At 41.9% G+C, this 72,089-nt stretch overlaps 1 protein-coding gene across 1 annotated transcript; it reads right to left on the bottom strand.

The window, feature by feature from the left end:
- Positions 1–62,308: 62,308 nt before the first annotated feature.
- On the bottom strand, positions 62,309–66,196 carry LOC126159436 (zinc finger protein 708-like). Its single transcript, XM_049916546.1, has one exon. It carries the CDS (start codon positions 66,003–66,005, stop codon positions 64,746–64,748), a length of 1,260 nt encoding a protein of 419 aa, XP_049772503.1. The 5' UTR covers positions 66,006–66,196; the 3' UTR covers positions 62,309–64,745.
- Between the last annotated feature and the right edge of the window lie 5,893 nt (positions 66,197–72,089).

The following is a 72,089-nucleotide window of genomic DNA, read 5'->3' as shown; positions in this document are numbered from 1 at the left end:
AACTAAAAAAAAGTTGTCTGCACTTGACCAGAGTTGACCAACATGTCTAGTACAGTCACACTGACTGACAGCAAATTACCACACTACTGAAGCACGATCTGTCCAATATGAAGTGTAGCACCTTTGACCTTACCTCTTAGAATATTTCCCTGCAGCTGCAGGTGCCCTTGATGTTGGGATTGTAAACACTATGAAGTACATCTCCACACAGCCGAACTCTGTACCTAGCAATTTGGCTAGGTGCCATGGTCAATGATACATGCTTCATCCTGTACAATCTGCACATTCTGCTTGTGCTTCTCAGAGGCATAGTCGATGGTGTAGTTCCATCTATCACATCCATGCTGTCTCACAACCAACCTGTGTTTTAAAAATCTATTTATAGTGAGACATAACTTGAATGAAAATTATAAAAATGTTGGGTATTTTCTATGTTGACAACTTCATTTACTTCAAGCTAAAAAGATTGTTCAACTAATCAAATTTTTGAAATTATGCACTAAACGCCGAAGATGTCAATATCTAGTGGTGGTTATATCATACTGAGTGCTGACTACCACACTGCGTTGTCTTATTTATGCCAAAGGCGAATGTCCTTAAGTTTACTCGTCAGTTTACCTTTATTTAGCACAATAAGCCTGTCAAACAGCTTGTGCTTCACAAATGACATGAATGCAGAAATAACTTTGTCTAAACGTTATGCACATTTACTACCTAGATATATATATTTAATAGTGCGATGCATTCTTTCTATATGCATGTTGGTATTGATTCCAGCATTCAATCTATGGCAATATGCCCAACAATTTGCTTTCCCAACAGAGTTGTCTCGGAGGTATGTGGCAAATTGAACTGTATCAGGATCATATTCCAATCTCTCTAGCACAATATTTAACATCTCATCAAATGAATCTACATCCTGCTCATGCATCAAAGTTCTGATTAGCTTGTATACTTCACCTTGTTTTTCTACACCTTGAATCTTACATTTGATATTCTTCCTCCAACATCTATCAACATGCCATGTACAATAAAGTCGCATAGATGGAGATTCCATGACATCATTCCACGCAATAAAGAAAGACTCAGCCAAATCCGACATAAAAACATTTGGCGAAATTGATCCAACCTGCCTCTTTATATGCTGGAAAAATATGGATAGCATCTGGGAGTCATTCCTGTTACATATTAGAAATGTGCATTGAAACCCTTGTCCCAGATCGTCTAGCACTAGTAGAGTTATAAGTTCAAAATTATATCCATTAAGACCATGTGTCCCATCAACGCAAACGCAGTCGTTCCCATATTTCTTTAATATCTCACCTTGAGCATTGTTCATAATTATCAATGCAAAATCAGAGCGCTTTAATTGTGGGTACGAATCAAGGACTACATCCTGTGGTTTATAAAAAGCACACAAGGACTGTCTCCACCATTTACTTCATTTACCCATGCTTCTACAGTTATTGCATCATTATGGTGTCTTATTGAAGGACAAATTATAAGGTTGATCTATATTATGTAGATCCTATCTCGTAATCAAATGTATCCTTTCCAAGTTCGATTCTATAACTGTATCTCGAATTTTGTCTAATATGACAGAGTGTGGTATGCCACTTGCTATATCTGCAGCAATACTTTCCCTTTCTCTTTTTGTTAGTTGCAGATGACATAACTCGGATATGTGGCCAACATGGGTTGAAACATATTTCACACAGCAGGTTCCATTTTTTTTTATATCTACTCTCATCTTAGCAGGGCACAATGCTGTAATTTAAGACATCGCACGTTTTTTCCTCTAGACACAAACTTACCAGTTGCCATGACTGAGGAAGAAGTGCTGACCATGCTTCTTGATGGGATGCGACCTCAGGATCGAACTGCTTTGGTTCTACTGCTGCGTCCCACTACTTACCAACAGTTTTTTGAGCTTATTTCGCGTGCTGATTTCCTTGCTTTCAGCGACGCGCAACGTCAGTTGGAGGGTTTGTTGACGCGACCGTCTGCTATCAGACCAAAACCCCAACCTTGGACCTTGGAGGGTATTAAGCGCCGCTGTTTCCGTTGTGCTTCTGACGGACATTTGGTTAGTAATTGTCCTCTGCAGCCCGAGGGCCCGGACCCCCCGCAAGATGCCTTGGTCAACAGGAGGCAGCGTTGTTTTTGTTGTGGTTCGATCCAGCATTTGGTCGCCGCCTGCTTCACGTCTGCTGTGCAGCGAGCTACCTTAATTTAAGTATTAACTGTATTTTTCTTACTTGTCACTTCTTCTTCCGTGTGTATTTGCTTTTAGGAAGCTTTAATTTTCGAGTGCTCTTAATAGTGTTCCATAGATTTCGTGTTTGTTTTGAATACAGTCAGAGAGAGTCCCTTTAGTCAGCCATAGTGCCAGTAGTGTCAGTGTCGTCGTAACTGCCGCCTGCTTCACGTCTGCTGTGCAGCGAGCTACCTTAATTTAAGTATTAACTGTATTTTTCTTACTTGTCACTTCTTCTTCCGTGTGTATTTGCTTTTAGGAAGCTTTAATTTTCGAGTGCTATTAATAGTGTTCCATAGATTTCGTGTTTGTTTTGAATACAGTAAGAGAGAGTCCCTGTAGTCAACCATAGTGCCAGTAGTGCTAGAGTTTGTTTTCAATACAGTCCAGAGACAGGTAGTGCTATTTTCATTGTTTTCTACAAGAAGTGACTAGCAACCACAGTTTAGTGAATAAGCAGCCGCCTTTAGTGAATTAGCAGTCTAGTTAAAGGTTGATTAACTCCCTTCAGTAAATTGTTTCCTTAGGATGGATAGGATGTGTGACTGCTGTGTACGGACGCAGGAGGAGCTGGCCACTGATCGCGAACAGCTGAGCGTGTTGATGGCCGCGGTCAGCCGTCTTCAGGCTGCTGCCTCGGAGTGTAGCGGCAGTGGGGAGTCTGGTGCGTCGCAAGGTACACCCCAGGTGTTACATGCTTCACCCACTGTCCCTGCTGTCGAGACATCTTCGCGGGTACCGGGCGCGGTTGGGCCACCCTCTCCCCAAGGGGAGTGGCGGGTTCAGCGGCGTTCGCGGCGCACGAGGCGGAAGGTCAATGTGGAGGCTGGCCGTGTGGCATCGCCCGCTCTGCCTGTGAGGGGACATGTGGCTGCTCCTTCAGCAAGGTCCGAGCAGGCACACGGGGGGAGGGGTTTATTAGTTATTGGGAGCTCCAACGTTAGGCGGGTGATGGAGCCCCTTAGGGAAATAGCGAGAAGGTCGGGGAAGAAGGCCAGTGTTCACTCTGTCTGCTTGCCGGGGGGTCTCATCCGAGATGTGGAGGAGGCCCTACCGGCGGCGATAGAGAGCACTGGGTGCACCCGACTGCAAATTGTTGCTCATGTCGGCACCAATGACTCCTGCCGTCTGGGTTCAGAGGTCATCCTCAGTTCGTACAGGCGGTTGGCGGAATTGGTGAAGGCGGAAAGCCTCGCTCGCGGGGTGGAATCAGAGCTAACTATTTGTAGTATCGTTCCCAGAACCGATCGCGGTCCTCTGGTTTGGAGCCGAGTGGAAGGCTTAAACCAGAGGCTCAGACGATTCTGCGGAGATCTGGGGTGCAAATTTCTCGACCTCCGCTATCGGGTGGAGAAATGTAGGGTCCCCCTGAATAGGTCAGGCGTGCACTACACGCCGGAAGCGGCTACAAGGGTAGCGGAGTACGTGTGGAGTGCACATGGGGGTTTTTTAGGTTAGAGAATCCCCTCCCTAGGCCCGACAAGACGCCTCCTGAGACGCGGCAAGATAGGAGTAGGCAAAATGCAACAGGGAATAACAATATTAATGTGCTAATAGTAAACTGCAGGAGCGTCTATAGAAAGGTCCCAGAACTGCTCTCATTAATAAACGATCACAACGCCCATATAGTACTAGGGACAGAAAGTTGGCTGAAACCAGACGTAAACAGTAACGAAATCCTAAACTCAGATTGGAATGTATACCGCAGAGACAGGCTGAACAGTGAAGGGGGAGGCGTGTTTATAGCGGTAAGAAGTGCAATAGTATCGAAGGAAATTGACGGAGATCCGAAATGTGAAATGATTTGGGTGAAGGTCGCGGTTAAAGCAGGCTCAGACATGGTAATTGGATGTCTCTATAGGCCCCCTGGCTCAGCAACTGTTGTGGCTGAGCACCTGAAGGATAATTTGGAAAATATTTCGAGTAGATTTCCCCACCATGTTATAGTTCTGGGTGGAGATTTTAATTTGCCGGATATAGACTGGGAGACTCAGACGTTCATAACGGGTGGCAGGGACAAAGAATCCAGTGAAATTTTTTTATGTGCTTTATCTGAAAACTACCTTCAGCAGTTAAACAGAGAACCGACTCGTGGCGATAACATATTAGACCTTCTGGTGACAAACAGACCCGAACTATTTGAAAAAGTTAACGCAGAACAGGGAATCAGTGATCATAAAGCGGTTACGGCATCGATGATTTCAGCCGTAAATAGGAATATTAAAAAGGGTAGGAAGATTTTTCTGTTTAGAAAAAGTGACAAAAAGCAGGTATCAGAGTACCTGTTGGCTCAACACAAAAGTTTTGTCTCAAGTACTGATAGTGTTGAGGATCAGTGGACAAAGTTCAAAACCATCGTACAATATGCGTTAGATGAGTATGTGCCAAGCAAGATCGTAAGAGATGGAAAAGAGCCACCGTGGTTCAACAACCGAGTTAGCAAACTGCTGCGGAAGCAAAGGGAACTTCACAGCAAACATAAACATAGCCAAAGCCTCGCAGACAAACAAAAATTACGCGAAGCGAAATGTAGTGTGAAGAGAGCTATGCGAGAGGCGTTCAATGAATTCGAAAGTAAAGTTCTATGTACTGACTTGGCAGAAAATCCTAAGAAATTTTGGTCTTATGTCAAAGCGGTAGGTGGATCAAAACAAAATGTCCAGACACTCTGTGACCAAAATGATACTGAAACAGACGATGACAGACTAAAGGCCGAGATACTAAATGTCTTTTTCCAAAGTTGTTTCACAGAGGAAGATTGCACTGTAGTTCCTTCTCTAGATTGTCGCACAGATGACAAAATGGTAGATATCGAAATAGACGACAGAGGGATAGAGAAACAATTAAAATCGCTCAAAAGAGGAAAGGCCTCTGGACCTGATGGGATACCAGTTCAATTTTACACAGAGTACGCGAAGGAACTTGCCCCCCTTCTTGCAGCGGTGTACCGTAGGTCTCTAGAAGAGCGTAGCGTTCCAAAGGATTGGAAAAGGGCACAGGTCATCCCCGTTTTCAAGAAGGGACGTCGAACAGATGTGCAGAACTATAGACCTATATCTCTAACGTCGATCAGTTGTAGAATTTTGGAACACGTATTGTGTTCGAGTATAATGACTTTTCTGGAGACTAGAAATCTACTCTGTAGGAATCAGCATGGGTTTCGAAAAAGACGGTCATGTGAAGCCCAGCTCGCGCTATTCGTCCACGAGACTCAGAGGGCCATAGACACGGGTTCACAGGTAGATGCCGTGTTTCTTGACTTCCGCAAGGCGTTCGATACAGTTCCCCACAGTCGTTTATTGAACAAAGTAAGAGCATATGGACTATCAGACCAATTGTGTGATTGGATTGAGGACTTCCTAGATAACAGGACGCAGCATGTTATTCTCAATGGAGAGAAGTCTTCCGAAGTAAGAGTGATTTCAGGTGTGCCTCAGGGGAGTGTCATAGGACCGTTGCTGTTCACAATATACATAAATGACCTGGTGGATGACATCGGAAGTTCACTGAGGCTTTTTGCAGATGATGCTGTGGTGTATCGAGAGGTGGTAACAATGGAAAATTGTACTGAAATGCAGGAGGATCTGCAGCGAATTGACGCATGGTGCAGGGAATGGCAACTGAATCTCAATGTAGACAAGTGTAATGTGCTGCGGATACACAGAAAGATAGATCCTTTATCATTTAGCTACAAAATAGCAGGTCAGCAACTGGAAGCAGTTAATACCATAAATTATCTGGGAGTACGCATTAGGAGTGATTTAAAATGGAATGATCATATAATGTTGATTGTCGGTAAAGCAGATGCCAGACTGAGATTCATTGGAAGAATCCTAAGGAAATGCAATCCGAAAACAAAGGAAGTAGGTTACAGTACGCTTGTTCGCCCACTGCTTGAATATTGCTCAGCAGTGTGGGATCCGTACCAGATAGGGTTGATACAAGACATAGAGAAGATCCAACGGAGAGCAGCGCGCTTCGTTACAGCATCATTTAGTAATCGCGAAAGCGTTACGGAGATGATAGATAAACTCCAGTGGAAGACTCTGCAGGAGAGACGCTCAGAAGCTCGGTACGGGCTTTTGTCAAAGTTTCGAGAACATACCTTCACCGAAGAGTCAAGCAGTATATTGCTCCCTCCTACGTATATCTCGCGAAGAGACCATGAGGATAAAATCAGAGAGATTAGAGCCCACACAGAGGCATACCGACAATCCTTCTTTCCACGAACAATACGAGACTGGAATAGAAGGGAGAACCGATAGAGGTACTGAAGATACCCTCCGCCACACACCGTCAGGTGGCTTGCGGAGTATGGATGTAGATGTAGATGTAGATGTAGACTGTTCCTTGCAGCGCCATCCTCGTGCCCCTATATAACGCCAGGACTGGTGGGGGAGGGCTCACAAGCATAAGCGTAAATGGAGTTGGCTCCTTAATGGTAACTCTGTGTTTGCTCCTAAAGTCCCTCCCCTTCCATACGTGTGTGCTAGGATTGGTCAGGAGCGCGTTTGCGCTTTGTTGGATTCCGGGTGCTCAGATCCATTATTGACAGTCAATGGTACGATTTTAAGCATTTGCACAGGTTTTCTCTTCCCTGCCCGTGCGAGAGTAGACGTCGTATAGCTGATGGTTGTGTCTTGCCTATTTTCGGTGTGGTGTCTGGGAGCATTTAGATTAATGGTTTCTCATGGCCCTTCTCGTTTATTGTGGCTGATAAGCTTAGCACACCTTTAATATTGCGTTGTGATTTTATTCAGCATACCAGGCTGATTACTCGGGGGGGGGGGGGGGGGGGCAAGATTTATTTTAAGTTTCGCCCCGAGGTTTGTATTGGGTTTTGTTCTTGTAATCGGCAGTATGGTTTGCATAGTTTCGTTAGTGAGGAAGGTGGCGTGGATCTGGCCCATGTGACTGCCGAAGAAGCTCTCCAGGTTGGGCGCCTAGTTGGCAAGTTTCCCGACGTTCTTACTGATCAGCTTGGTGCCACGCATCTCATTCAGTATGAAATTCAGCTAACTGATGACATGCCCGTTCGGCGTGCGCCGTATCGCCTGTCGCCTCCTATGATGCGCGCCCTTAGGGATAAAATCCAGCAGATGCTGCAGGAGGGTGTTATTCGACCATCTACTTCCCCTTATGCCTCATACATGTTTTTGGTCCCGAAAGCGAACGGCACTGATTTCAGGCCTGTAGTGGATTATCGTGAACTCAATAAGAAGACCATTCTTGAGTCAGTGCCGTTGCCTGACTTGCATAACTGTTTTTGTTGGTTCCAAGGCGCTACCATATTTTCGGTCCTAGATTTGAATCAGGTGTATTATCAAATCCCTCTTGCTGAGTCGTATAAGCATGTTAGGCCTTTTGTACGGACTGGAACCTTTTTGAGTTCAATCGTGCCCCCTTTGGTTTAGCTACTGGCGTTGCCATGTTGTCCCGATTACCAGATAATGTTCTTCACGACCTCAAGTTTAAATGTGTTTACAACTATTTGGATGATCTTGTGGGTTTCAGTCAGACATTTTCTCAACATCTTCGGCATCTGGAGGAAGTATTTTGCAGATTAAGGTCTGCGGGTCTCACAGTTAGACCACCAAAAGTCACCTTATGTCGCCCTAGTATTTCTTTTCTGGGGCTTGTTGTCTCGGTTCATGGGGTTGGTATTGATAATGAAAGAACCAAAGCTGTTATGGACTTAACCCCCCCCCCCCCCGCCATCATCGTCGTGGTGTGGCCAGATTTATTGGCACGGTCAATTTTTTTCGTAAGCACATTCCTAACTTTGCTCAACTCGCCGCCCTCCTTAACTGTCTTCGAAAAAAGAACTCAGTCTTTGTTGTGTGGTGAGAGCAACAGCAGCAGCCCTTTCAGGCTCTAAAGTCCGCCTTGGCTAATCCTCCTGTTCTGGCTATTCCTGATTTTAACCACACCTTTATCGTGTAGATGGATGCCTCCCATGCTGGGTTGGCTGCATACTATTGCAGGAACAGGAGGGGGAAAGACGCCCTATCGCTTATGCCTCTTGGCGCCTAACTGAAGCGGAAAGTAATTATTCCGTCTACAAGTGTGAAGCCTTGGCTGTGTTGTTTGCGGTGGAGAAATATCTTTTCTTTTTGGAGCACCGTGAGTTTGTTAGAAACCGACAATCAGGCTCTTGTTGGGTGTTGGCCTGTCCCCATAAGAATGGTCGTATTGCCATGTGGGCAGTGCGGCTGTCGGCTTTCTGCTTCCATGTCCGACATTTTAAGGGTGCTGATAATGAGATTTCTGATGCCTTGAGTCGCATGTTTACTGAGCAAGAGTCTGGTCCGTGTCAACCTAGCTACGGGGTTTGTGCTGTCCTTACTGAAATGCCCGGTCTGTTTGGTGATTAGGACGGTGAACAGAGGAGACATCTGTTCCTGGTTTTACTCTGTGTGACCACATGCTTTGTAAGCAGGACCGTGATGGTCGCAATTTAAAAATCTGTCTTCCTGGAGCCTTGGTTCACATGGTGGTTAAATATTTTCACGATTCTGTGTTGGGAGGGCATCTGGGTATATACAAAACTCTGGCCAAGGTACGCGTGAAGTTTTATTGGCCTCGCTTGTATCGTGATGTTCGTGCTTATGTGAACAATTGTTATGAGTGTAAGAGGGCTAAACCTGATCCAGGTCTGCATCCTGTGCATGAAGAATATCCCCTGGATAGAGTCTTTGTGGATTATATCAGCTCCCTGCCACGCACCAGGGGGGGTAATAAATATGTATTTGTTGCTGTTGATGCCTTTTCCCACTTTTTGTGGTTGTTGCCCAGTCGAGGAGTTACAGCTTCGATTACCATACAGCAGCTTACTCAGGTCATGTCGTGGTTTGGTCCACCCAAGAGTTTAGTCACAGATAATGCTCGTTCGTATCCAGTAATTTTAAGGCATTTTGCTTTAATCAGGGGATCAGATATATTACTACCACCCCTTATCACCCGTGGCCTTCCTCAGCCAAAAGAGTGAATCGTAATCTCAAGTCTCCTTTCTGTATTTACCATGCCCGTGCCCGCTTCAAGTGGGACGAGACCTTGCGGTGGATTAATCAGGCTTTTAATTCAGCGAACCATGAATCTACTGGCACCACACCTAATAGCTTGATGTTTGCTTATCAGGTGAATTCCCCATTGTCCAACTTGTGGAGAATAAATGATTTATTGCCTGACCAGGTATCTCCGGCCATTCTCCGGGAGAGTTGGCAGAGGGCCAAGAATAGTGTTCTCGCTGCTCATCAGAGGGAGGCCTCTAAATATAATCGAGGCAGGCGCCCCTACCACACTAAGATAGGTGACCTGGTTTTTGTCCGCACCCAGCCCCAATCCGGGTCGTCGCAAGGAAAGCGGAAGTTCCACCCCCGTTTTAGTGGGCACTGTCGTATCATTAAGACACTAGGTCCGGTAACCTTTCAGGCTCAGGACGTGTCATCTGGGAGACTCTCCCGTGTTCACCTTTCCCAGCTCAAATGTCAAATGTGTTTCTGATACGAGGAAGCCCCCCTTCTCCACCCCCGCCCCCCAGTGTTTAACTTGTGAGAGGGGTGATTGTGCTATGGCGACGGTATTCCCGATCTATTCTCGATCGTTGGGCCTCTGAGTGGTGTTTCTTTCTCCATTGCAGGGCACCTCCTGGCAGTGGGTGACGCCGTCTCTCGCCAGTGGCGTGTGTGCTGTCAGTGAAGTTTGGGCGCGTGCGGTGCGAGCATTGCCTTTTGCGTTTGACGGTGGGTCCCTCCGCGCTGTCACTAGCCGGGGCTGGTGTTACTTGCCGCTCCCCGGGTCGGTGGTAGGAGTCGTCGCTTGATTACCAGCTTTCTTGCCCTGTCTGACTGTGCCTTGCTAAGGTCTGGGTGACGATACTCATGCTGGATCACCTTTCTCGTGGCGATTTCCCTGGACCGCGCCTTGGCAGGAGCTTGTGGCTATGCTGCTCCCAGATATAGTTTACAGGGGAGTACTTTTCCGTCGATGGAAGTTTGGTGCTGTTTGTGTGTTTCAGCGTGCTATGGCTAAGAAGATTATCTTCGTTGTTATGATTGTGTCGGAATCGTGGGCAAACCCCAGTGTTCGTGAGGTACATATGCCGCTACATCAGTGCTGTTTTGGTGTATCAAAGCCCAAGGGCAGCATTGAGACCTTGCGAAGTTACAGCAGAGGCCAGTATTTATTCCATAACTAAACAGAATGGGTAGGGAGAACGCCTCCCATACCTACCTGCACATACTTGTGAGTTCTTCTTTTGTAATTTGATTCTGCTAAAGTGAAGATGTCTTACACCAAGGGTTTTCAGATTAGCTAGTACCACAGGCCACAAATTCCTCACTATGACTATGTAAGGATCACTGCAAGGGAAGAAAATTCTATGTTATTTATTTTACAAAGATTCCTTTTATTTATTTTTTATGCTCTTCTTATTTTAAAACATGTGACTAAGGTGAAGAAGCTCACTGATGCAAGGCATGTCCTCTATAATACCCAACCCACAGACGACTAAAAATGCTGTTCCCCACAGGCCCACGTGCAGCTCATCTACTGGAACTTCTCTGTTGTGGAAGTGTGCCACTTTAGAAATAATGTCCAGTAAAATAAGTTATTATTTCGAATATGGATTCCTCTGCCACTGTTCCATCTAGAGTGGTGTGACTCAAAAGTTGTTTAAGGGCAGAGCCACTCCTTTCCAGGCAAGAGTGAAAGGTAGGTGAAAAAGTTTACTAGAATGAACAATGAGCGGTATGCAGCCACCATATCATCTGCGCGAGCTGCGATGTGTCCATCCCTTGTTTAGGCCATTTGCAACAGCCGCTTTCGTGTTCTATCTCTGTTATGGAGCAGAAGACATAACACTGATATTCTTGAGATGGGGAACTCCACCTTATGGAGTGTGCCAATGCAACCTTTATTAGTGCTATAATCACATACTGTAGTGATAACTCTCAACTGCCTGTTACACAGAATTCTTTGACTTTACTTAGGTCTCAGTGGACTTTGTCACAAACATCAGTTCTCTTCTACCCTCAAGCCACTTGGCATGCTTTACGTTGCGGAAACTCGTATAGTCCCATGAACACAGGTGACAAGATTTGATGCTGAGGTTTGATGAGTTTTTCCTAAGGGTATAATGTTTCATTGTTGGTATCACAATGCTGAAAGCCTTCTACTGTGGTGCCTCTTCCACAAATGATACATATTTGTTCTCCAGAAACTATTATTTTAGACGAAGCTTTACTTCTGTTTGAAGAGAAAACGGTTACTGGTAGCAAAGTAAAAAGGTAATGGATGTTTAACCATTGGAATTATAACAATATCTGCTGAAAATCAATTGATGAAACGCTATAAAGAGAAGCTAAACTTAAAGAACCGCTGCAGTGGAATACTCAAGTACACAGATCAAATATTTTTACATGAAACACAATTAATTAATTAATTAATTAAACCTTTTTAAATTGGCCACTACCTCATAAACATTAATAACAGCAGAATTTTATTAACGGGAACAACATTTATACACAAACTTAAATGAGTAACATGCATCAGGAATTGTTTTTCCACCTTTTATATTTTAATGAGGAGCCACTGTTTTATCTTTAAATGGCGCTTGTATCATCTTCCAGCAAACTTTGTTCAATAAAGTAATTCCAAATCAAGCGAACTGCAGTTCTGCAAAGTACACAATGTATGAGGGTAAGTCAAAAGTATCCAGATCTCTCTAAAAAGAAAAAAAAACACTTTTGCAGTAGTCATATGCATTCTGTGAAAGCATACTTACAGTTGGTACTACTGTGGTCACATGCAAATCACTTGATCTTTATGGCAACAGAAGTGAGCTGGCAGTGGCAGCATAAAAATATCCACTCCATTAGCAATATGCACAAACGAAGAACAAGGAGTAGTCATAAGATTATTTGGTCATAAGGAGTGAAAGGAGCTTAAATTCATGCTAGACTGTTAACACAGTACAGGGATAGTACATTGCCGTGGTCAAGTTCTTTCAAGTGGGACGAGAAGTTCGAATGTAGCTGGAAAAAAATGACTCACAAACAGGAAAAAGGGCGCTTGTCAAGATCCACAAAGGCCGACAAAATGGAGCAAGCTCAATTGATAACTTTGACGAACAGGCGTATTACTATCGATGGCATAGCGTCTACACTGAATATCAGCCATTGTTCTACCTGAGCCGTAGTCAAAATTGCTGTTTTGAAGAGCGCGCCGCAGCGCGTAGTGTGAAGCAATCGCCGCCGACCGAAGTGGACGAGCGGTTCTAGGCGCTTCAGTCTGGAACCGCGGAACCGTTACGGTCGCAGGTTCGAATCCTGCCTCGGGCATTGATGTGTGTGATATCCTTAGGTTAGTTAGGTTTAAGTAGTTCTAAGTTCTAGGAGACTGAAGACCTCAGCAATTAAGTCCCATAGTGCCAGAGCCATTTGAACCATTTTGAATCAGTCACCCTCCGTTTCTAGCAGTGGCGCCGCTGTGGCAATCACAGCTTTGGCGCCTCCTTCTGGTGGGAAAGGGGAGAGGTTGCCTGTCCACGTGCATTTAAGGGGCGCTATGAGCTCGCCAGTCGGTCAGTCTGGGTCATTCTCTCGTCCCCAGCTTGCTGGTCTGTCTCTCGTCCGCATTTGTTAGGCAGTTAGTGTCTGTCTTTCGTTCGGAGTGCTAGTATGTCTGTCGTTTGGATCAAAATGATCCGGCAAAATGAGTCTTTCCACTCCACCAGTAAGAGAACTCAGCGAGTGGTCGCCCGGTCGGGGCTTAGTTCCTGCATCTGAGTCTGCATGTTAGGCCGCCAGTCTGCTCGAGTTTGCTCAGGCAATGGTCACTGGCGGTTGGATCGATCGGTTGGTCAGTCGCGCACTGAGACACAAGATGAATGGTCCGTCTTGAGCGTCGGCGCAAATCAGGTCGCCACGTGAGTCCAGTGGGCCACGGCGTATAGCGAGCGGTAGTGACTTAGTAGTCGACACGAGAGCAACAGGAGTCAACCCACGACATCAGTCTGGCCGGTGCGAGCTGCGTCGTCGTGAGACGGGAGATCAGCACGCCTTCCTGTGTCCGTTGAAGCAGGTGGCAGCGGACGGTTCGGGAGAGCGATTTGGGGATGCTGCGCCAGGTCTTCTCGAGAAATCGCAGTTTATTAGAAGTTAAGTGATTGGTGATATGTTGTTTGATTTACTATTGTTAAATTATACTTGTTTTCTTGGTGAGGTCACCAGCCGTTTTGCTTTGGGGTCGTCCCACCATTCTTCTCGTTTGCCCACCCGCGGGAAAGTGGTTATTTATGAACTGGGTGGCCTGGTTTTCCCTTGTGGAGTAGGGGCAGTTAGAGCAACCTGCGGTTCGGGTTGTTCGGTTATCTCCGTATCAATCTACTGTACGTTAGCAGTTGCCTCTGTCATGTTTGTCGGATCTGGTGTGGTAACGAATTTATTGCTTGGAGTGTAACGGCATAATACCTGAAATATGTTTTGATCTTTTATTGCCTATGATCTTGAGAGGCGGTATCTGTGTACTGTAGAGCATCTTAACTATTGTTTGGCAAACCTTATAGAATTTTATATAAGATTGCATTTCATGGGATTTTATTTAAATGATCATTTTAGTATATAGAGTTGCCACCCTTTCACCGTAAGACTTTTCTTAGAAGTTAAAATAAAGTTGCACCTTTGGTGGCAAGGTTAACATTTTAATTGTTAGCGTTTTGTACCATTTCCATCCCTCCTGGGGGGGGGGGGATGCATAATTTGTGTGCTTGTGTAAATTGTTTAACTCTTAGTTTAAAGTTATCTGGTGTGTTGCAGATTTGCACCAGTGTAGTCTTTCAGAGACTGTTGTGAGCAGTCATAACTACTGCCATGTCAAAAGGGAGCGGCAGAGTTTTCTGCCTGAAAGCTCTTACAGTCAAAACTTGTTTTTTTTTTTTTGCCTCTGAATAAATTGTAACTTTGATATTTAGAGGGTGCTTTCTGATTATAATTTTAAACGTTTCTTTTAAAAAATGCTTTTAGGCACTATTAAAGTGAATAAAATTCCCATTTGTTAAAAGGAATTTGGTTATGATTTGATCAATTACTCCCTGGCAACTACTTCCATGCTTACATAGTGTGATTAAATGTATTAATGTTCTCGATGAATTGCTAGTAACTAAAATAAATTCTTAAGAATATTCTTTGAAAATAAATCATGGTTCACTGCTGATACCATCATCCGTGATGGACTTGGCTTCCATAAAGTTTGTTTGTCATGAACGCCATGACAACTCACTGAAGAACACAAACTTAGGAGTCTTGAGGTCAGCCAATACTTACTCGACCTTTATGGCAGGGGGTCGAGCCATTTTTGGAAATAACAGCTATGCGTGATGAAACTTGTGCTCATCACTATGAGCCAGAATCAAAATGCTGGTGTATGGAGTGGAAGAACCCAGAATCACCAGTGGAGAAAATATTCTAGACTGCAACATCAGCAGCAAAGGTTATGCAAAACGTGTTTTGGGATGCAAAAGGAATATTACATGGGGAAGGGGAAAACCATCAACGAAGTCTATTACTGTGCGTTGTTGACCAACAAACTTAACCTTACACTACATGAATTTTTATTTTAGCGCAAAAAATATATATATGGTAGAAAATATTCACCAATGAATCGGAAAAATGTGGAAAAAATTATGTAACTCATTTAACAATGTGAAAGTCATTATTTATTACTTGTTGCCATTTGGCAACATCATTTGTTTAGACATAATGCACTCCGCAGTTGCCAAAACTTTTACAACAGCAAATCAAACAGGAAAATTAAGTAACAAATACAGTTTATGGAACAAAGATTTTATAAGATATTTGATTTTGAATTTGAATTTCATATTATTGATCTCAATGGCATATAAAGCAGGATAGTTCTGTGAAGTAAATCTGAAAACATTAAAATCGCAGTAGATGATATTTAGTGAAACAGTTACCTTTCTTGTTAGGACACAGCTCCACATTACATTTTTCGAATTTAATAACCTTGGAAATTTTCCTTTTTTGCACATCTGTTTTTTATCTAAATAAACAGGCCAGTGTCCAACCTTATCGAATCTGATATTTTTAGATGGATGGTGTGAAGCTGTCTTCTGCTTTGCTGGTTCAATCCTAAAATTCGCTAATTGGAGCTCCTTAGCTTGAGACACTGGGTTGCACATGGGATGCTGTTAACTCTGCTGTACAAAATCCAGCTGTTGATTGTGGCTACATCAACAAGATGGTAAAGTATTCGAAAGTACCACTTCTTACTATGAATTATGATTCTGTATCTCCCAATGAGGCTGTCTAGAAGATCCACCCCCGATATGCTTGTTATAAATTTGCACAATTTTTGGACAAATACAAAAATGTTCCTTCCTACTTCTATCATATGTCTTTACATTGCTTACAGGGTCACTTCCTACAAACGTGGATAACAACATGACTGTCTTGTTGTCCTTCCAGAGTACATTTGAGATCTCTGTTCCTTCATAATTTCGAATAAACTCAAGTATTTTACCCCTTTCCTCTTTACTCAGGGACATTTCGTCTGGGAGTTTCTTATTGTGAACTCTATTTCTGCTAACAGTGCCTAGAAATAAAATGCATTAGCGGTATTGATGTATAATAATTATCAAAATAAATTTTGTCATTTTGATTCTCTGGTACATTCCGGCATAATCTAACAACCACATTGCTGTTTGTTGCACATACAATACTGCATCATTCTTGTCCCATTCATGTTCACGTCCTGTATACATCTCTACTTTGTAAGCATACCCAGATACACCACAAAGTAAAAACAGTTTATAGCCACATTTATGGTGTTTATCTAGCATGTACATTTTGAGATGGTGCCTGGCTTTGGTAGCACACATCTGTTCATTTACAGTTAATGACTCCTCCATTGGAACTGAACCAAATTTTTCATTCAGGTGAGTAAAAATAAGTCTTATCTTTCTGAGCTTGTCTTCTCCATTAGTATTTGCTAAATTGTCTTGAAAGTGTAAGGAGCGCCTCAGTTGCTCAAATTTATTGACAGTAATATTGTCCTGTACAACTGATGGGCCCACTACGTTATTGCAAGACATCCTCACATTTTTCAGTGTTACAACAGAATAGAGGATACAAACACCTAAAAACTTTTGAAAATATATGCTACGGTAACATTGCTGGACTTAGAGAATTTCATCTGGGTACTATAAAGCATAGATTCACGTGACATCAACTCTAAAATATTTTCATTGAAAAAATACGAAAAGAAATCACATGGAGTTCCCTTTGATAATAGCTCATCTAGTAAAGCTTCTTTTCCAAGAAAAGGTTGCTCTACATACTCCGTCTCTCCTTTCTTCCACAACATATCTCGTGTTTTCTTTATCTGTGATGTACTGTTCTTACATTGCGCAGATATTGCAGCAGAACCGCCTCTCGTACTTGCAGTTGTATTTCGTGCTGCAACTACCGAGGTGTCTGCATTGATTGACTGCCCAGCATAATCAGAATCATTTAAGTCACACTGGATTCAATAAGATTAACAGTTTCTCTGTATGATTTCAAGAATTTATTGTTGGTGTCACATATTTCATCTTTATCACCACTGCCATCTTCACTTTCACTTGGAACTCGTATTAAAAACCAAATTTCTTCTGTCAACTCCTTTAATCGTCCATCACATCCATAAAATAAATTCTTTCAGGATTCATGATACTCTTATAAAAGAAAGAGCATCAATTCACTGAAATTGCAGCATCAGTGCTGCGTGCAAGCTTTCTAAGCAAGTACGCGACAATGCTATGACTAAATACATAGTGTTGCCAAACGGCAACTTGTAATTTTCTGTACACAGAAACTTACTTTTAAGGAAAAAAGTGTTTAACATGTTTTCTACTCTTATTAAATCTCTGTAACACGATAATTTTTTTTAGTTGACAGAAGTTGTGTCAGTTTATAATTAATTTACGTAATTTAATGCTCAACAATGAGTTAAATTCACTGGAGCGCTCTTTGTTGCATTTCACCTCAATTCAAGACTGTGCTGCCATCTGTGGAGCAAACGATAAACTAAATTCTTAGAATAGGCTCCAATGTATACAATCTGCAAGACCACCTACAATACATCAGACCACAACACAGAAACCAAGATGGTGGCCGTCTTAGGCCAAGTATTTCAGCATTACCCTAATACGAATAATTTACAAACTTCATAAATGGAAAGTAGATTCTAAATTGCGTGAGAAATGCATTGTTATGTATTTTACTATCTTCAAACTTAAATAAAAAGTTGTCACTAAAGCCACAAATTATGTAATAAGAACTATGACGAAGTAAAATTATGAGATGCAACTCAAAATCAAATCCAAAAAACTATTACAAAACGCATGTAAATGGCATATTTGGACACTAATAATAATTTGCACAATAGAAGCTACATAGCAATAATAAATGAGGCGTGTAACTAAAGCTCAAAATGGTATTAAACAATATGCAGTTAATTCTAGCCACTGTCATTACGTAATATGTTAGAAGTGTTTGATTTTGAGTACCTGTTGGATTTATTTGCTGCTCAGTTTGGCCACTTTGCGTTTTGTTATTTTTGCTGCAGTGTCTTCATGAGTTCCTCTTTTTTGTTTGACTAGTGTTCGAGCAATTTCCTTTGAAACACACTTTTCATTCAACAGTTTTGTGTAATTATTAATAAAAATATTTGAAAGCACTTTAATCCTTTTCTTGATTATTTTCTTTAAAGGAATGCCACATTTGCACACATCACTGAGGTTACTAACGGCATTTTCGCACAATTCAGTTCCTACGGCAAGTACTGCATCTCTATGATTTTTCAAGTTTTAGGAATTCTGGTTCATATGTGCTGCTAATCAGAACTTGAAAAAGTTTATATATATTACAACACAAGGAAATCATTATAGAAGAAGGACACTTCAATCCCCCACGATTCAGTTGGTTGAAAAAGGAAAGGAGTTCTTTGGTTTCACACTGCAACAAAATTTCATCCTGTGTCTGCAACATTTCTTCACAGCCTGAAAATTTTCCACCTTTTTGCAGCTTCTCAAGCATTGTTTTGCTGGTGTAGCTAGCAATACAAACCAAAACTTTCAAGTCTTCATCCATCATGGGAATATTTACTAGTTCCTCTAGAGCAGGTTCTAATTCATCTAAATTTACATACATTTCGTGTTTTATGCTGTAATTTACTTTTGCTGCAAAATCATTTAATGTAAATTCACCATGTTTAGTAGATCTGAGCTTTAGTAGACTTATTACTTTCAGTTTCCTCTCAGACTCCAAGTTTTGCTCAACTGAAACATTATAAGTGCAGCCACTTAGCCTTTTATAAGCTCCAAATCTTGCTTCCAAAGCATTAGTTTGTAATTTTGCTGTAAGAATATAGGACCAGTTGTAAGTATTAAAAATGTATCTGCATAACTGAACTGTTGTTGCAAGTGTGTGAGAGAAAGCAGTACATGTTTCACTGGTTAATTTTCCATCAGTAGGCAATGTATGCCAGATATCAAGAAATGTTTTCAAATTTTCAAGAAACACGCGTTTGGAGTCATTAGGTCCAGTGATTCGGCTACAATTATCATCTGATGTGTATTTGCCTTTCATGGGATGCTGTACATTAGAAACTGTCCACCATTTAATGATTAATTTCAAAAACTGAATAGTGCCATCAGAAATCTCAATCCCCTGACTTTTCAAAATTTCTAGTGCTGCCACATTTTTAGAATCAAAAACACTGAGAGCAAGGGTAACATTCTGTCTCTCAATAGAAGTTGTATATACTGCCTTTCTCACTAGCTTTGGGGCAAGTTTCAACAGTTTATTTTTCTCGGAATGAAACAGGTTCCTCAAATCTGAAAACATTGCTTCACTGACAGTATATTCACATGCAGCATTCCCTTCATCACTGTGTAGAAAGGTATTGATGAAAGCAAATGTATCCTCAATATTTGGCATTATGAAGGATTCATTTTTTCCATTCAACCAGTTATTTCTGATACACTTAAGCAAGTGCACATTGTCAGACAGAAGAAAGAGACATTTGGATGGAGCAACTGGATTTGTAATACACGGCTGTAAAGTGCCACCACACATAAGCTGATACATTTTCCTAATAGTGCTATGGTTATCTGTTACCAGGCATATAACATCATACTTAAGCTCATGCATTAACTTTAATACATCAATTGTCATTTTCAGTAGAGTATCAGGATTAACATTTTTTACAGGAAAGAGAGCTATCACTTCTTTATAATCAGAATGTAAAGATGATGCCATCGAAACCTGCATTATACCTGCTGTTGTAGTATCTGAAGTATTCTCAGCAACATCTAGTATCTTTCCTGCCTTATAAGAGAATTTTGAATTAACATAAACTTCATCTAGCATCACTGAAATTACCTTGTCACTTCCCTGAAGAAATTTATTTTTTTCCCTCAAAAAAGCTACCTGTGATGGACCAATACAAGGTTTATTTGGACCCATTTTGCATAGAAACTGCCTTAAATAGACAGGATGAGGTAATGTTAACACATTTGTTTTTCTCAAGTGATGGTAGGCACCAGGAAATGAAAAGCAAATGGTTGCTGCCCATATCAAAAGTTCAGGAGAATATCTACATTGCTTTGTTATTGCGAGTTGTTATTGCTGCAAAACAAATTCTATTTTAGGTGCTATTTCAGCGTCAAAATCACTACCAGCTTTTAGTGCTTGTTTGAGAAAGTTGACTAAAATCATAATCTTGTCAATGGTGCCAGTAGAGTTATCTGTGAAACCATTTAGGTGACTCACCAGATTATCAAATTTCGTCCACTTGTCACATTTCAAGTTCTCTTCCTCCCCAGACTGTAGTATCCATTTCAAGATTTCTGTAGACAAACACACATTTTTGTGAAACACTTTTACTTCCAAGGAACTTGATATCTTGAAGCACACTGAAACTAATGGCACATCACTGACTGAATCATCCTTTAATTTAATGAAAGATACGTAGTCATCCTTTACTAAAATTGTAAATGGAAAAACATTCATTTTCTGCACTTCGCTTTTAAAATGCTGAAAGTCAGGTATATTGCCATTTTCGCACCACTTACTGAAATTACATTCATCACGTTCCAGTAGCTGTTGAACACGATCTTCAGGATTCTTCCTTTGCTTAGGAACTGGTATTGTGTGATAAGAAGGTTGATTAGGAAAGATGGTTGGAAATGCATCATCTGTTAGTTTTGGTGTTTTTCGTGGCACACGTATTGGTTCACTATTTTCCACAGGAAAAATGTCTTCCGTAACCACAAACTTAGGTTCAAAATACTTAATGCATACCACAGCTTTATCGTTCACTTCAAAATTATCCCTATGAATTAGTTTAATCCATTTGTCCCTCAATGCTGTTTCCTTGGGAAACTTAAATGTTGAGGTATCGTATGTTTTGCCATAATTGGATTTACATCCTGGTACACAACAGCTACGACCCATCGCAAGAACAGTTTACACTTTAAATTATGCTGAACTTACTACAGAATCTAGAAAATAAATACTAGAGTAGCACTTTTGACGACATTCACAGCATATAGCATAAATAACAGCTAGTAATAAGTGCTTTCGCTCCTCTTGAACGTCACGTAGAGGTGGCAAAAAATAACGTAACTGATAGAAATAACCGGTTAGTGAAAACTGACGGCTACTGCGATAACCGTTCCTCTGATACAGACAGTTATTTCAATAACTGTCTAATGTCAACAGTGCCTCGCGCCATGTGTTGACCAAAGATCGTACTACGCTTTCCCGTCAACTCATCGGAGAACTGGCTAGGAACTAAGGAGAGGATAGACCATTTGGAAGGCGTTCTATAGGCCATGGGAATAACTGTGAGACTGCGCGCCATCTGTTGATAAGAACTGTTTACTATATCGTGCGCCTTCGTTACTTTTAGCACAAACAATTAAATAAGATTAATGTCCGAGCAGTGGCTGATAGGAGCTGCAGTACAGGCATTAACAAGTACGGTCGTTCCCTTAAGCCACCGCCTCATATGTCAATTTAGCTTGGACGGGTTGTATAAAGAGAGATACCATAAGGAATTCGAGCGACTATGGAAATAACTGTCAGAGATAGGTATTTTCCCCTGGCAGTTATCGTTATTGTCTCACAGTTCTCGCTCTCTGGCAGTTATCGGACTACCATTACAAGTAACCTGGAAGTTGGTAACGGAATAACTGTGTGTCTGTGTTCCTGATACAGTGACTCCAGTCTTAGACCCCGGTGATATTACAGAGACGATAGTTACTGGAGCGAACAAATATTTACGTACTTCTTCGGAAATAGCTGCTGGCCGTCGCGAATGACAAATAACATGTCGGAATGTATAACATAATACAGTGGAATATAATAATTATTATCCTCATCATTTGTCAGGAGATTGTCAAAATAAGTGAATATATCACAGTAACTGCTAATATTTACAGAATTGATACACTGTCAGAATAAAACACAGATAAGCACTTTCAATAAATTTATCATACACAGAATACCCGATCTTGACTGTTGCAACCAAGTGCTGTCAAAACTGAAATATAGCAGAATTTTTACCTAAGTTGGTCTATCAGTCTCTGTTACGATATTCATCTACAGGGTAGAAGGAGCGGTGAATGGAAGCGTCTGATTCCACCCGTCTGCTTCGACGTAAAGGTGTTGTGGTGTGTGAATGTCATTACGGCACGGTGTTTATGAGTTGGTTTTTCGTGTGTGTCGATCTAGGTTGCAGTGCCGGAATTTGCTGGTGGTAATTATTATTTTTTTTTTCTAGCTGTGATGTTTCGTGTATTTATGAAGTATTGAATGTGATTTAATTTATGTAGGGATGATTGATTTGTGGACTTTTGGGATTGTGGTTTTATTTTTCGCAGTAGTGGGTGTTGGTTTTTTGGCATCAGTAGCTGTGGTGGACCTATATAGGTCACCGGAAATGACTGATTCCCATTTTCATAGTTGTATGTGCTGATGTTTTAGTATCGTCATCTGAGGTTGACCTATGTACGTCAAGGGAAATGTCAGATTCAGATTTTCGTAATTTAAGTTGTGGGTGTTGGTGTTTTGGTATGGTCACCTATGGTTGACATATATTGTTCAAGGGAAGTGTCCGATTCCTGCAGATTTTTGTTGGTGTAGCAGAATGCTGTATTTTTTTTTTCTTTTTGCTCTTCATTTGGTGTTTTGGGATCATGGTGTGTTTTTTTTACTAGCTTGTCCTCACTCTAAAACCCCCAACTTCCCGCAGTTGTCCCGTTGGTTTGATTGTATTTTTGGTGGGAAATGTTATTGTATTATTTATATGTATCTTCGTGTTTGTTGCCATGTGTATGTAGTAGCGTCATAGACACACTTTAAATAGCTATTTCCGGCATATTGATGACGGGTGGACTCAGACACTTCTGTATCAAATAGTCTTTCAAACACACTGTAAACCGTGCTTTATCTGAAACCAAGTTTTTAATGGTTGCTGACTTGCTGGCAGTTTATTGAAAATGCATGTTCCTGAATATTGGACCCCTTTTGGACCAAGGTAAGTGATTTTAGGTCTTTATGTAGATTGCTGTTCCCATTTCTAGTACTGATATTATGTATTAAGCTATTGGTTGGAAATACTTGTAACAAATTTCATTAAAGAATAAATATACTAGGAAGCAGTAATTAGAATACAAAGTTCATTGAACAGGTTCCTACATGATGTTCTTGAATTGATATCACAAACGATTTTTATTACACGCTCTTACATGTGAAAAACTTTTGCTACGTTTGATAAGTTACCACAGAATACGCTCCCTTATGAAATAATAGAATGAAAAAATGTGGTATGCCCTTCCCAACTGAATTTATTATCGAGTTGTAGTCCCAGAAATGTAACACTGTCAACCTTTTCGATCTGCATGTCTTCATATGTTATAAACATGCTGTAGCTGGAGAAATCGAGCAGTTTCCAAATCTGACATAAAACTTGGATTAGCGTACTCACACTTTCCCCAATAGGACTAGCTTTTACAGCACAAGAGTAAACGAATCTGTCACATTACGCATATTTTTTGTTGTATTACAAGGCTGTACACTTTATTCTATTATGCGAGCAGCACAAGAAATTAAGCTTCGAATTTAACCTACAGTACTCAGTTTACATATTACTTCATACTTAAAAACGCATGTTGTTAACATTTTACTTAAACAGTGCTTTGGCGAAGTGCCGCGTACTTTCTGTCGCAGCTGCGAAGATAATATTTCTAATAGCGACCGATAACCTACAAACATATAATCTGAAACACTAATAATCGTTCTAACATCAACTAAAATGTACCCGGAGTTAATAAGCTGAGGTTATGACACGATTCATACGACATTCCTGCTATTTCACACTACTCGCAGTTATACTGATAACTAAACTGATGGATTCCAACTATGTCGTTATTTAACTGTCGGAGTTATCGGTATTCGCTAGCGAAAAATAACTTGGCAGTTATTAATAACAGTTAACGATAACGGTTATCAAAGAATAACTGGAACTGTGATAACGGTTACTCCAGAATAACCATTTGGCCCACCTCTAACGTCACGTATACAATGTTACAGACACACGTTATGGAAACACAAGCACGCTGGTTTGTTTCCCCCACGATTGCCGCCATATTGTCAACTATCGATATCTGCCTTAAGGTCTGATTTATTGTAGGTGGTCTTGCAATATGCATGGTGTTGCCATCTGGCAACAAGAAGTACGCTCGAAAAACGTAACGAATATTAGCGTTGCCAAACGGCAGCAACATGCAGTGTAGGGTGAAACCAGCAATTCGCAATAAAGGATGAGGTATATTGTGATGGTAACTTTTACTGTTACACAGTAACGCTCATCCTCACATAGCTCGCCTCGCCCTTGACACAATCCAGAAATTGTGTTTCGAGCCACTGGAACATACACTGTAGCCGAGATCATTCTCCATCAGACTTCTATTAATTTGGGCCGCTGAAAGAATCTTTGCAAGGTCACCGATTTTCCTCAGACACACAAGTGCTAGAAGTGGTGCATCACTGGCTTCACACCCAACTGCAAACCAGTGGCTTCACAACCACCGCAAACCAGTTTGGCAGACATACACAAGCTTGTGGACGTTTGGACCAAATGCATTTCAAAGAAAGAAGACTACACGTACTGAAAAGTAACGTGTAAATCAAATTGTGTTTTTGAAGTAAATGGAGTGTCTCATCAAAAGTCCGAATAATTTTTGACTTACCCTTATAAAACTGTACCCTCGTCATTTATGTTTCAATCTGGACTCCAGTGAGCAACGATGTTGGTCAACCATGTATTGACTCCTGCTTGAAAGTTAAAACAGGACAATGCAGACAGAACTGCCAGTCGTGCTGAACTCATTTATGGAACAGTTTATGTCAGCTACTATCGTCTGCCGAAAATTTTTGTTAATACTTCTAGGTTGGTTACATGACAGAAATGTTAGCTTTGCTACAACTGTATGTAATTTTTTTTTAATTAATAGCTTGACCTTCAGCTACTGTGTAATTCCCACACAGTGAACTATGTACTTCCTGAAGCGTATCGACTGTATTCGGTAAAAAATACGTCAGAGCTGCAACAGAGACAGCCGCAGGTGGGAGCGTAATGCATTGCAAAGCAAAACTCGGCCAAGTGGCGTTGTGAAGCAGACCCATCTGGGCGCGGTACAGCAACCGTCGGTGTGAAAACACACTTGACCTCTTAACAACAAATAATACTGAGTTAACAATGAGCATCAAACGGATATAGGAATCGGTGAAAACAGGGCTGTTGTAGTGAGACTGAAAATTGTAACCCCGAATTCTTCCAAAAATAAACGAAAAATATACCTATTCAAAAAAGCAGATAAAAGTTCACTTGGCGCCTTCCTGAGAGACAATCTCCACTCCTTTCAAATTAATAATATAAGTGTAGACCAGATGTAGCTTCAATTCAAAGAAATAAGAAATAGCATCGGCAGCAATTGAGAGATTTATACCAAATAAATTAACAAACGACGGAGCTGATCCTCCTTGGTAGACAAAATGGGTCAAAACATTGTTTCAGAAACAACAAAACAAACATTCCAAATTTAAACAGACGCAAAATCCCCAAGATTGCCGATCTTTACCAGAAGCTCGAAATTTAGCGTGGACTTCAATGCGAGATACCTCTAACAGTTTCCACAACGAAACTTTGTCTCGAAACCTGGCAGAAAATCCAAAGAGATTCAGGTCGTATGTGAAGTATTTTAGCGGCAAGACACAATCAATGCCTTCTCTGACGATAGCAATGGAGTTACTATCGAAGACAGTGCTGCAAAAAGAGAGTTACTAAACACAGCCTTCCGAAACGCCTTCACAAAAGAAGACGAAGTAAATATTCCAGAATTCGAAACAAGAATAGCTGCCAAAATGAGTAATGTAGAAGTAAATATCTTTGGAGTAGTGAAGCAACTTAAATCACTTAATAAAGTAAAGTCTTCTGGTCCAGACTGTACACCAATTAGCTTTCTTTCCGAGTGTTCTTATACATTGTCTCCATAGTTAATAATCATATACAAACACTCACTCGACGAAAGATCCGTACCCAAAGACTGGAAAGTTGCACAGGTCACACCAATATTCAAGAAAGGTAATAGGAGAAATCCACTTAATTACAGGCCCATATCATTAACATCGATTTGCAGCAGGATTCTGGAACATATGTTGTGTTTGAACATTAAGAATTACCTCGAAGAAACGGTCTATTGACACACAGTCAACATGGGTTTGGAAAACATCGTTCTTGTGAAACACAACTAGCTCTTTATTCGCATGAAGTGTTGAGTGCTATTGACAAGGGATTTCAAATCGATTCCGTATTTCTGGATTTCCGGAAGGGCTTTGACACTGTACCACACAAGCGGCTCGTAGTGGAATTGCATGCTTATGGACTATCGTCTCAGTTGTGTGACTGGATTTGCGATTTCCTGTCAGTGAGGTCACAGTTCGTTGTAATTGACGGGAAGTCATCGAATAAAACAGAAGTGATTTCAGGTATTCCCCAAGGTAGTGTTATAGGCCCTTTTCTGTTCCTTATCTACATAAAGGATTTGGGAGACAATCTGAGCAGCCGTCTTCGGTTGTTTGCAGATGACACTGTCGTTTATCGACTAATAAAGTCATCAGAAGATCAAAACAAACTGCAAAACGATTTAGAAAAAAGTGTCTGAATGGTGCAAAAAGTGGCAGTTGACCCTAAATAACGAAAAGTGTGAAGTCATCCACATGAGTGCTAAAAGTAACTCGCTAAACTTCGGTTACACGATAAATCAGTCTAATATAAAAGCTGTAAATTAAACTAAATACCTAAGTATTACAATTACGAACAACGTAAATTGGAAAGAACACATAGAAAATGTTGTGGGGAAGGCTAACCAAAGGCTGCGTTTTATTGGCAGGACACTTAGAAAATGTAACAGACCTACTAAGGAGACTGCCTACACTACGCTTGTCCGTCCTCTTTTAGAATACTGCTGTGCGGTGTGGGATCCTTATCAGATAGGACTGACGGAGTACATCGAAAAAGTTCAAAGAAAGGCAGCACGTTTTGTACTATCGCGAAATATGGAAGATACTGATACAGAAATGATACAGGATTTGGGCTGGAAATCATTAAAGGAAAGGCGTTTCTGGTTGCGACGGAATCTTCTCACGAAATTCCAATCACCAACTTCCTCCTCTGAATGTGAAAATATTTTGTTGGCGCCAACCTACATATGGCGGAACGATCACCCCGATAAACTAAGGGAAATCAGAGCTCGTACGGAAAGATATAGGTGTTCATTCTTTCCGCGCGCTATACGAGATTGGAATAATAGAGAATTGGGAAGGTGGTTCGATGAACCCTCTGCCAGGCTTTTAAATGTGATTTGCAGAGTATCCATGCAGATGTAGATGTAGATGGAATGATACAGGATTTGTCTTGGACACCATTAAAAGAAAGGCGTTTTTCGTTGTGACGGAATGTTCTCACAAAATGCCAGTCACCAGCTTCCTTCTTTGAATGCGAAAATATTTTTTTTGACACCAGCCTACATAGGCAGAAACGATCACAACGATAAAATAAGGGAAATCAGAGCTCGCACGGAGAGCTATAGGTGTTCATTTGAAACGTCCCCTTTGAACAATTATACACGACTGTCCTTAAACTGACACACAATATTTTTAGCGCAACGCAATCTGACTTTCAATAATCCCTACAAAAGAATGGCCCTGTCTAATATTAACCTATACGTTTCACAAATCACTTACCTCACAAAAATCTTCGTTACTCGAACTACTGCAATACAACGAGCGCCACTACTGCCAGCTAAATAAAAGATTCAAACTAAGGAAGGCACTAACTACTGATAGGCATAGTTAGCAAATGAAGGATTTTAATAGAGAACAAACAATGTATTTACCTCAATAGTCATAATATATACAGCAGTTCATGACAAATTTCAAAACTCCGCCATCTCTCTCCCCGCATCCACCACTGCTGGCGGCTCACCTCCAACTGCGCAACACTACGCGCTGTTCACAGCCAGCTGCCTAACACTACAATGGCGAGTATTACAACAATGCAAAGCAGCCACAGACTGCACACAGCACAGCCAGTGATTTTCATACAGAGGTGGCGTTACCAATAAAAAAAACCTAAACAGCCTACTTACATAGCCCCCATGCTCCCCACAAAAAATTTTACAAATTGTTTTGGACAGTGGCCAATACTGATTTGATAAAATTTTTTTTATAATTACAATAACAAAGATATCAATTGCACACACTTATTGATACAATGTTGGTCAAAAGCTAAAATTTTCTCACAGTCCATAAAGACAGTCCTGATCATTCATCACAATAACATTGCAGTGTTTTTTTTTTTTTCTCAAAGTCTGAGCAGTAAAAGAAAATGCACACGGAAGTAGTGGATTTCCCTGCAGTCTTGAAGAAGTAGTGCTGCCCTTCCAACGGAAAGACAGTGCTGACTCTCGACATGCAGACAGGTAATGGGCCACAACAGAGCAAACCCACAGCGGAGTCAGTCGAAGTTTTGAAGAGTATTGGTAGGTAGGTCATCACAGAGCAGACCCAGTAGTCCTGTTAGAGATTACTGTATTGGTGGGCCACCAGAGGTGCAGACCCACTGCAGTCCTTGTAGAAATAATGGTACTGGTGAGTCAGCAAAGGTGTAGACCCACTGTAGTCCTTGTAGAAATAATGGTATTGGTGGATCATCAAAGGTGTAGACCCACTGTAGTCCTTGTAGAAATAATGGTACTGGTGGGCCATCAAAGATGCAGATCCACTGTAGTCCTTGTAGAGACGGCCAGCAGCCATCTGTTGCAACTGTGCAGGTGCACAATCACCATCGAAGAGTCTTGCGGACAATATAGCAAGTCCATAAACCACCACTTGTGCAGTCACAAAGTTTTTGGTATTGTCCTTAGAACCAGCAATGCTGTTATCCAGTCCCTTGCTGAATTATTAACACACGTGCAAACACTAACAGTCCCTACTTCTCACATATTGTCCATATACTATGACCAACAGAAACGTGTGCAGTGAAATGTAACTTACAAGTTAATAATATGATGAACTGGTGTCAATTACAATTTTATAACATAAGAATACAATTACAAAGGTACAAAATACATCATAAAAGAACATAACAATACAGATAACATTTGTAGTACAGGCTTTACAACAGAATAGAAATAAACATATACATCAATGTTACAGGAATTATGAGATAAGTAGATACATAAAAGATCAGAATAAATTTTGAAACATCAACTTCACACATGAGAATTAAAACAAAACAGAACAAATAATGTCTAAGCATATTTACAAGGTAAATAACATATTATTAATGCCAATTATATTTGAGGATAACAGTATTCCTCATCATAGTGAATGTAGCTTAGTATTAGAGAAATTCTACAACATAAGTCTTATCAGATAAACATATAAATACAGGAAAAACATAAATACACAAGGGTACACAAACATATAGCAGAATAATGCAAGGAAAGGACAGGGTTTGTTTTACTGCAGTATTTTGCAAACAAAACTTTCTTTACTTCTCGGAGATCTCCCTTCATTCTTCATTATTTCCAAAAGTCCTATCTAGACCTGCTTTCTGTACTTTTCTCGTATAGCCTCTTAGTGAATTTCTTCAAATTCTTTCCGCGCCAGTACGAGGTTGGAATAATAGAGAACTGTGAAGATGATTCGAAGAACCCTCTGCCAGGCACTTAAATATGATTTTCAGATTATCCATTTAGATGTAGATGTAGATAGCGACTTTGCAGTACGCTAGAGGAGGATGGAAGCCTTTACTCACTTGCAACTATGGGAGAGTCTAGAGTACGTGCATTAAGCGTTTAATTTCTCAGCCATTCCCATTCACATACTAAGTGACTCTCGTCTCAGTATCACAACCTAAACCATGAGCCTGTGACACCCAGAGCGACATCCCAGAGTGCAGTATGGGGTCCGCTGTTCGACCACGAGACAGGGCAGCCTGCCGTGAGTCACAAGGGAGCCGCTCGCTCGGTGAGTAATAGTTTTAGAAGTAGAGGATGAGGCAGGAATAGCCCCAGGCCCACCTACAGTCCGTCCCAGTAAGACTGGATGCTACGAAATAATAGATAATGGTTGGAAAAACAGGTCGCTGGATATTTTTCACGATACTTAGAAACGGTCGCAGTGTCAAAATAGCAGGCAGAAACAGTGGCAAAGAGTCTTTTGAATAACAGGATACTGAATTTTGTATTGCGGGAAACAATGACAACAAACCAGGCAACGAACTCCATGACAGATCTATTCAGGGACCTGTGCAAGTTACTGAATGTGAAGAAGTTAAGAACGAGCTCTCTCCATCGACAAGCCAATGGAAAAAGTGAAGGAGTGCACAGGACGATCAGGAAGTTGCTTAGATACTACAGTGACCCACATCAAACCAACCAGGATGTCTATTTGAAGTACATCGTCTCTGACTTAAAGCAGCATGCAAATTCAGGATTATGGCTATATGAAATAGCATATGGTCGTAAAATGACATCACCATTTGACATATTGAAAGCAGAGAAAGGGAAGCCTAGAGAGTATGTTAAGCAATTTGCCAGAGCGATAAGGAAAATTTGGAATACAGTAGAGAGGGCAAATACACGAACTCTAGAGAAAAAGGAAGAAGCAGTGGGCCGTACAGCAAGAATGCCACAGTATAAGGTTGGTCAGTGGGTGATGCTGTCAACTTCATATACACCTAAGGAAAAGATGAAGCTTTTTGCAAAGTATCAGGGGCCATACCAAGTGGTAGACACTACGTCACCAATAAATGTCAAGATTCAGTTGTCGAGGAGGCCGATAATTGTGCGTGTAGGGCGGCTGAAAGCTTTTCGAGGGAGTACGGAAGTTATTCCAGGGATAGGAATATGAACCACAAGGGGAGAGTGAGGCGAAAGCTATCAGAAGAGGAAAAAAGGAGCTGTGGAATAAACAGTGATGAAGAACCAGTATGGATTAAGGCCTAGGAAAAAGAAATTGATATTTTTTTAGGTTATGTATACCTTTAGTGCAATTAGTATAAGCAGCTTTGGAGCAGCAAAGAATTAAAGGGGGAGAGTAGTAATAGGTACTCGTGCTCATAGGTGAGGTTTGGAGAAGGACGTATTGAATAACACACGACTACTACAACTCACCTGAGGAGTAAAGCGGTATACCTGAGCTGTAGAAGAGGCACTTAATCAGAATACCAGGGAACTACAAACTGAAGTGGAAGCCTTAGAAAGGGACAAAGTAGAAGTTAGTGTTTGGCAAGCACAAAGGAATGAGAAAACTATAGGAGGCTATGTAGCAGGCTGTAAGGGGTCGGTCAGAGGTAAATTTGTTATTCGCGGAGCAGTATTTAAAGGCTTTAACTAAAGCACAAAAGGAACTACCACCAGAGTTGAGGTACGTTTTAGATTCCAAGCGCAAAAACTCAGCTTTTTATTTCAAGATGGTCACAGTATCAGCGAGAACTGATGAAGCGAAAGTTTATATTTCCGTTTCTATACCAGTAACAGGGAAACAAGCACATCATAACTACTATAGTTCATGCAAATCCTGTAATTTGGGGATTTTGAAGAAATTTGTAAGAGTAAAAATGCAGCACCTGCAGTTAATTGCAAAAGACAAGGGAAAATATGTACAAATGGAGGAAGGGAAATTACAAAACTGCCACTGAGGGAATATCACAGTCTGTCCAAATATAATAATAAGAGAGGGGCAGGATTCCTGCACAGTGAAATTGCTAATGGGACAAAAGGAACTAAGAGAATGCAATAAAGAAGTACTCGAGCCAGAATTGCACTTTCAGCATCTCTAGGCGCATTGGTTGTACTCTACCTTTAACACGATGGTAGTAACGGCTAGTTGTTTCGATCAGGGGAAGCTTACACCAGCGAAGAGGCTAGAACTAAACGGAAGGGATTTGTTATTAACTGGAACAGCGAGCGAGATAATGGAGCCTACTCTCTGTTTGCCTGACACGATTTAAGGGATAAAAGCTGAATATTTCGGAGCCTCACTTGTATTGGCCAGAGGAGCTCACGGAACTGCTACCTGCCGGAAATCTTAGCAGTTCAAATCAAACTCTAGGGTCGGAATTAACGCAGTCTATAAATACATTTCTGAACCAGCAGGACGGAAGAGACTCCATGGAAACCTTATTGCAGCATTTAATTCATATCGGGAAAATCAGTACAGGAAAGAGACAATATTGACTATTGTCCTATAAAACACTACAGCAGCATTTGTTCTGCTCAGTGTAGTCCTTGTTGTGGTACACAGAAGACGAAGCACAAGACTGAGCTTGGACCCAGCCATTGTTCACATCCAAGTGGATTAGATACCCAGAGCATAAAAGAAACAGAATATAGCTGAACGCACAGGAGCATAGTGTTAAGAATAATTGGTTCATTTTAGCTTTTAAGTTGGGCATAGAGCATTAGAGGTAATTGTGCGAAAAACCTGTAATGAAACAAGCTCCAAGGTGTTTGAGTTAAGGCGCAGGACAAGGGGCGCTGTAGCAATGTGTAAGATTAAGTGATCGGGTTAACGGAAACAATTGTTAGAATAATTCTTAAGAAACGAAACAGGGCTGACAGAGCAAGTTGCCAGGAACTGTTGTGTGAAGGATAATCTAGTTTGGTTGACCTGAGAGACGGAATTTGATAAAAAGGGGGGCGGTCTAGCGTAATAGAAGGGAAGTCTAGCGTATCGACAGTACTTGTTCATAAAATACTCTGGAGCGGAAGTCATCAGCAACAGAGACAGCCGCAGGGAGGTGAGAGTGTTATGTGTTGCAAAGCAAAACACGGCCAAGTGGCATTATGCACAGTATAGAAACATGACACTGCAGTACACTAGCGGAAGGATGGAAGGCTCTCCTCGCTTGCCACCACGAAAATGTTTAGAGTACATGCCTTAAGTTGTAAATGAACATAGTCTACAGCATGTAAGTGCCCAACCATTCGTGTAGTAAATGATTCTTGTCTTAGAATCACAGCCTAAACCATGAGCCTGTGACACACAGAGCGACATCCCAGAGTGCAGTAAGGACTCCACTGTCCAACCACAAGACAGTGCAGCCCAGTTTGAGTCACGAGGAAGCCGCCCACTCACTAGAGGAAGTTCACCGCCGTCATCAGCTGCGCCGCCACGCTGTCTTCTTGATCAGAGCCAGAGATGTCGCTGACAGTGACTTTCGAGTGACACCACGCTTGGCCCCGCTCTTCATGATCTCAAAGATGACAGATGTCAACTCTTTTGCATATGAGCAACTGGACGCCTCCACCAAGCTTTTCCTGATGTACTATGGCCCAGGGCCAGAATAAAGAATTACAAATCTACTGTCATCCTGATGTCTCATTTTACTCTCAACACTCTTAAGGATCATTTAACATTCCAACGATGCATTATCGCATGAAGTGCAAGATAAGAATTTTTGAAAATGTGAACGATATTCATCCACTTATGGTGCCTGCTGTATATGTTTCGAAACAAAAGCATCCAAAAAACTGCAAGAACATCACATAATGGTGATGCTAGTAATGGACATGTGACTCATAATGAGATTTGTATTAATCTTATTCTCTAAATACCGCTTTAAAATGTACAGTATTTATGGTAATTTTACTACAAAAATTAATACTGACAACAACTCCAATCTAATTTGTTATTTTAAGTATCTATTTTAATACTGCATTGAGGGTTACTTTATTTAATTTCCGCTGAGTACCTTTATACTGTTATCTTCAGTGTAGAGATTGTTAAAACTGAAGAGTTATGAGGCAAAATTTAACATTCATAGTGAGCTGTTACATTAGAAGTGTGTGAATTAGGGGTCGTGTTTTTTGTACTTGAGAAATTATAGTTGTATTTATTGTTTCAACATGACATTACTGAGAAAACAATTCCATTTGTCTTTTTACTTAAGTACACTACCCACCAGTAGTGTTGCATTAACAAGGACTGAAGCAAAAATGTGGGTACAGATAACTGTGCGCAATAATGTAACAACATTACATTAAGAAAAATTACAAAAATCTATGCAGTTCAACTCCCAGTCACAGTCAAAATTTATTATCACGTGAACGAAGAAATACACTAAAAATAGCGAGCAGATCAACATGATTTAAATAGCTAAAACTTACTGTAATACTTTAGACAGCAGCCGGTATTACATTGCAAGAGCAAAAACAATAAAATATAAATATTAATCATGTTTAATTAAATCCAAATGCACTTGTATTAAATTTATTTTCCAAAAAGAAATGCACAATCAGGTTTCAAGATAACAGTCCCATCTTTAAGTCACCTGAAAAATTACTACTAAATGTGATGATCAAACATATGCTGATGGAAAAAATTGTAACACCTAAAATAAATAATGTAGGCTATTGAATTTCTGGAATACATTCATCTAGGCAGCTTATTTATTAATACTGCAAGATCACAGGTTAACGTAAGTGCATCAAAATCCATTGCAAATGTGAAATGCTAGAACACTAATAATCACTGTAACCGCCAGAATGTTGAATGCAAGCAAGCAAGCGACAGGTGTTGGATGTCAGTCTGTGGGATGGAGTTCAGTGCCTGTTTCACTTGGTCGGTCAATACCCAGTTGGTAAATGCTTTTGTGGGTGTCACTGGAGTTGTCATCCAATAATGTCCCATATGTGATCGACTGGAGACAGATCTGGTGATTATGCAGGCCAAGGCAACATGCCAACACACTGTAGAGCACGTTGGGTTGCAACAGCAAGCGTTATCCTGTTTGAAAGGCACCTCTTGAAGCGCTATACACGAATGGCAGCACACTAAATCGAATCAACAGATTGACATACAGATTTGCAGTCAGGTTGCATGGGATAACCATGAGAGTGTTCTTGCTGTCATACGAAAACAAACCCTTGGCCATAACTCCAGCTGTAGGTCCTGTATGTCTAACAAGCAGACTGGTTGGTTGCAGGCCCTCAACTGGCCACCTTCTAACCAACACAAAGCTATCACTGGCACCAAGGCAGAACCAGCTCTCATTAGGAAACACAAGAGATCTGCACCCTGCTCTCCGATGAGCTATTGCTGACACCGCTGAAGTTGCGAATAGCGGTGGTCTGAGTTCAGTGAAATGCATGCTACAGGGCAGATGGTTCAAAGCTGTCAATGAAGTCAGTGTGGTGGTAAATGGTGCTTGTATTTCTACTGCAGATACAGTACGATGGCCCAGAACCATACGCCAAACATTATCATCTTTTCTCTCATTAGGGCCGCATGGAAATCTGGAGCCTGGTCTACTTAGGACCATACATTCCCATGACCACCGATATCAGCAAACATGTCCAGTGGCAGCATTCCTGTCAAGTATTTCAGCAATATCACAGACGAAACATCCAGCTTCTCATAGCCCTGTCACATGACCTTGTTCAAACTCAGTGAGGTGTTGGTAATGGTGTCCTTGTTGCCTTAAAAGCATTCTTGGCTAACATCTACTCAAGACATCCAGCCTCAAAGGTAAGGAACAATCAAGACAGTTACACTGTGTATTTCAAACAAATCTGATTTGCAATTTCATAGTGGTGCTATTAACGCCACTCTTATGTGACTGGCCCGAAAGGTGAATAGACATTATATTTTAGATGTGGAAACACATCTACCAACTTTTGTTAATGTCGTACAACTCTTTCTTGGTTTTGCGATCTTTTTCAGTCAGTTTACTATGAAATGCTAAGAAAAACCAAAAAATTGTAGTAACATACTGAGAAGAATACCTGAAATACACAGAGAATATACACAGATGTCATCCAAAATGGGAAATATAGTGATTCTCTTGTACACGCCATGTAATCAGAAAATACATCTAATATATTTCGTGGTTGCACAGAAAACTATTCAGAGACCTAGGTCTATATAATGCGAGGGCGGTTCAGAAAGTAACCTCCGATCGGTCACAGTGCGGGTTGTGGGGGGAGTAGCGACGCCATCTGTGCGTTCACGCACTCAACAGGTCAGTCGGCATCAAGCCGTGGTCGAGTGAACGTCGTACCTGCGCTAGTTTAGTTTTTGTGGCAGTTTGAAATGTGTGCTGCAATAGAAAACCCCGCCAAATGTGAAGTGCGTACTGTCATAAGGTTTTTTACAGCCAAAGGATATTCTGTAGCAGCTATTCATCGTGAGCTTTGTGCCGTGTACGGACCAAGAGTTATGAGTGAAGGAGTTGTCCGTGAATGGGTACGTTTATTTAAAAGTGGACGAGAAAACGTTCATGATGAAGAGAGGAGTGGTAGACCATCATTGGTGACTGACGAACTCGTTCAGACAGTTGATGCAAAAGTTCGTGAAAATCGACGTTTCTCAATGTCGGAGTTGTCTACTGGTTTTCCACAGATTTCTAAGACTCTCTTGTACGAGATAGTGACAGCAAGATTGGGTTACCGTAAGTTCTGTGCACGATGGGTGCCCAAAATTCTTACCGACCACCACAAAACTCAAAGAATGGCCTCTGCATTAGACTTTCTGTCACGTTATGAGGACGAAGGAGAACCATTGTTAAACAGAATCGTGACCGGTGACGAAACCTGGATTAAGTACGTGAACCCTGAGACAAAAGAACAATCAAAGATGTGGGCACATTCAAATTCGCCTACCAAACCAAGAAAAGCCTCGCAAGATTTTTCTGCCAGAAAACTGATGGCAACGGTGTTTTGGGATGCCAAAGGGGTGTTGTTGGTTGAATTCATGGAACGTGGTACGACCATTAATCAAGACGTGTACTGTGAAACAATAAAAAAGTTACGACGGGCTATAAAGAACAAACGCCGTGGTATGCTGACTTCCGGTATCGTTTTTTTGCACGATAACGCCCGTCCTCACTCTGCTCGCAGAACAATGGCGCTTCTTGAGTCCTTCAAGTGGGACGTTATCAACCATCCACCTTACAGCCCAGACCTGGCGCCAAGTGATTATCACCTCTTCATGCATTTGAAGAAATGGCTCGGGTCACAGCGGTTTGATGACGACGAAGAGCTCAAAGATGCGGTCACAGGGTGGCTCCAGGCACAAGCGGGTGATTTTTATGCAGAAGGAATTTCAAAGCTTGTGAAGAGATACGATAAGTGCCTCAATCGCTATGGAGACTATGTAGAAAAATAGTGCAAAGATGTAGTTCTAAGATGTATATATTAAAATATTTTTATTTAACTTGGTGTATTTTTTTAAATCAACCGGAGGTTACTTTCTGAATGGCCTTAGTACATAAGTTAGCCCCATAAATAAAACATTGTAATCACGCCTACTGATATCATAACATAAACTAATCAAGGCCAAACAACCCATAAAACCAATACAAACTTACATGCTCATGGGTTAGGCTGTTCAGTAGTATGTGCTCTCACACAGTGAGCTAAGCAGACTTCCACACACTAACATTAAAAAACAGTCAGTACAAATTGCCTGCACATGCAGATGTCAGTTCATACATAATACATCCCCTTTATGTAAAGATTCTGACTTACCAATACTGCATTCATGGACATACAGAACACCATAACAGCTGAACACCAAAATTAAAATGCCACGCGATGGTCAATGTACTGGGTCGAGTGCACAATGGCTGGCATCTCAAGGAAAAACTGTAACCTAGTATCCCTGCTATCGTCACATCTAAAAGTCGTGATAAAGCATCATGACCAACACACTAAAACCGCCCATTAACAAGAGATGCATTATTATTACATACAGCAACACCTACAGTAAACCAATTGCACCAGTAACAGATGTGATAAAAAGTAAGTGGACATATGTCCTACAGTGCCAATAACAGGTGCTGATACCACCACACAACACCACTGGTAACGGCAGATACCACCATATAACACCACTAATAATGTCAGATACCACACTGTATCAACACAAACAAAAGACTGTCACTGAGTTGTACCCAGTCTGAACTTTCAGAAAACTAATACCTCTTGGACTCAAACCTTAAATGAAGTTTTTCAAACCACCAACCTACAAAGATCACTGCTACAATGGCAATATCAATAAAATGCAGTTAACAGCTACATATTAGGAATCAATGTGTGAATAAGAACATAGGAAGAAAGCTGAACATTCAGCGAGGAAGCCTGTAAGCAACAAATGCATAATATAAGAACCAATCAATTGTGCTGTGGTGACAAGTCCACAACTGCCTGTAATACCTACTACATTTATTTAATTCATGCTGAGGAAAGCACTTGTACTACACATCATTTACACAGCAAAAAAAGCCAGTGGCTTTCTCTTGTCTATATAATTACACATCAACATACATGAGTCCCTTAGCGCGAGCTCCAGAGAAAAAAGTCATGGCGGAAGTAAATGAAAAATATATGATAATATAAATCTAAACGCAAAACACTGAGATTCTCTACCTTTTACAGAAAATAGGGTTTGTCTACTGGGATACACTACTTCAAAAATATTATTCTAGATACGGAGCATTCCGTAAAGCCTTAATGCAGTTTGTTACCATCACTTTCTGGACAGTTGATTTTACATTTCATGATTCCAATTTCTGCAAGGTGTCAGTGTTCGGCCTATAGGCCACTTGCGCTAGATATCTAAATCTTCGCTAACATCCTGTAAGTTTTGGTTATTGAGCGCTAGGTGGAAGGAAACGACTGACAGGATTATACACTGCACCATGCTCCTTATATCTGATATGGAAGCTTTGCTTATTTGGCCTCCGAAACTACAGTCACACTGAGCTCTCTTAATCTCCTAAACACCTGTATTGCCATAAGGTGAACCTATGGTTCTTCGTGATGTATAAACCGTTGGGCACTTTTCTTGGGCATTTAAGGCTCCCGGCCACCGACCAACCATATCTGAGACTGGTTGACGTCAAGATACTCTGCAGTATCTCTTCTTCTTATCGTCCACAACCTGCTCAAGGAGGCTACTACCCTCTGATCCCTTTTTCGTAACCCCTGTGTCAATATCCTGTTCTATTTGTTAACCACCTCTCAATGACAATCTCTCACCTGCGCCACATATCTAAAGGTACCTAGTTCTCTCTTTATCTCTCTATTGCTCAACTGAATTTCCTGCACTCTATGGAGGATTGCTCTAAAGGCAACATGTTTAAGGAACGTGGGATGTCCAGAAGAACTTTGTGTCAAATTATCTCTTGTGGTGGTCATATGATAAACACGGATAACAATTTTTCTTTCATTCAGAGAGAGATTTAAATCCAAATAGGGTGGCTTATCTTCCAGTGATAATTTGACAGTAAATTTATTATAAGGATTTTGGCTATTAAGCACCTTAAATACTTCATCTACCAGATCCTTATTGCCATAGAAATCGCAATTATATCGTTAGTATATCCTCTGTCGTGTCCTCAAACACGGCTGTGCATTAAAGAATCTTTGTTCAAAATGGGCCATGTGAGGCAGTGGCTGTGGGGAGCCCTCGGCTAACCCCATATTTCATTTGTAAGCTTGTTCCCCTAATTATAAATAGGACTACCAATTATAGTTTGCTAAGAGCAGTAAAGTTTGCAGACGTCTTGAAAAGTAGTGCCTCCAAATTTTTTAATCTGTTCTCAATATCGGTTGAGATTTTATATGTCATGCATAGTACTCGGTCAACCTTCCCACTCTTCTGACACAAGCTGCAACCTTCTGCTACGATGGCGTTCCTAATTGTAGCGTGTAGTATGACAGCATGTAACACAACTATGTCAATGCGGGAAAATCCCTAAAAAACAGGACGCACGAATTCCAAGAGTTTGCCCACACATGGAGCATTTTATCCTTCAGCATGACATAGCCAGATCACATACGAGGGCTGTGGCATCTGGCATCTGGAGTAATCCGGCGCCTTGGGATCACTATCATCAGTCATCCTCTACACAGTCACGTCTTGGCCCCATCTGACTTTCATCTGTTTCCAGAATACAACACGCCTCCGAGGGCACCAATTTGTTAGTGATGAATTGTTTCAAGGAGAAGTGGGTTTGGGGCCCTGTCAACAAAGTATAAAATTTTATAGTGATACTATTAACAAAATGGTCTCTTGTGGGAGAAATGTGTTCATCGCCTGGGCGACGATGTTGATAAACATGAAGGATAAATACGCATAATGTTAACGAAGTATGTTTCATTTAAAAAGCTTTAAGAGTTTTCACATAAATAAATTCTGAGACAATATTCTTCAGCACACCCTTTTAGTGATACACGAGATTACTATAAGACCAAAGATTATTGCAGATTATTGCCCATGAGTTCAGATGTTGCAATACATACTTTTTGTATCAAAGGACGCTAGTACCGCTCCTTTAGGTACGTTCATTGCCTGCAGATGCTTAATAGCTTCCTTCTCATTTTTAACTATATTCGATTCCAAAAAAAAAAAAAAAATCCTAATTTAAGGATATCATTGAGGTACCTAGCCAGCTGACATCCCAGACTATTAGTGCTGTTAATAATAGGTCTTGAAGGTGTTATGACTCTTGATTATACCTGTTAATGTGGTGGCACTAATTCCAAACCGATCTGATACATTTAGATGCTTTTCTGATCTGTTCCATGTATTAGCGATTAAGACCACATGTAACCAGTTATACATCGTTACCCACAATAAACGCCTCTGCTTACTGTTTATACTCAACTTTACACAGTACAACAGTGGTTATACCCCTATCTGACTGAATACAGAGGGCCACGTTCTCACCTAGATTCTGGTTTATAATTTTAACACGCTGTTGGTTATCGTTAGTATGATGATAATAAAAGATATTGTAGACCAACGTATTGTAGACAAATCCTAGGCAAGACAAACACGTGAATGAGTGCCTTAAACGGATATGGCCACCAGCCCACACTTTGGTCACATTCATATCATTCTGACAGCGAGAATGCTGACAGGATGATGCTTAGGTGAAGCGTTGCTGACAAGTGAACTCTTTTAGAAAACCCTCCAGCAACCAATCAGAGAGCTGCAAATGGTAATGTGCGGTCGGATCTGACTCGCTCTTGGCAGCTAGCCTTCGTCTGGGTCATCCGTCCTTCCCTTGAGCAATATGCCCCTCAGTCTGTTAGTCGCCTCCCAAGCGCCACTTGTATCCGTTAGACGTTGATTTCAGAAATAAAAATCAAACAGTTGTTTCGAACCACAATCCACATGTCATTTTTGAAAAATTCCCTCGAATTCCATGCACTCCCAGACGCCCACATCCTAAAATTGCCCTGCCCTCATCAATTCCTGTACGCAGATGTCATCTGCAGGATTCGAATACACTGTCCATTTCAACGTACGAATATTTTGTTTTGCCGATGGATGCCACGTCTCTGTTAATCGAGCTTGCTGCAGGTCGCCGGCGCATAGTAGCACTACACTGCCCTATACACGAGATGAGCTCGGCCAGACTACGCTGTGAATACTTTTCCAAACTTTTCTTGTCATTCAGATGCGTCCACATACACCGCGCTGCGTGAAAACTCCTGTGGGCAGCTACTCCCCAATGTTCCGGCCACAGGGGCACATCCTCTACGCTGCACTGCCACCATATCGTTCTGGGTGGCAGTCCCGCCCGAGCCACCGCCTCCGTCGCTATGCCTTCATTCAGCGAGAGTTCCAGTGACCACCGTGGGTCGGTGCCACATTTTCGAGGGTCTTAGTCGTCGTCCCTGCTGTCGACGTGCCGTTACTGACGTCGATGCCGTCGTTGGCGGACCTTTCCCTGCCGAGAAATCAAAGTAAGTCCCGCTATCCATGCTTACTTATACTCAGTTGTCGATTCTCTGTGTGCTGCCGTCATTGTAAATCGTTGTAGTTAGGACGTAATTTTCATTCCAATGTTGCGACATCATTCTTGTCAAAGTTACGTGGTTTTCAAGTAACTGTTTTCACTTCTGGAGGGATTCGAGTTCAAGAGCGACCAAAGTAGCAGCTGCTGGGAATGCCAACACGGACCCATTCCATACGCCAGCTGAACGTATCAATATACTTACCTGGCAGAAGTTAGTGTTACAGCAATAATGTGAAGAACTGGCGCAAAGGGATGAAATTGAGCACAATGCCTGTCGGACAGCCCCAAGTTCTTCAGGAACCCCTGAAGATAGTTATGCAGCATCTGTAGCAATTATTGAAAGCAGCTACCCTGCAGTCTCCTTTACGCCTACATTTTCGTGAAAGCAGAATGGAAGTGTCACTACTTTCTTACAGAATTTTCACGATTTGTGGCATCTTTGGACTTGGCCGAATGGAATTTTTCTAAACATAGTGAGGTTAAAGCTCTCAGATGACAGACATAAGCACGTTGAAAATGTTGATGCATTATAAGATACAATAAAATTTCAAGCAATTCAGTTCATTACTACGAATTTTAGATCTGTTTTCTGGAAACACAGTGTTTCACACACTGGTGACACACAGTGTTTCATATTATACACTCCTGGAAATTGAAATAAGAACACCGTGAATTCATTGTCCCAGGAAAGGGAAACTTTATTGACACATTCCTGGGGTCAGATACATCACATGATCACACTGACAGAACCACAGGCACATAGACACAGGCAACAGAGCATGCACAATGTCGGCACTAGTACAGTGTATATCCACCTATCGCAGCAATGCAGGCTGCTATTCTGCCATGGAGACGATCGTAGAGATGCTGGATGTAGTCCTGTGGAACGGCTTGCCATGCCATTTCCACCTGGCGCCTCAGTTGGACCAGCGTTCGTGCTGGACGTGCAGACCGCGTGAGACGACGCTTCATCCAGTCCCAAACGTGCTCAATGGGGGACAGGTCTGGAGATCTTGCTGGCCAGGGTAGTTGACTTACACCTTCTAGAGCACGTTGGGTGGCACGGGATACATGCGGACGTGCATTGTCCTGTTGGAACAGCAAGTTCCCTTGCCGGTCTAGGAATGGTAGAACGATGGGTTCGATGACGGTTTGGATGTACCGTGCACTATTCAGTGTCCCCTCGACGATCACCAATGGTGTACGGCCAGTGTAGGAGATCGCTCCCCACACCATGATGCCGGGTGTTGGCCCTGTGTGCCTCGGTCGTATGCAGTCCTGATTGTGGCGCTCACCTGCACGGCGCCAAACACGCATACGACCATCATTGGCACCAAGGCAGAAGCGACTTTCATCGCTGAAGACGACACGTCTCCATTCGTCCCTCCATTCACGCCTATCGCGACACCACTGGAGGCGGGCTGCACAATGTTGGGGCGTGAGCGGAAGACGGCCTAACGGTGTGCGGGACCGTAGCCCAGCTTCATGGAGACGGTTGCGAATGGTCCTCGCCGATACCCCAGGAGCAACAGTGTCCCTAATTTGCTGGGAAGTGGCGGTGCGGTCCCCTACGGCACTGCGTAGGATCCTACGGTCTTGGCGTGCATCCGTGCGTCGCTGCGGTCCGGTCCCAGGTCGACGGGCACGTGCACCTTCCGCCGATCACTGGCGACAACATCGATGTACTGTGGAGACCTCACGCCCCACGTGTTGAGCAATTCGGCGGTACGTCCACCCGGCCTCCCGCATGCCCACTATACGCCCTCGCTCAAAGTCCGTCAACTGCACATACGGTTCACGTCCACGCTGTCACAGCATGCTACCAGTGTCAAAGACTGTGATGGAGCTCCGTATGCCACGGCAAACTGGCTGACACTGACGGCGGCGGTGCACAAATGCTGCGCAGCTAGCGCCATTCGACGGCCAACACCGCGGTTCCTGGTGAGTCCGCTGTGCCGTGCGTGTGATCATTGCTTGTACAGCCCTCTCGCAGTGTCCGGAGCAAGTATGGTGGGTCTGACACACCGGTGTCAATGTGTTCTTTTTTCCATTTCCAAGAGTGTATGTTGTTGTTGTTGTGGTCCTCAGTCCTGAGACTCGTTTGATGCAGCTCTCCATGCTACTCTATCCTGTGCAAGCATCTTCATCTCCCAGTACCTACTGCAACCTACATCCTTCTCAATCTGCTTAGTGTATTCATCTCTTGGTCTCCCTCTACGATTTTTACCCTCCACGCTGCCCTCCAATACCAAATTGGTGATCCCTTGATGCCTCAGAACATGTCCTACCAACCGATCCCTTCTTCTGGTCAAGTTGTGCCACAAACTTCTCTTCTCCCGAATCTTATTCAAAACATCCTCATTAGTTATATGATCTACCCATCTAATCTTTAGCATTCTTCTGTAGCATCACATTTCGAAAGCTTCTATTCTCTTTTTGTCCAAACTATTTATCGTCCATGTTTCTCTTTCATACATGGCTACACTCCATACAAATACTTTCAGAAATGACTTCCTGACACTTACATCTATACTCAATGTTAACAAATTTCTCTTCTTCAGAAACGCTTTCCTTGCCATTGCCAGTCTACATTTTATATCCTCTCTACTTCGACCATCATCAGTTATTTTGCTCTCCAAATAGCAAAACTCCTTTACTACTTTAAGTGTCTCATTTCCTAATCTAATTCCCCCAGCATCACTCGACTTAATTCGACTACATTCCATTATCCTCATTTTGCTTTTGTTGATGTTCATCTTATATCCTCCTTTCAAGACACTGTCCATTCCGTTCAACTGCTCTTCCAAGCCCTTTGCTGCCTCTGACAGAGTTACAATGCCATCGGCGAACCTCAAAGTTTTTATTTCTTCTCCATGGATTTTAATACCTACTCCGAATTTTTCTTTTGTTTCCTGCACTGATTGCTCAATAAACAGATTGAATAATATCGGGGAGAGACTACAACCATATCTCACTCCCTTCCCAACCACTGCTTCCCTTTCATGTCCCTCGACTCTTATAACTACCATCTGGTTTCTGTACAAATTGTAAGTAGCCTTTGCTCCCTGTATTTTACCCCTGCCACCTTCAGAATTTGAAAGAGAGTATTCCAATGAACATTGTCAAAAGCTTTCTCTAAGTCTACAAATGCTAGAAACGTAGGTTTGCCCTTCCTTAATCTAGCTTCTAAAATAAGTCGTAGGGTCAGTATTGCCTCACGTGTTCCAACATTTCTACAGAATCCAAACTGATCTTCCCAGAGGTCGGCTTCTACTAGTTTTTCCATTTGTCTGTAAAGAATTCGCGTTAGTATTTTGCAGCTGTGACTTATTAAACTGATAGTTCGGTAATTTTCAAATCTGTCAACACCTGCTTTCTTTGGGACTGGCATTGTTATATTCTTCTTGAAGTCTGAGGGTATTTCGCCTGTTTCATACATCTTGCTCACCAGATGGTAGAGTTTTGTCAGGACTGGCTCTCCCAAAGCCGTCAGTAGTACCAATGGAATGTTGGCTACTCCGGGGGCCTTGTTTCGACTCAGGTCTTTCAGTGCTCTGTCAAACTCTTCACGCAGTATTGTATCTCCCATTTCATCTTCATCTACATCCTCTTCCATTTCCATAATACTGTCCTGAAGTACATCGCCCTTGTATAGACCCTCTATATACTCCTTCCAGCTCTCTGCTTTCCCTTTTTTGCTTAGAACTGGGTTTCCATCTGAGCTCATGATGTTCATACAAGTGGTTCTCTTATCTCCAAAGGTCTCTTTAATTTTCCTGTAGGCAGTATCTATCTTACCCCTAGTGAGATAAGCCTCTACATCCTTACATTTGTCCTCTAGCCATCCCTGCTTAGCCATTTTGCACTTCCTGTCGATCTCATTTTTGAGACGTTTGTATTCCTTTTTGCTTGTTTCATTAACTGCATTTTTATATTTTCTCCTTTCATCAATTAAATTCAATTTCTTCTGTTAACTAAGGATTTCTACTAGCCCTCGTCTTTTTACCTACTTGATCCTCTGCTGCCTTCACTACTTCATCCCTCAAAGCTATCCATTCTTCTTCTACTGTATTTCTTTCGCCCATTCCTGTCAATAGTTCCCTTATGCTCTCCCTGAAACTCTGTACAGCCTCTGGTTCTTTCAGTTTATCCAGCTCCCATCTCCTTAAATTCCCACCTTTTTGCAGTTTCTTCAGTTTTAATCTACAGGTCATAACCAATAGATTGTGGTCAGAGTCCACATCTGCCCCTGGAAATGTCTTACAATTTAAAACCTTGTTCCTAAATCTCAGTCTTACCATTATATAATCTATCTGAAACCTGTCAGTATCTCCAGGCTTCTTCCATGTATACAGCCTTCTTTTATGATTCTTGAACCAAGCGTTAGCTATGACTAAGTTGTGCTCTGTGCAAAATTCTACCAGGCGGCTTCCCCTTTCATTTCTTAGCCCGAATCCATATTCACCTACTACGTTTCCTTCTCTCCCTTTTCCTACTACCAAATTCCAGTCACCCTTGACTATTAAATTTTCGTCATCCTTCGCTATCTGAACAATTTCTTTTATTTTGTCATACATTTCTTCAATTTCTTCAATAGTTGGCATATAAACTTGTACTACTGTAGTAGGTGTGGGCTTCGTATCTATCTTGGCCACAATCATGCGTTCACTATGCTGTTTGTAGTAGCTTACCCGCATTCCTATTTTCCTATTCATTATTAAATCTACTCCTGCATTACCCCTTTTTGATTTTGTGTTTAGAACCCTGTAGTCACCTGACCAAATGTCTTGTTTCTCCTGCCACTGAACTTCACTAATTCCCACTATATCTAACTTTAACCTATCCATTTCCCTTTTTAAATTTTCTAACCTACCTGCCCTCTTAAGGGATCTGACATTCCACGCTCTGATCTGTAGAACGCCAGTTTCATATTATATATGTAGTAGTAAATAATGTTAACAGCAACCATTGGTAATATTAACGTAGAATTGAAACACAACATTTGAAAAATAAGAATTCATTTAAAATAATGAAAATAATGGGAATTAACTCAAGATCCAAGTCAATGACTTCTGTCTTAAGAACCTCAGGTTTGCCAACTAACTACAGCTACACCTACTTCTGAATCTATCGTTGCTACACTATTCTACATCACCCACATTGGTATGTGTACTACTCGACAATCCTCATATCAATGCATACACGTGTGGATGATCCCTTAATTACATGTGTATGTGCCTGTTATTATCTATAACTGAGAAAATGCTTTTTGTGAACTGTTGACATTATTTTGATACAACGTCCACTTGATCTTGTAGACTGAAAGTTAAGCAGTTGCCTTTTCTATATCTGATGCGCTATCATACTGACTTTAGACCTAAAAATTTTGGTCACTTGCAATTGTTTGCAGATTGCAGTCTAATTATCCGCAATCTCTCTTTACCTGGGAAGGGGGACATCTGAGAACGACATGATCACCATAATCTTCCTCTCTACATTTACAGATTCTTGTGTTACTACATACCACATGGTTCAGACGTTTGGGATATGGACCGTGCCCTCGACCTCATGCCCCATACCTCCTCGTGCAATTTGAATCTGTTCATAATGCTTGAAAATATGCGTTAAACAGTCCTTGCAGTGCTCCTAGTGTCCCAACCACACTGCTATTCATCTAACTTACAGGCTCATAAATGTCTTATCCGTAATATGCAGTCCTGTGATCTCCATACACATGATCATATTGCTCACACCCTAACCAAAACAGTGCTGCCCTGTAATATATCACGATACCCATCAGACATATCCGATTATCACCAATGAACCCTCTACAGGTGTAGTGCAAGAAGCACATTGAGCTGCAGAAGTATGCTGCACTGAATTCGTCGCACTATTGTTTTGTTGCTCCCTAGTCTACGATGATGTGTCAAGATGCTGACAGTGAAGTCCATAATAGTGCCGAAGTTAGCTTCGTGATATGACCACACCACATGACATGATAATTTATAGTCAGCAGTCCAAGCATAGGCAATAATATGCATAATTTTGGCCGCTTTCTGAGTAACAGATTTTTAGTGATCTAGACAGTTTCTTTCCTCGACAAGACGAAAGCCTAAATACCTACTAGCAGTGATGCAATTTGCAGGTATTCCGTCAAGCCTCAGGGAAGGATTCCTACTAGGAGAAAGCCTTCGCTTCAGAAGTATGTATGTGGTCTTATTAACAGCTATAGTCAGTTGTTGCTCTTGCACTGACGTTGCATCTGAGCAAGCATATCGCTCGCCTTTAGGCAGAGTCTTGCTCTGGAGTCTGCAGACACACATACTAGGATGTCACCTGCGTATGCAAACAACACCTTCAATAGCATCTGACCCAGATGTAACGGAGTTCAATACTAAGATCCCAAACCAGTAGACCACTTACGGAACTTTCAGGACAGCCCTTGGCAATCTTTTTAATTACCTTTCTGTGAAGCCCAGGCCTACGACCTAGCAGAGCACTATTCTGACAAATGAGAAGTCAGCTACTACAGAGACCATTTATCCACTTTAAGGCACCAGCTAAATGAAGATTTTGCTGACCAAATACGAGCTGTGTTGGGTGGCACATATGTGTTAGGGTGGGATGCCACATGTAATGACATGTTAATTGAGGTAGCTAGAGCAAGAACAATTGGTGTATTCATATGTGGAATAAATCTGCAGATATGTAGTGAAGTGAAGGTGGCCTCGCCTACTTCACAACATGAAGCAGTAAGATTGACTCTTTTTTGCAAGGTGGCTGCGAAGTTCGTCTCTTCTCTGTCACAAAGCAATAAGCTGCGCCACATTTTTGTAAATGACACTAATTCCAACCACTGATATATAAGTACTGCCTGCCAAAAATATCAGAGACAGAATGTTCAATAGCGGAATTCTCCACGTGATAATAGACAAAATGTGAGTACACGCAGGGAAAATGATCAGGAATCAGTCCCCACCACCCATCGTCCACGTAACGTGGGTAATGTATCCAGCCCAAGACAAAAGTGTAAATGATGTGGGTAACATAATTTTAGAGGCCACTATCAGAGGAAGAGCTGACAGTGTCAGTAGATACAGGGACTCAAATTAGAGCATTATTTGTTTCTCTTAATGATAAGAGTGCAGTTAAATCGTTGCGCTGTTACATTAGTGGATTAAGAGAAGAAGTAACACTGCCACAGGAATATGTTTTGTAAACCTTCAGACGCATGGTAAGAACTATGGTTTTGTTAGGAAAGTTGGGAGAAGGCGCAGAAGGGATTTCAGTGTCATTCTAGAGAAGGATTTCCTACACCGGTACTGGATGATGGTATATTATGGGACGCATATTGTTCGAATCAGTGAGGCAACTATTTCGGTGGAACTCGCGACCCTCAATCACTAGGAATTTGTGGAATGAGGCTTCTTCCACAACCTCCAACAGAACCACATACATGGGCATTTGAAATTTATACAACTGGTAACAGTCAGCGGTGGCACAGGACAGACTTCACAATCCAAATGCTGCCTAGAGTGGACTTTTTCGTTGATACACTCTGTCTAAACAATGTTCTCTACAGGTCATTGATTCATGTGACATTAGTGTAAATAAAATGGAGAGACTGGTAAAAAAGTATTGTGCTCCAGAACTTATTGACGACTTTCGGTAAGTAGATATAGAGATTACATGCGGAACAATACTTGCTTGTGCTCAGGAAGTTGTAGAGGAAGAATTTCAGTGTGAAAGTAAGTTAAAGTGTAAGAGCAAGAAGCAGCTGACAGAAGAAGAATTTGCACAGTAACGTCCTTACTTGAAAATCAGGCCTATGAGAAGTTAGCACATTTGCCAGTGTCAGTGAAATCTTTTGTACTCGATATTAAAGGAATATGCTTGGTTGTTCGAGAAACCGCAGTATATGTCAGTCACTAACGTTGTGCAACGCGAAATTCAAATTTAAGACATTAGGCCAATTGCTTAGAAACTGGACAGGCTCGGAACTGGACTGATTCCCATTTTATCTACAACCCGTTGGTCAGGATGTTACACAAGATCAGCTGGTTGCAGGGATAGATCAATCCTCTGCGAACCCCTGCTTGGTCCCTAGCGCTGTGGTACCCAAAAACCCTATCGCCTATGCATTAACGTACAAGCAGAAAACAAGGTAACTACCATTGATACCTACCCTCTACCCCATATCGAAGAAACATTGGACATACTGGGAAACTGTAGGTATTTTACTACCTTTTACGTGTATTCTAATTACCACCAAATTCCGATTGCACCAGAATACCTATAAAACCGCATTTTTGGTTCCATGAGGGTTGTATGAGTTTTTACACATGCCTTTCAGCCTTAGAAATGCGCCTGTCACTTTCCAAAGATTCGCTGACTTGTTACTAAGATGATTGAAGCCTACAGCGCCTTTAGTGTATTTGGCTGACATGATATTTTCAAGGAGTACTGAGGAACGTTTGGTGAGATTGAGGTACGTTTTATCAAGGTTACAGCACACACATTTGAATTTAAAGCTTTTGTTCTGCACAGTCAAAGGTTAAGTACCTGGGACATATTATCAGTTCAGATGAGATTAAGACAGATCCACTGCTAACCAAATCAGTTGAGACTCTTCCAGGCACACTAACATTAAGGAGATGCTACTTTTCTTGGCCTCACTAGTTGTTACCGTCTTTGGTAAAGAATTGTGCTATGACAGCCACACGATTAACGAAGTTGTTAAAGTATGGTGCAGTGCTTAAGCGGACAGAGAGATTTGAATTGGCTATGAGGAAACTTAAATATTATTTGACAGGTTCACCTTATTAATATACTGATTCTGAAAAGGTTTTATCCTTCGAACAGACACCTCAAATATGCTATCAGTGCTGTATTTTGTCAAGAATAATTGCTAGCACTTAAATTCGGAGTCAACTATTTCAGATGTTGTTTCTACAGAAGAAAATTCTTTGTGGTCTCTGGTTATACTGCTCTTTTGTAGAGGCTCAGTTTACAGGGTCCCAGCAGTAATTTGACTCGTTGGGCATTAAAAGTATCGAAATAAGATTTTGTCAAGAATAATTGCTAGCACTTAAATTCGGAGTCAACTATTTCAGATGTTGTTTCTACAGAAGAAAATTCTTTGTGGTCTCTGGTTATACTGCTCTTTTGTAGAGGCTCAGTTTACAGGGTCCCAGCAGTAATTTGACTCGTTGGGCATTAAAAGTATCGAAATAAGATTATGACGTATGCCACAAACCAGGCTGTTCACACCTAAATGTTGATGCACTGAGCCATAAGGTCAAAATGATTCAGACTGACAATGTTTTAAGAGAAGAATTGAGAGATGTACAATGTCACTGGTACAATTCTATTCCACATTTTGTCACAGTTCATTATATTCTATGCCACATAAATCCCCCTGAGCAACAGAGTCATAACTGCAGAAAGAATTGCAAGCATGTATAATAGCTCAGTATCATGACAGTTTGCGGGTGTGTCATAATGGACAAAAAGCCATGAGTGCCAGAATATACACACGGCATTGATGGGAAGATAGACAGACTGATGTTCAGAAGTACATACAAAACTACTTGCCTTGTGGTCAGAGGTCAGTCTCAGCATAAACTTACATTGCCTTGCTAACACTTCTAGGGGCTACAGACGTTACAAACCCGATTCAGAATGTTGTATTAGGCATTGTCAGACCGTTCCCACAGACCTCACAAAATAATACACTCCTGGAAATGGAAAAAGGAACACATTGACACCGGTGTGTCAGACCCACCATACTTGCTCCGGACACTGCGAGAGGGCTGTACAAGCAATGATCACACGCACGGCACAGCAGACTTACCAGGAACCGCGGTGTTGGCCGTCGAATGGCGCTAGCTGCGCAGCATTTGTGCACCGCCGCCGTCAGTGTCAGCCAGTTTGCCGTGGCATACGGAGCTCCATCGCAGTCTTTAACACTGGTAGCATGCCGCGACAGCGTGGACGTGAACCGTATGGGCAGTTGACGGACTTTGAGCGAGGGCGTATAGTGAGCATTGCGGGAGGCCGGGTGGACATACCGCCGAATTGCTCAACACGTGGGGCGTGAGGTCTCCACAGTACATCGATGTTGTCGCCAGTGGTCGGCGGAAGGTGCACGTGCCCGTCGACCTGGGACCGGACCGCAGCGACGCACGGATGCACGCCAAGACCGTAGGATCCTACGCAGTGCCGTAGGGGACCGCACCGCCACTTCCCAGCAAATTAGGGACACTGTTGCTCCTGGGGTATCGGCGAGGACCATTCGCAACCGTCTCCATGAAGCTGTGCTACGGTCCCGCACACCGTTAGGCCGTCTTCCGCTCACGCCCCAACATCGTGCAGCCCGCCTCCAGTGGTGTCGCGACAGGCGTGAATGGAGGGACGAATGGAGACGTGTCGTCTTCAGCGATGAGAGTCGCTTCTGCCTTGGTGCCAATGATGGTCGTATGCGTGTTTGGCGCCGTGCAGGTGAGCGCCACAATCAGGACTGCATACGACCGAGGCACACAGGGCCAACAACCGGCATCATGGTGTGGGGAGCAATCTCCTACACTGGCCGTACACCACTGGTGATCGTCGAGGAGACACTGAATAGTGCACAGTACATCCAAACCGTCATCGAACCCATCGTTCTACCATTCCTAGACCGGCAAGGGAACTTGCTGTTCCAACAGGACAATGCACGTCCGCATGTATCCCGTGCCACCCAACGTGCTCTAGAAGGTGTAAGTCAACTACCCTGGCCAGCAAGATCTCCGGATCTGTCCCCCATTGAGCATGTTTGGGACTGGATGAAGCGTCGTCTCACGCGGTCTGCACGTCTAGCACGAACGCTGGTCCAACTGAGGCGCCAGGTGGAAATGGCATGGCAAGCCGTTCCACAGGACTACATCCAGCATCTCTACGATCGTCTCCATGGGAGAATAGCAGCCTGCATTGCTGCGAAAGGTGGATATACACTGTACTAGTGCCGACATTGTGCATGCTCTGTTGCCTGTGTCTATGTGCCTGTGGTTCTGTCAGTGTGATCATGTGATGTATCTGACCCCAGGAATGTGTCAATAAAGTTTCCCCTTCCTGGGACAATGAATTCACGGTGTTCTTATTTCAATTTCCAGGAGTGTAAATACAACCTATCTATCACTGATCTTTTCCTAGATATGTAATTCTAGTACACGTTGCAGATATTACTACAGGAACAGTAACAAGTGTCTTTGTCAATAGCTAAGTTTTATCATTCGGAAGTCCTGATCAAATTTTGACTGAACAGAGGATTAATTTTATTTACTTCCTGTTTTTACAAGTGTACAAATGACTATGAATCAAACAACTGAGAAACACTCCTTTCCATCCAAAAGCTAATAGTAACCTCCAATGTGTACATCAAACAACAGTTCGGATTTTGTCTTACTACATAAACCACTCAGTGACTGGGACAGGTAGGTCGCCTATGTAGCTTCTGCATAAAATAGTCATATACATGAATCAACTAGGTATAGATCGTACGAGGAAGTTTATGGGCAGCCTATGAGCTCCCAATTTGAACATGATAAACTCCAATCTGTCGGAGATCTGGCAGAAGTTATCATCTCAAGGCTACCTGGAAGCAGATAAAACAAAATAAATACAAGCTACCCAGAAACAAGATGATCCCTCGTAACAAAGGGGCTGTGCTTTCTCAGTATAAACCTGGGAACCTATTTTTGATTCGTAACCTCATGATTAAGAAAGGAAAGACTAAGAAATTCATGCTTCAATACGAAACCCCTTATTCCATCATACGAGTGACTTCTGTCAATGCAGATATTCATTGTCTGACCACACAGTGGTAGTACATTCTGACTGGTTACAGATGTACCATGGTCAAGCTCTGCCACCCTCTGCAGTGTCACTTAGTCCAACTCAAAATAATTTATGAGAAGGCACATGTACTATCATGCAGAAATGCAGGGAAAAAGGACAAGTTGCTATCAGCATATCCTAAGTATGCCTTGAGAAATAAACACCCTTATGCCTTGAGGTCATGGGATTGAGGTACTGTTTGTTTGAATGAGTTTCATGTAGTGTTTTATTCTGTGTAGGAGTGATTTCACTATGGGAAGAAATGTATTTTATTGATGTGATTCTGAGTAATAATTCTGTCGTTCAGTCAGTCATTCTGACTGACTAGTGTAAACGAATTGCGCTATACTGTAGAACCAGTATCCAGTTGAGGCTAATTTTACCATCTTTCCTTTGCAGTTTTTTTATGCAAGAAGCTGCAAGAATTGTTTTCTAAAATAGGAGTACGTCTTGATGTATTACAAAATACTGTATATTAACAACAAAGTAACGAGAGCAGTGATAGTGTAAATGATTAAAGTGTGACCAGAAGTAATTGCTTGTTCAGTGGACATGAGTTTAGAGAGATCGGTTGATTTATAATAATGTACCAGTAAGAGAACGTGAGGGGCTACTATTCAACATCATCAGGAGGTTACTATGTTACTAAGTAAAGCTTTAGACGTTCCTTTAAGTGAGAAACACACTGTGGTGATACATGAAATAACTGAGTTTTGCGTTATGTACACTAAAGATTTTACATCATGTGAAATGGACTTTTTACAAACGCATTTACACTATTGCAAATTAAGTTTAATCAGTACTACATTGTTACAAGAAGAGAATCACAGTTCTGAGGTAGAAGAATGTTTTACTTAACCAGCTCACAAGCAGCGTTGAAGTGAAGTAGATAATTGGAGACATCAATTAATAAAGTGTTTTTCCAGTAGTTGCTATTAATCGAATGTTTTCTTTACAGCTATAAATATTTTACTTTTGCCGAGTTTTGTACGAAAAAATACATACACCAAATTTTCACATATTATCATATTTCCACTTTACTATCAAAATTTACTTTAGAATTCATAGTTCTCTTGTCCACAACAGGCAAGTAAACTTCTTAATTAAATACATGAAGAGACAAGAGATAAGTGCATTCATTTATATAACAATTAGTAACCAAATTTGCATCAACCAGAGGACCTCTATATCAAGTGTTTGGAGTTAACACTAAAGACTAATTCATGCAATGAGTTACCTACAGAGATCATGTACTTGACAAACTCGCCCAAAATATGCAAACAACAGCTATTTGAAATTACCCAAGACTCTCACAGTATACACTAGTGGGAAGTTATGTTGTATAAATGATTATTATCTGGTAGTTGAGTTAGCCTTTTGTAGACAAAGAATAACTCTTACTGCAACATTTTACTAGTAGTCAGGCCAATGCATGCATACGTTACTGTTTGGCAGCATCTTTGCACTTCAGATGATCTATATTCTTTGTATGTAATGGATAACACAACAAAAATAAGTCCTCGTCTTCGTAATAAATGGTGGAATGTATCATAACTCACGTGGATGGATCTTGTGAAACAAGCGATTTATGGTTACGAGTTTTGCCATATGCCATTATAGGAAATGTATTACTCCTTTAAAAACTACACTTTCCTCGATTTTCCAACTAATTTGCAATAGACTTCGGACGTGAAGTCCTGAACATCACAGGTAAGTCCATTGTCAGAAGCCACTGCTACATGTCGAGACCCTAAATCCAGCATGTTAAAAATATATGGTATCAATTGCAGGTCAGGAGAAAGAAAGCATAGATAAGTTTAATTATATACTACTTGTGTGTCACAAATGACTTAACCTCATCACCAAACAATGATACTTGAAAGGCACTAAAGAGACAAGTGTCGAACGAAGTCTCCCAGCAGTGGTTTGTGAGAGGTAATGTTTAATTGTGCAGAGTTCTATATGAAGTTAAGAGACAAACAATTTTGAAACAACAGTAGCACCTTCACTGTCATATGGGTGAATAAGACTTACTTATGGTTCTGCAAAGAAGGGTAGATGCATTGATTGTTGTAATTACATAGTGATGGGCTAACTGCTCTTGTCACTGTGACAGTTATTCTGACAGCATGCCATTCATAAACGTTCATTTGCGTTTCACTTAAAATATTTCTATGAGTACCTCTTTTTATGTTTTGTGTCATTTTTTCTGTATTTTGTTTACTGTATTTCATGTGTGATAGAAATGATGTCATGGTAGTCACTCTCACCTGACATTAGCCAAAACCAGTAAGCTAACTTGTTGTACTAGTATGTGGTGGATTACCTTCCTTTAAGCTTTAACACAGTATTTTATCTGAAATACTCTTGATCAGTCAATGTGCATCATTCATATGCAATAATGATTTTCTTTCTTTTATGGGTAACCCAGTGATTGTGATTTAATATCCTCCTGGGAAAACTAACTTATTACATTCACTACAGTGACGCATGTTATCTCTCCATCCACTTTTGGTATCGTGAATTACACTGCGTGTACTCTGGCCAAGTAATATAGTAGTATTTCTTAACTGTAGTTGCGCATCTACCACTATTCAGATGTCTAGTCATAATTAAAACAAGTTGTTTCCACAAGACCTGGTGGTAGTTGCCTGTATTACAAATGGTTAATGTCCAAGTGGACAAAATTTTGATACAACCCTACAGATATGAACAAACATATGCATGGATCCATGCTTGTACCATTTCGCTGTTAGACAATCCAATAGTGCTGGCACGTTATAATGAAGATTATGCTAGCCTCTTTTAACCTAGCTATCTGCTAAAAAATCCATGTGGAGTCATTGGTTCTCATTCTCAGTAAACAAGGAGGAATAGGGACAACGTCTCAGTGACATGGTTTCTTACACTACTGCTAATGCGTGACGAACAGTCATCCTCTACTTCTGGAAAAATTCTGTAGTCACATATCGTTGCAGTTAGTTTCTTAACCTTCCCTGTTAATCCTGTCCCTACTACCATATCCCTGAATCAGTTCTGTTCTCCTTCTTTCGTAAAGAAGGAGAAGTCTGAGCTCATCTTGACTATGTCACTCTCTTGGTACCATAGTATTCATAGTTCTGTTTCACTATTCCAACCAATACTACAGAGTTATCACTGCTGCCTTGCTGCAGTGTCCGGTTTAGCTATTCCCCAGAGACTTACTAGATGATTTGTGCCGTCTCTCAATTGGTTAGTTAAGCAAGGAACCAGTGCTTTTTTCTAGAGGAATGATTTGGCACATCAGTTGTCAAACAGTAAGTGTTTGAGCAGTGACAGGAATATCGCTAAGCACTTCGTCTTGGTCCCCACTAATTCTACTTACGATTTATTCACATCATCTTGGCTCATATCTTGGCAATGGGAATATAGTCACCCCATTCATGTGGTTCACAAATTAGATGTATGCCCTGTTAATTATGGACTTACCACTCCATAACAGAACTATCTGAAACCTTGATCATTCTTTTAAGATATTCATATAGTATGTTTCAATTGCAACACCCACAAAGATGATTCCACCTAGAACTGCTTCCTGTGTACATCGTAATCTGAAAGATAATAGCACTGCTATCTCTTACAACCACTTACATTTAACGTAAGGATGTAAGACCATTGAACAACGATATAGTGTGAGAAATGTGACATGCCTTGTTCGATGTACAGCCCTCCCATTTATTCCATATCGTTAACTGCTCAACAATTTGTGTGTGAGAAGAACCAATGGGACTCGCTAGATAGGCAGTTAGTGTCTTTCAACATCTACCCCACGCAAATGAGACAGGTGGATGTTGCTTGGACTTCTGGTTCCTCCAGGTGCCTCCTCCTAACATGATGCGATTAGCGACCGAAGAGACCCTTGTCTGGTCATTGCACTTCTGATTTGTCTTCATACTATGGTCCGTTCTACCATCTATCATCTTGCTGTCACACAAAAACATGCGTGACCCACTTGCACACTGAGAACTACAGTACCTCAGTTAGGGTTGTAGTGGCCTTACTCACTCACACCCAACACAAACACCTATGAAACACAACGTTCACTCTTAGACACTTACAGAGTGTTCCCTGAGTGCGTAACTATCCCTAATTCCTACACTACTGTGTTATTTTGCCTCAATGTTTCACCTACCATTGACTCTGCTTTGAATACTATGTGTACACAGGGAATAATGTTCCGCATTGTTTCCAGTTTGAACATTGATCTTCCCTTGGGTATCTATCTGTTTAGTACATTTTTTATAATACTGGAACCTCCATTTGGTGCTTATGAACACTTGTCCTACATTAATCGACGTCATTGTGCAAGAGGGGACCTCAGACATTATCTACATCCTCCATCGAATAAAATGAGGCATTCAGCAGTACAGAACCATATTTCCCAAGCAGTTCCTGGCTGATGCACCTAGCACCACACCAATTTCAGCCTTGCTCACTACTTCAAGAAGAAATAAGAATAATGAAGTCTTTTTCCCAATGTGATCACCACCAATGTTATCAATTACGCTCATACTCTAATTGAATACTCACTAACCTACAATTTTGTTCATTTGTCCCTCTAGTGATGTGTTTTACCTGCCAGTTAGGCTCTGCTGTTTTGATGAGATGAATGCAAACTCATCTGATGACCACAATTCCGTTTATGGAAAGATTTAGAATGCTTCATGCAAACTGTTCAACTGTTCTGTGCTTCCCCACCTGGCACTAACCAAGAGAGCTGTGTATCTGGATACATTACTGATACAGGTTAATTTTGTGATCCTTTAATTTCCACTGATACATACCACATTTTGCATTCACATGTAGTACACTCTAAATAGCTACACAGTTGGACACACCCCAGTGCCTTACACACCTAAAAAGTTAATGTACCACTTTCCAGCACTCCATCACTGAGAAAAACTTTAAATGCTCTGCCTCTTAACTCATTTACTTACCTCACGTATCTACAGGCGTTTCGGCTCAATTCACCTTCCCTTACCACCTTTAGCTTTGACATACTTTTATAGCAGCAGAATAAAATTCTATGGCTTCATGACAAATCTTGTATGCCACTTCGATTCCTACCACTCGTAGGTTCATTACACCTTGATAGGCTGATGAGATGACGAAAAACGTCTGATTCATCTAGCAACAACCTCCTGCCCTTCCTTTTGCTTGATTTTATGATTAAATGTAGGTTTCAGTAATTGTAGTGCACGATGTCACCTCTTTTCTTGTTAATGTATTACTTTTTCCATTTCATATTGTCATGTTCTGCCATCTGTATTTTTCACCTAATTTAATTAGGACTATCATGAACCAGTTAGGTCCCTCAAAAGTCACAAGACTACAATCCTTTTCAAAAATTGACAATTGTGAACACCTGTTTTCAGTTCATTACATAGGCTACCCTGTGTGGTGCACAACATGCCAGTTTGCTTGAGACATCATGAGCCTAGACAGTTGATCGTGATTCCCTTCCTAGTTCACCACCCATCCTTATTGCACCATCTGTTATATTTTAAATAATTATAATTATAAATGTAACGAATACTCTCAACTTTAATTTCGTTACAGACAATTGAAGTTGGTTTGCCCATTTTCCTAACAGCTAAGCCCTCTACTCTTTCCCATAGCTCACCAAGGAAGTTAGCACTACTGGGTAGGTCTACTGGCTCCTATTTTGATATCCTTGTCCTAAGTCTAACATCTCCATATTAGCGCTAGCTTACATAATGGACACTTCCAAAATGTGGTTTCATTCTCATTAGATTTTCAGAAAAGTGGGAATAGAAACTCACTTTTGGTTTCCTAACGAAATATAGAATTAGCACAACTACAGTAAATCATACACATTGGCCAAATGTTGACCTAATTTTGCAATATACCAGGTTATAACGTCTTCTGTTCTTTCTAAACGCCTGCCAAAAACAACTGGCTGTGTATTCAGTCCTCTCAACATTCAGCCCTACTTAACATAAACCATCACTATTTCTTCGAAAGAATAATAAACGCCAAACTTGTGCAAAGTTTCAAGACAACTAGCACCTGTGACAGGCTATAACTACTGCTGATCGGTCATCTTGATTGCAAAGCCGTCGAACCTTGGTACCCTGTTGCAATTGCCTCTACATGAGTGCTAACTCTTGCAGCATGCAAGCAGAAACGACCAATGTGCACTAATCATCCCTGTCTTTTCACTCTGATTTAATTCTCCTTCACTGAATTATAGACACTGTTCATCCTGTGAACAACTAGTCACAGAACCACTCCACCACGCTATGCGAGTTTGGTTTAATGGAAGTGCAGCTGTGCTGAAAACAAATTTGGTATCCCTGCTCAGACTGATGCTGATTGCTGTGATAAAGCTCCTATGAGCTTCATTCTTTGTTATGCAGTATCACGAAATCCTAGTAAGCTGACATGTGCTGCTCAATCACACTGAAGACAATCTTTTGGCTACCACCTGACAAATTCATAATATAGCTACTGTGCTAATACTGCAATATTAGAAACTTAAAAACGCGATCCAGCGTGATTAAATACACAGGGAACTGTGCAAATTGACTGCTACTTTGGAAGTAACCAAAGCCTTGTAGATCTTGTTGTGTAACACCCACACAACAGTTAGATGTTAACACCCTGCACACTGCCATTCAACCAAAAGAGCAACAGAGACTCATTCCTAACTTAGTGCCCTCTGAAACCTTCCATCAAACCATAACTAATACTTCATTTCATGCATCAGTACACATGCAATTGATCTAGTCCATGTAGGTATCAACCTTGCCTTATTATTGCACTGCTGCTATTGTACAACTGCCATAATCTATAGATGTTTTAAATATACAGATATCCCAGACCGTAACTTGCACCAGTCGCAAATTTGAGTGTTATCACATTCTCTTTCCCTGTCACCTATGTACCTAATTATGAACGCGATGTTCGGCAAACGGACATCCTGTCTGTCTGCAAGGGGTATCCATCAGACTGTCACGTAGTTCAAGATTCATCTGTGATTTAACACTAATTATTACAAGCATCCTACCCTATTACTCTGCACTAGTGTCAAATGTGAAACTGCATTGCTTTTAGAGGAAACTAAAGAATTCCCTTCCTCTCGCACTGTTGAGGCAATGCACAAATTTTTATTTAGGCCCACTGGGAACAGATTACCATATTTGGTAGCGCAGTCAACTATAGTAGCAGTTCTCTGCTGTGACCATGCATTTACACTTCAGACTTATCGAGTTTTTCTAATGGTATACGTTTTTTCAACTTTCTTATTGTATATGTATCACACCCACCATTAGGTTATCTCCTCATTTAACTTACACACACTACAGCTTTGAACTTTTCTGATAATTTGCCTAAAACACCTTTTGTACTGGCACCCAACCGACAGCCTGCCTACACAACAAAAAAAAAAAAAATCAAAGTTACCATTGACCATGGCACTGCACACATCACTGAGAGGAGTAAGCTGGAATACCTATAAAGAGTGTTTGACCCAGTGTCATCTCTCTTACAGTCACTGTAGTTGTCCTCAAAATGGTTATATGGATCATATGTAATCAAAGATATTGTGAACCATTCAGATAATGTTCTGCACGAGCAGCAGCTGTTGGGTAATTTTATACTCAAGTGGATTTTGCATCGTGGCACTATTCAGTCATGACTTGTTTACAACTAAGCATTAGGAGATGGGATGCTGGTATGTATTAGTCTGTTTCTATTGTATAATTTTTTCATTTTGCAACATGTGAGAGCATTACATTCTACTTAGCTAAGGATGAAACCAATGACATATTACTTAAGAATCAATATCAATTAATTACATGAAATAAGAATTAATAGAACAATGCTAGTGTCACAGTTGTGTTAATAAGATTAGTTTATTATGGCTATATTATCTGCTTGTAATGTATCCTTCAATAACTTTGCAATTTAAGCTTTTATACTACAAACTGCAAAGATTATAGGAAAAATAATGAATCTTATCAATATGATTGAGCTAAACCTCCTTTTGTATTGAATCCACATCCTAAAATTTACTTGTCCTTGACCATTCTTGTAGAATAGTTTATTCTGTCGTGATTAGCTTACATTATGATTTTATTAGGTGCAGTTACACTCTTTAATTTATGGGCATGTACTGTTTTTGTAGACTCAGTTATTTAGGTAGTTTTCCACACAACCATTGAATATGTTCATTTTCTGCTTCCATATCGTGTACCAGAGAAATGCTATATGACCCATCTTTAGCTCACACAGTTATTCAGTCAATACTGTGATCTTTTTTTAACACGTTACTACTAATTTTACTGTTTTTCTTAGAGATTCATAATATGAATACTCGCCACACGTACTAGTGTATTTTCAAACTCATCAGAATATAAGGCTATTGTCCAGAAATCCGGCTTTTCCTTCCTTTTATTGGAAAATAATATTTAATACAAATGTGCGTGGATATTGCCTATTATGAATACTCTATACTGCAGCTGTAGATGTCCTATCATGAGAAAGATGGAATAAAATGTAATCACATCACTACAAAGTGTCATAGCTGAAGTGTAGCAAAACAGAACAGTGGCAATCAGTTATAACTATCTCCAGTTGTTACACATGCACTTTCACCAATAAGAAATAGGTAGGAAATAAAAAATAAAAACAATCGTTCTGAAAATAAAAATGAAGCATGAATACAGATTTCTAAAAACGTCATGTTTATTTACACACATTAAGGAAACTAACCACAATGGAAACATCTTTGAATAAAATGCAGGAAATATTTAGTACTCATGTTCCGAGCTCTCCCAAGTGTTGTTCTTGTGTATACGAATAACTGGAATCAAATCGTAAGACCTAATGTTTGTATACCTATTTCATTTTGTGTAGAACTTACATGGTATTAAATACTGAAAAAAATAATTAAGAGCTTTAGTGCATAACACATATCTACATCATCTCTCAATCATGTAAAGAGCTTTGTGAAACAAAATTTGCAAAAAATATAGCTATTGTGCACTGGTGTAAATGCCAGCCAAGAACAATGAATTTATTAGATTACACATTTTAGCATCTGACCCATTTATGTGAAGATGCACTGATGGGCAAAAATGTCATGAATACTCCCTGTGAGGAGAATGAATGCCATATGTTGTACATACATGATGCAATAAGCAGATTACAAGTATATAAGCAGACCAGAAATTAACAAGGAATTGTTCTACCAATTACATGGGTCACAAACATGTAAACCCAAAGACATAAGTGACTTTAGCAAAGGGCAGGTAACAGTGGCATTGCAGTTGGGAACTAGAACCTCAAAAGTGGTGAAGCTGGTAGGCTGGATCTATGCTACTGTTGTGAACGTCTGTGGAAAGTGGCTGAAAGGTGATAAATCGATAACCTTATGAAAACATGTAATACACCTATCCATCACAAATCATGGAGATCAGAGGCTTGCCTGCTCTGTGAAGCTGGACATGTGGCAATATGTGGCATATCTAATTACGGAAAACAATGCTTGAGCAGCCATGTACATTTTTGAACCCACAATTCAATGTACATCGTTGAACATAGGGCTCCACAACATATGGTAACTGTGTTTCCATACCAATCCACCAAAATGTTCAATTGCAACTGCAGGGATCATTGAGGCTACAATGAAGGTCAACGCAAATATCAACTGTCAGGATGGATGACATTTCCTGTTACACCAGGTCAGTTGCCACATCCAGATATGCTATATCTAGGTGAATGGCACCAGGTGGAGAGCCCATTACGCTATGGGGACAGTCATTCGGGCTCCTTTGGGACATCTGGTAGTAATTGAAGGGATCATGACAGTTGCTGACTATGTAACCTTTGTAGCCACTGCATAGATTGCTTCATGCCTGGATGTGCTCTCCCATGGTGAAGGCATCTTCCAGGAGGATAATTGTCCATGTCACATGTGCAGAATGACTCCACAGTGGTCTGAGTAGCATGGTACCTAACACATCTTGACCACACCATGTAGCTGATCTGAACATGTGGAATGCAAATGGTATAACATACATCCTGAAACACATAAATGACATGTCAAGTCCATATCATGTAGAACTGTCGAAGTATTGTGTTCCAAGGGTGGTCAAACATGCTATATTTGTTGTTACGTTTACTGATACAGGAGTACTAACAGAACATAAATGTACATACTATTAACGACATCTCTTGAGAAAACATATCTGAGTGAAATAATTGTTATAACCATGTTTCTCCAGTGTGGAGTGTACTAGCGTGAATGAAGGAAGTGCCATTAATATATTTTTACTGTCACTGTTTCTAAAATACAGAGTAACAAGTAATACATGATGACTATGCAAATCATCACACATCCTTGGCCTGAATATTGCATGGTACTTATGATTACTGACACACATATGGATTTATCACAATACACAATCTTCCTGTCTCGAGACTGATAGGAAAAGAACAGCAGTGTTAATGATGTCCCAAGCTGCAGATATTGATTTTTATATTATCACATTATCTGTTACCAATCTATAGTACACATTGTTTCACAATTATAGATTTTTATGTTATTTCACAGGCATTATAATTTATTGACCCCTTGCTTCATCCATTATTTTACAGGCCTTGAGGGCACCAAACAGGAAAACCTATTTACATAAACTACCACTTGCTTGTAGTTTCTTTCTGATGTGAAGTAATGCATGTCTCTTGAGAGTGCCCAACTGAGTTAAACTTTTGTCACAGATGTCACATTTGTGAGGTCCCCTTCCAACGTATTCTAATGCATCTGTCTTGAGATCAGCTGATCTAAGAATGATCACTTCTTCACTTTTGTGAGGTCCTTTCCCAGTGTGTATGAATGTTGTGTCTTGTGATAGCCTGCCCTAACAAAAGATTTCCTACAAATATCAATTTTGTGATGTTTCTTTCCACTGTGAATTAATGTATGTTTCTTGAGATAACCTGACTGGGCAAACGATTTGTCAAAAAAATTTCACCTTTGTGAGGTGTCTTTATATGTGAATTAATGTGCATGTCTTGAGATTTCTCACAAATCTCACATGTACGAGGATTCCCTCCAATGTGAAGTGAGACGTTTCTTAAGAACGCTTGAGAAAGCAAAAGATTACCCATAAATGTCACATTTGTTAAGTTTCTTTCCAGTGTGAATTAATAAATGTTTCTTGAGATCGTTTGAGAAAGCAAAACATTTCCCACAAATCCCACATTTGTGAGGTTTCTTTCCAGTGTGAATAAATGCATGTCTCTTGAGATAAGTTGACACTGCAAAAGATTTCCCACAAATATCGCATTTGTGGGGTTTCTTTCCCCTGTGAATTAATGTGTGTGCCTTGAGATTAGCTGACTGGGTAAACGATTTGTCACAAATCTCACATTTGTAAGGTTTGTCTCCAGTGTGAATTAATCCATGTCTCTTGAGATTTCCTGCACCAGCAAAAGATTGTCCACAAATCCCACATTTATGAGGATTCTTTCCAGTGTGAAGTAATACATGTGTTTTGAGTCCGCTTGACAAAACAAAAGATTTCCCACAAATCTCACAATTATGAGGTTTTTTTCCATTGTGAATTAATAAGTGTTTCTTGAGATCCCATGAGACAAAATAAGATTTTCCACAAATATGGCATTTGTTAAGTTTCTTTCCAGTGTGAAATAATGCATGTTGCTTGAGATAGCTTGGGAAAAAAAAACATTTCCCACAACTCTCACATTTGTGAGGTTTCTTTCCAGTGTGAATTAATCCATGTTTCTTGAGATTGCCTGCACGAGCAAAAGATTTGCCACAAATATCACATTTGTGGGTTCTGTTTGCAGTAAGTAGATTACCCAGGAAACTGACATTAACAGTTGTAGATAAAGTTCCATAATGATTTGTTTCCTGTGTATCATTTGTCATAATTGTGTTACCTATGTCATTAGCAGACTTGTTTGCAGCTTTCCACGTTTCCTTGTATGAATTCAGCTTATTGAGTTCTGCGACAGAAACGTCTAGCTCACTATCCGAGAAGCTAGTGCTTTGATGCTCATCACTATAGCCATATTTTTCATGGTTGCCAGCAGTTGAGAAATCGTAGTTCTCACTCATTCTCAAATGTTTTTTCAAACTAACATTACTGTGAAATACCTCACCACACCACTTACGAACATACAAAGGTGGTTGCATACCATCAATGTGAATAAACACATGCTTTATGAATCTGTATTTTGAAGGAAAGCTCTGTTGGCAGAAATTACAGCTATATACATGTAATTCCTTTTCCCACATACTACAGTTATATCGCGTGGCAACTGAGCAGTTCTTATCAACAGCCATATCTTCTGTATTGGTACCAAACTCGTGTGTTGACTTCTCCATGTCAATCATCAACTCATCCTGGACCAGTCTAAGGTGAAAAGTTTCTTCACATGATATGTCACTGCTCCCACCAGTACACTGAGTCAATCTGAAGAGTAAGGAGGCAGATGTTAAATACTGATATACATACAACAAAGAAAGAATATTTAGGCGTCTGTAAATCCAGTACTATAAGAGAGAATTCATAAAAGTGCAGAAGAAATTACATATATAGTAACTGTTAGAGATTTAAAATTATAATATTCCACCAGAAGGAAGGAACTGATGAGGTAGAAATAATGATTAATCTGAGTCACTGCCAATTTGATTTGAAATTTTTAGATGAGAAAATAATTCACTTTCAAGTGTTACAGTCTTTTTAAAATACAGTGCTACAAATTAATAGTTTACACCCATTTATTAATTGTATCAAAAAATTTCAGTTATATGTTTTAACTGAATCAGATTTAATTAACAGAAATAATTTTTAAATGTTCCTCTTCTATTATCTTAGCTCTGTAAATGGCTTTCCTTTTTCTGGCCAACACTTTCACATTTGGAAATTTATTTCACCTAGCAAACAGTTTTTTTTGTTTGATTCCCAATGAGTCAAGAACTAGTGCAAGCATTATTATTTTGATTAGGTATCTTGTATGGATGTTAATCAGCTGGATAATGACTGTTCATGAACAATAATCGGTCACATCAATCTATGGAAAAAAAGCATACTGATGAATGAATGTGAATCACACACTTGCAGATGGTTTTAATCTAAGACTATGTTTTTGGCACTGCAACTTATATGAAACCTTGTACAAATGGAAATGCTGACTAAAAAGATTGAAATGGTTGTAAATTTTCCAGTAAATTTGCAGTGAGCCTTTTTGAAAATTTTTACATTTGGTCATCCGACACTACAGAACACAAATGACTTAAGGACACACACATAAATACCACATTATCACCCATTAAACACTGCAGGCTGACACTACATATCGCATAGCAGTGACAACAGCTGATGCATGAGCTACCACTGTAGTATCTGGGTCCCATAATTCCGCCTGCAGTTAAACCCTTTCCCACAGAACAGAACTGTGATGCCTTTCAGGTCCCCATGTGCATCATGTTGCACATGAAAGATCACAAACTACTGAAGGCATGCATGCTCCAGTGTTTTCTTTTCTTCTGACTGTAACTTCTAACTTTTTTGCATTGTGTTTGTATATAGTTCTGTTTGGCATGGTATCTGGTGAATTTCGAATGTTTTTAAACTCTTAATTGTGATCATACGGGTTTTTTAACGTAACCAGTATCATTGTGTGTCAGATTCTAGAAGTTCACAACTGATTCACTAAACACTGTAACTTTTTAAAAACTCAGTTACATGTATTTTCATACATATGGAAGTGAAGTAACAGAATATAAATAATGAAGAAAGAAATAAAAAAGCATGCAAGTGAGGTTTCAAACAAATACCTTTGTATTTATTAAAGTAGTAGAAATAAAACTTACAATTAAAATTTTAGACTATGCCAGTCAACCAAAAGAGAAACCAGAATAAGAACCAGAATTTCTGGAAAACTTCAACAATACATATATTTTGATGATAATTGTTTTTCAATTGTTTTAGAGACCTCCATGTAAGCATTGTGTAGGTACTGGGTAGTTTACTTGTGTCATATCCTTAATCTTTACTGCCCAACATTTTTTGTGGCAGGTACATTCATAGACTATTAATGCAGTCATGATGGAAGTGCACATGTATTTTAATAATACACAGACTACAGCCTGAAACAGCAACACTGCTGATGGTTTTCACCACATTTGCTAATACGTTTGGCACCACAGCTGTTACCTCTACTTTATTCCTTCCTTTGTTCTCTCAATTCTAAAACCAAAGAGCTGTCATTATGAACAAAAACAGTTTCTTACACTCTATCTACATACTCCAGTACCCACTATCGTACAACTAGTGTGGTCGGCGGATTAATGGGACTTCCATCACCCTTACTTGATCTTTTGGCTGAGGCTGGTTGCGAAGTGCCATTGCATGTATAGGCTAGTATTGTGATGGGGTCGCCACTCCCCCCCCCCACAGGACCGAATTATTGCACCCTAACTGCCTACATCCATGGGAAAGTGTAAACAGGTGAGAGTAGAGGGGAGGGTGAGGAGAGGAGAGGAGGGAGAGAGGAGAGGAGACGGGAGAGAGAGATAGTGGGGGGGAGAGAGAGACAGAGAGAGAGATATAGTGGGGAGATTATATATATATATATAGTGTGGAGAGAGAGAGAGAGAGAAAGAGAGTGTGGAGAGAGAGAGAGAGAGAGAGAGAGAGAGAGAGAGAGAGGAGAGAGAGAAGAGAGAGAGAGAGAGAGAGTGGAGAGAGAGAGAGTGGAGAGAGAGAGAGAGAGAGAGAGAGAGAGAGTGGAGAGAGGAGAGAGAGTGGAGAGTGGAGAGAGGAGAGAGAGAGAGAGAGAGAGAGAGAGAGAGAGAGAGAGAGAGAGAGAGAGAGAGTGGGGGGGAGAGAGAGAGGGGGGAGAGTGGGGGAGTGAGAGAGAGGGGGGGGAGAGAGAGGGGGAGAGAGAGGGGGGAGAGAGAGAGTGTGGGGGGAGAGAGAGAGTGTGGGGGGAGAGAGAGAGTGTGGGGGGGAGAGAGAGAGTGTGGGGGGGAGAGAGAGAGCGAGGGGGGGAGAGAGCGAGGGGGGGGAGAGAGCGAGGGGGGAGAGAGAGCGAGGGGGGGAGAGAGAGCGAGGGGGGAGAGAGAGCGAGGGGGGGAGAGAGAGCGAGGGGGGGAGAGAGAGCGAGGGGGGGAGAGAGAGCGAGGGGGGGAGAGAGAGCGAGGGGGGAGAGAGAGCGAGGGGGGAGAGAGAGCGAGGGGGGGAGAGAGAGCGAGGGGGGGAGAGAGAGCGAGGGAGGAGAGAGAGCGAGGGGGGGAGAGAGAGAGAGCGAGGGGGGGAGAGAGAGAGAGCGAGGGGGGAGAGAGAGAGAGAGCGAGGGGGGGGAGAAGAGAGAGAGAGCGAGGGGGGAGAGAGAGAGAGAGAGCGAGGGGGGAGAGAGAGAGAGAGAGAGCGAGGGGGGGAGAGAGAGAGAGAGCGAGGGGGGGAGGAGAGAGAGAGCGAGGGGGGGAGAGAGAGAGCGAGGGGGGGAGAGAGAGAGAGCGAGGGGGGAGAGAGAGAGAGAGCGAGGGGGGAGAGAGAGAGAGAGAGCGAGGGGGGAGAGAGAGAGAGAGCGAGGGGGGAGAGAGAGAGAGAGAGCGTGGGGGGAGAGAGAGAGAGAGAGCGAGGGGGAGAGAGAGAGAGAGAGCGAGGGGGGAGAGAGAGAGAGAGCGAGCGGGGGAGAGAGAGAGAGCGAGGGGGGAGAGAGAGAGAGCGAGGGGGGAGAGAGAGAGAGAGCGAGGGGGGAGAGAGAGAGAGAGAGAGGGGGGGAGAGAGAGCGAGGGGAGAGAGAGAGAGAGAGCGAGGGGGGAGAGAGAGAGAGAGAGCGAGGGGAGAGAGAGAGAGAGAGAGCGAGGGGGGAGAGAGAGAGAGCGAGGGGGGAGAGAGAGAGAGCGAGGGGGGAGAGAGAGAGAGCGAGGGGGGAGAGAGAGAGAGCGAGGGGGGAGAGAGAGAGAGCGAGGGGGGAGAGAGAGAGAGCGAGGGGGGAGAGAGAGAGAGCGAGGGGGGAGAGAGAGAGAGCGAGGGGGGAGAGAGAGGAGAGCGAGGGGGGAGAGAGAGAGAGCGAGGGGGGGAGAGAGAGAGAGCGAGGGGGGAGAGAGAGAGAGCGAGGGGGAGAGAGAGAGAGCGAGGGGGGAGAGAGAGAGAGAGCGAGGGGGGAGAGAGAGAGAGAGCGAGGGGGGAGAGAGAGAGAGAGCGAGGGGGGAGAGAGAGAGAGCGAGGGGGAGAGAGAGAGAGCGAGGGGGAGAGAGAGCGAGCGAGGGGGAGGAGAGAGCGAGCGAGGGGGGAGAGAGAGAGAGCGAGGGGGGAGAGAGAGAGAGCGAGGGGGGAGAGAGAGAGAGAGAGGGGGGAGAGAGAGAGAGAGCGAGGGGGGAGAGAGAGAGAGAGCGAGGGGGGAGGAGAGAGAGAGAGCGAGGGGGGGGAGAGAGAGAGCGAGGGGGGAGAGAGAGAGAGCGAGGGGGGGAGAGAGAGAGCGAGGGGGGAGAGAGAGATGGTTGGTTTGGGGGGATTAAAGGGACCAGACTGCGACGGTCATCGGTCCCTTTTTCCAAAAAAAAGGTAAAACCACCCAAAGAGAATTAAAAAAAAAAAAAAAAAAAAACGAACAACAGGAAAGACGTCACACGACACAGGACAAGAAATACTCCTACAGAGATCAGACGAAACAAATTAAAATCACACAGAGTGTGACAGTGGTTGGCCGACCATAGAGATAAAAAGGAAAAGCCAACCACCGAGAACACATTAAAAACTCGGCGTAAAATCGTAGGCCAATGGCCAGAATCAACACAAAAGAACAGAACAAACACTCAGATGAAAGAATAAAAACTCCCTGCCCTAATAAAACGTAAAACCTAAGGCAGCCATACCAGGGTCATCACATAAGAGGGCAGGAGAGTTTCAGGCAGCGCAAATGTCTGCCTGACCACAGCTAAAAGGGGGCAGGCCAACAAAATGTGGGCCACTGTCAAAGTCGCCCCGCAGCGACATACAGGAGGGTCCTCCCGGCGCAGTAAATAACTGTGTGTCAGGTGGGAGTGGCCAATGCGAGCCGACAAAGGACGACAGAGTCCCTGCGGTTGGCTCGCAGGGAATGACTGCCACACAGTCGTCGTCTCCTTGATTGCACGGAGTTTATTGGCATGATCCGATTGCGCATTCAGCGTCCCAAAGCGCAATAAACTTTTCGGCGGAGGACTGCCCGCAAATCAGTCTCTGGGAGGCCAACGTCCAGAGACTGTTTACTCGTGGCCTCTTTCGCCAGGCGGTCAACATGTTCATTGCCCGGGATACCGACATGACCGGGGGTCCACACAAAGACCACAGAGCGGCCGCAATGCGCAAGAGTATGCAGGGACTCATGGATAGCCATCACCAGACGAGAACGAGGGAAAACACTGGCCGAGAGCTCGTAACCGCTCAGGGAATCGCTACAGATAACGAAGGACTCACCTGAGCAGGAGCGGATATACTCTAGGGCACGAAAGATGGCGACTAGCTCAGCAGTGTAAACGCTGCAGCCAGCCGCCAAGGACGGTGTTCGAATGGTCCCCTAGAGTTAGCGCATACCCGACACGACCAGCAACCATCGAACCGTCGGTGTAAACAATTCCAGAGCCCTGATACTTGGCAGGATGGAATAAAAGCGGCGGCGGAAGGCCTCTGGAGGAACCGAGTCCTTCGAGCCCTGTGCCAAGTCGAGCCGAAGGAAAGGAGCGAGGAACACACCACGGGGGTGTACGCAGAGGCGCCCGGAAAGGAGGTGGAACTGGGAAAAACCCAAGCCCGCAGAGAAGCTCCTTGATGCGTACGGCGATCGGACAACCCGACCGGGGCCGACGGTCTGGCAGATGGACGACTGACCTGCGGGAACAGGACACGATAATTTGGATGCCCGGGCAAGCTAAAAACATGGGCAGCATAAGCGGCCAGCAAACGTTGGCGTCGGAACCGCAGTGGAGGTACACCTGCCTCCACTAGGACGCTGTCCACAGGGCTGGTGCGGAAAGCACCAGTGGCAAGGCGTATCCCGCTGTGGAGAATTGGGTCCAGCACCCGCAACGCAGATGGGGATGCTGAGCCATAAGCTAGGCACCCATAATCCAGGCGAGACTGGATTAACGCCTGGTAGAGCCGCAACAGGGTAGATCGGTCGGCGCCCCAGCGGGTGTGGCTCAAGCATCTCAGAGCGTTTAGATGCCGCCAACACGTCTGTTTAAGCTGCCGGATATGAGGCAGCCAAGTCAACCGGGCATCAAAAAGGACACCCAAAAACCTGTGGGTCTCCACCACAGCTAGAAGTTCGTCGGCAAGATAAAGCCGCGGCTCAGGATGGACCGTTCGGCGCCGGCAGAAATGCATAACGCGAGTCTTGGCTGCCGAAAACTGAAAACCACGCGCTACAGCCCAAGACTGCGCCTTGCGGATTGCGCCCTGTAGCTGACGTTCAGCTGCTGCAA

Source organism: Schistocerca cancellata, unplaced genomic scaffold (genome assembly GCF_023864275.1).
Source record: "Schistocerca cancellata isolate TAMUIC-IGC-003103 unplaced genomic scaffold, iqSchCanc2.1 HiC_scaffold_1143, whole genome shotgun sequence".
NCBI classification, from domain to species: Eukaryota; Metazoa; Arthropoda; class Insecta; order Orthoptera; family Acrididae; genus Schistocerca; species Schistocerca cancellata.
This window is presented reverse-complemented; position numbering and strand designations above follow the sequence as displayed.

Bases quoted from the DNA above. Each gene is read 5' to 3' on its own strand.
- LOC126159436 (XM_049916546.1), bottom strand. From the start codon at position 66,005: ATGATTGACATGGAGAAGTCAACACACGAGTTTGGTACCAATACAGAA.